Source organism: Heloderma suspectum, chromosome 4, assembly GCF_057233095.1.
Source record: "Heloderma suspectum isolate Gila_16-S chromosome 4, 16-S_ref, whole genome shotgun sequence".
Taxonomy (NCBI): Eukaryota; Metazoa; Chordata; class Lepidosauria; order Squamata; family Helodermatidae; genus Heloderma; species Heloderma suspectum.
In genome coordinates, this window is record NC_139461.1 from 267,264,156 (window position 1) to 267,336,244 (window position 72,089).

A 72,089-nucleotide genomic window follows, 5' to 3' on the forward strand; every position below is an offset into this window, starting at 1 on the left:
GAACCAGTCACAAACACTCTTGTTACATACATCAAGAGGCTTAAGAGGTCCCATCTTTTAAAAAATAAAAATCCACCATGGCCAAGTATATGTATGAGCTACGCAGAGGAGAACTCAAAAGCTATCCTCTGAACAATCTTAAGTTCCAAATGCAAAGGAAGCACCGAAAAGCTATGGGGAGTTCAAAGAAAAATCATGTAAACACCAAGAAAAGGTGTTGGCATGCACCTCTAACACTCTGTGTTGACATGGGTCAGACATTAATCATAGATCAGATGAAACCACTCCGTCATATTGATAAGTGCAAGACAGAAGAAACTCAGAACCTCTATGAAGTAATATACTCCTGTGACAGATATTTACTTCTACTGAGTGGGGAATCCTCCCTTGCAATTTAAAGGCTTGGTAGTGGGTGGCTGGAGTTTCTGAGAACACTCACTTGAGGACCTTTAATCCAAGGCTAAATGCCAACTCAAGTGGATGAGGGTTCACGGCTGCTTTCTGCTGTCAATGTTTGATACATGAAGGCGATATCCATCGGCAGCCTTTGGCGCCTAACAGCTTTTGGGTGGGGGAGACAATATCGCTTTTAAACAAGGACTTTCCCATGTATCTCTGAGCACTCTCCCATCTGTAGACACCCACTTTTGCCCCTTCCCCACCACCACCATTTTTGCATGCAGGATGTGTACACAAACAGGATACCCAAATTGGGGCAATGACACCACATTAAAAGTGTAAAATCTCATGGGTGTTCTGGGGAGGGACAGTTCCAGTTCTTCACCTACTCTTTACTCTATGGAGAGGGGGTGTAGCTCAGTGGTTGCAGACATGCTTTGCATTCTGGAGGTCCCATGTTTGATCCCCAGCATCTCCTCATAGGATGGAAAACCTCTTGCCTGAAACCTTGGAGAGATGCTGCCAGTCCATGTCGATGATACTGGGCTAGGTGGTCTGACTCTGTATAAGGCAGCTTCCTATGTTGCTATGTTCCTTAGAATCAAAGTCAGAGGGAGTCTTGTAGGCCATCTAGTCTAGCCCTCTTTTTCATGCAGGAAATCCAGAGCTACAGCATCCTCAACAGATGGCTGTCCAGCCTCTCCTTTGAGACCTCCAGAAAGGGAGAGCCCACAACGCGCGCCCCCGGTAATTCATTCCATTGTTGAACTGCTCTCACCACCAAGGCGTTTCTCCTAATATTCAACCAAGATCTACTCTCCTGTAACTCCTACCTTCCCATTGCTCCCACTCCCTACCCACCTCCATTGCTTCAGTCCTTTCCCTCCCTTACCACCTCAACCTCTCCACTTTGGTGAATACAGTGTACAGCTGGGTGTGGAGAGCAGGCTCTGTTCACCACAACAGCCTCAATATGGAAGAACAAAGAGGTGGAGAATTTTTCCAAACCTACTGAACTGAGAAATGCTGCCTACAAAAGATGTAGGTAAGGAACTCCCTGAACATGCCATGAACTATTTCTTTCTTCCCTTCTGTGAAGGGATCTTCCAGGCTAGGTGGGGGGCAGCAAACATTGGAAATGCATTCCGCCCCCTTTGCCTTCCAAAGTTAAGTGTAGAGAGTATTTATTCACTCAACATTCTTGGATAGGATCTGAGTGAGACAGTTTAGAATGATGGAGCTGGTTACTTAGATTTATCAGTTGTTCAAAGTTTTAGATCAGATTAATATACTATGGCTGCATGTCTCATGTCTATGATCCATATGTCAGTCCCTCCCTCATGGCCCTCAAAAACATGTCACAGACAGAAAATAACCATCTTTTTCGTCTGCCTATTTCTATCCCGCAAAGAAGAAAGAATGGGATGCTAGCTATGCCAACGTCATAGTATGCCATACTGCAACGTCTTTATAAGATCAGAGAAACTCAGATTTATTTGGGAGCTCTTTTGATCATAAAGGATGGTTGTTCTGTGCTCTGAAAATGGATGTGCACCTTGAAAACTAGTCAAAAGGAGAAAAAAATACACACAGCCATATTAATGAGACTTGATTATAGCTTTATTTAATTGGTATGAATTTCCCCTCAGGCAGAATCTCCCAGTCCCATCTCCTGCCTGAAACAGAGCTGAACCTGATTCCCCACCCCACCCCCAATCTCGGCCCTATGGAGCCAATGTGCAACAGTGAAAAGTAGATATTTTGCCATGATGTCATGAAAAAGAAGCTGCATATCCCTTCTCATCAGCAGCTCTCTCACTTCCTAACAGATCACCCACTTCAACCTGGCTCACGCATAACAGCCCACGGTTTAAAAAAAAACATGGGTTGTCATGCACAAGTGCGAGACAGCAGGCGTGCTGCCTCTAGCGCTCCCGACACCTCGGCTTTTACAATCAGCTCATTCATAGGTTGAGTGTGACATGCGAACCCAGAGCACTGGGTTGTTTAGGAGCTAAACAACCCAGCAGTTAACCCATGGTGTGTTGTTAACTGCTGGCTTGTTTAGCCCTTGAACAACCTAGCGCTCTGGGTTCGCATGTCACACTCAACCTACGAACAGGCTTATAGGTTGTTGATTAAAAGTAGAACTGGCTGGCGCACTGCAGGCAGCACACCCAGTCTCTCCTGCTTCTCCCTAGCAGCCCATGGGGAGTTCTTTAACTCATGGGCTGTTACATGCAAACTGGTCATCTGTGAACCAGCCAAAAGCAGAAAAGCAACAGCCTTTTGAATTCAAGAGAACAATTTGGTTTTGGAACTTCTTAGCTCCCAGGGCACAACTTCCCACTTCTACCAGGAACACTGATTTTGTTGGACTATTGAGTTTAATATCAGCCCATGAAAAATATAAAAAAGCAGCCTCAAACAGAGCACGCTTTTACAATATACAGTACATCAAAGCTGTTCCTTAACCAGTATTTATATAAGCTCGAAAGGCCTGTATGATGCAAACAGAATAAATCACAAACGCCATTTAAATTCACCACCACCACCACGTTTTTGCAGTAATGCATCTGGTTTGGGGAAAGGCTACAGAACTAGCCACGGGTCCTACAGATGTCCCAAAACTGAATTCAAGATGTATTCTGAAATCTCAGCTGACCACCTCATTAGGTTATTTCCACAAATTGTGAACAGCATGTTTCATAATTAGTTCTTAAGCTAAGTAAGCTATTTCTCTTAGTATCAGCCCGCTTCCAGAGTATCAGTGTAAATCTCTAGAAATGCTTGGCAATTTTCTGGTTGGTGAGAAGTGGTAATGGATAGGGAAGTTGTAAAATACCAGTTTTTAGCCACAAAAATGGGGGTAACTGTCCCCCCATACATATAGAATTATAGACCTTCATAGAATTAGCATTGTAATTGTAAAGCATCAGAGTTCAGCTCTTTCAGCAAGAACAAATAATTCCCTATTTTTGACCCATCCATTCAAAATTATGAAGCAGGCTTAGGCTGTAATCCTACACACACTTATTGAGGAACAAATCCCACTAAACTCAGTGAAACTTACTGCTGAGTAGACATGCACAGGATTGCACTGTTAGCCTACTACATCAAAACTGGAATTCTATTACAGAACATTGCATGGCTATTTGGACCTAGAACAAAAAGTCTCAATTTTCTATCAATGATGCCGAATTCTAGGCTGCTGTTTGATATAACAGAGTTCACCTTACTAATTTCAACTGTAAATATTTTTCTAAATTTTCAATTTGAGCTCACTTTTAAAAATTGTGATTAACAACTGTTTGTATTTCATTACACAAGTTACTGTAACTGAACAGTTGTGGTATGATATTTTCATTAAGATCTTTAACTAGGTCTTAGGTTTTTTTCAACTTGGGAAAGCACTGGTTTCCCCCGGGGTGGTAAAAGTAAACCAAAATATCAAGATCCATCATTAAAGCCACTATAATGTAGCTCTAGCTGGCTGGGGATTATGGAAGTGGTAGTCCAAACACATTTGGAGGGCGTCAGGTTGGTAAAGTCCACTTTAATCTTTGGCCCAGCTGCCCTGGTGGGAGATCCTTTTGCATTACAATAAAGAAAGGCTCTTGTTTCTTCAACGCAACTATGAAAGACCTAAACTCTCCAGCAGGGTCAACTAACTATGCAGTATGCTGGGATCCATTCCAGAGTTTGGACAGCACAGGATTCAATATCCACCCTTGAAGTTTTTAAAACATTTGAGTTCTCTTTACCCACACCCCAAAGACATTGTAAAGGCTGCAGCCAAGAACCCTAACAACCTTTAGCAGAAGCACAACTAGAAAGCAGTTCTAAGTGCACAAGCCACAGAAATTGCTATTAGAATTTTAAGAAGACAGGGGAGACCCACCACTCTCACACGGTTTCACAGCACAGGAAGCCGGGAGAAAGGACGGTACCCTCATATACAATAACTCTCTCCGCTAGCACCAATGGAATGTTAGCAGTTGTACTGAGTATGTACAGTACAGGAACAAAGGGAGTGGGGGGAAAGCAGCACTCACCCAGTAGCAAAACAAACCCCCATAGCCTCAGCTCCTATTATCAGGTACATTTGTACACAGCCTTTGTTTTTGTGGCCTACACAGAAAGAACCAGAAGTAATGCCGAAGAGACAGACAGGTGATGAGGTGGCAGATAGGATGGGTGGGCACAAGCTATGGGGAAAAAAAAGACCAGTTAATGTCACTTGTCTGGGTGAACACTGGATACTGGGTGGGTTCAGAAGGGAAGAAAACAGATTGTCTGGATACACAAGGTTGCTTAGCAGGATACTTCCATAGTCTGAGGAGTGCCATGGGCATCAGCTGCTTCAGGCATTCCAATTTTTGCCTCTCCCACGTTGCTGGTCTGAGACCGTGTTTGGGTACTTTCTCCAGAACCTACACTTGAAGATGACTGGGTCCGGGAGCGGATCAGCCTGGTCATACTAGCAGATGGCACTGTAAGAAGAAAGGCAGTGAATGCCAGAAATGGGCAATTGTGTTAGCTACTTCAAAATATCCTACAAATGGAAGAAGCATGAAGTACAAGTAAAAGAGAGGTGATGCCGAAAAATAGATAGATAGATAGATAGATAGATAGATAGATAGATAGATAGCTTGAAGCTGCCACTAGGAGGATAGAACAATGTTTCCTCAACAAATTCAAGCTTCCCTAACCCATATTTGCTGAGGTGACTTGAATGTGGAGGTGTCTGTACAGGAGAAACAGCAGGTGAGAGTAGGGCTTAAATCGCTTTACACCTCCGATTCTCCCTGCAAATACAACTCCCTTTTCAACTGCTGGGCTTACTTCTAGTTTTGTACCACTCCCACCTTCAAGTGCTTCCTTTCAAGTGCCATGCTCCCTTCACTTCTGCTGTCTGAACAAAACCCAGGTCTGGTAACAATGTGTTCTCCTTAACATATCATTCCATTCACAGATGTAAAAATGAAGTGCATGTATATGATCAAGGGGAGGATGCTTAAGGCTTGATGTGGACAACTGCCAACAACTCCTGACAATGCAGCCATGTCCTCTCCCACTATACATAAGGGACTGCTAACACAGCTTTTTTAAAAAGCCAGAAATCATACACTTAATTTGTGGATTATCACAGAGCTACAAACCATGCAACAGTCAACCAAATGCAAATTAAACCACTACCAAAATTGTACTGCATGAAGTGTACAGTGGGATGGCCTAGAATGCAGAATGTCACCAGGCCATGCTATAATCAGCGTAATGCATAGGGAAAGAAAAAAAGTAACTCCACTACACCAGACACATTTGAAGGTACCTGACTCAGTGCTCAGGTGACTGAGCTGCACATAAGGGACTGGAAGCAGAAATAAGGGAGGGAACAGGAAACACAGTTAGTGTAGTCATAACATGCCTAGAACAATGTAAGCTGCTTGAGCAGCAAGTGTGAATTTTCAGCCCCTATGAATTTGCAACAGTTTATCTTCAGAGGTCTACTATAGCCTAGATTATGGCAATTTATATTTGCCAAGGTAAATTGCCAATCATTCAGTGCGGGATTTGGGCAGATGGACAAATCTAAATCTTCTCAGCAGAGAACAAATTATTTAGAAGCCATAATATAGCAGAAGATCAGGTAGGAGATCTCTGCACTGACTACGTTGATCTTTGCGTGACCATGTGGTGCTTGATTACATGGGAAAGCTCAGGCCAATAACACCCACAACACAATACACAAATGTTTATCTATAATTTAGACAACACCATCTTTCAGTTCAACAATATGTATAGTCACCAGTGGTGCAGAACACCTAGACTCTTAAATGGAAAAAAAACAGTCATATCAATGGTTTAGTGGGGTCTGTCCAGCAGGTAAACCACAATCTAGCCCTTTCCAAAATAAGGTAGTATTATGGTTACTTACTATAGCCCATGCCTTGCACAAAGTACTTGAAGGCTTCAGTCAGTTTCCCAGGCTGGAAAAGAAAAAGAAAATCACTAAGACTCAAGTGTAAATGAAGCCAGTCTAAAGTGAACCACAGCGAGGATATCCCTAAAATGAGAGCTCACCTGAACAACCTGAGGCAGCCCTCCACAGTCTGCCATCTGCAAAAGAAAAAGAGAGTTGGAACTGGTCTAAATTACTTTCAGGTAAAAAAGCTGAGCCACAAACCAAGCGTAAAACTGATGGATTAGTGTTATGAAGAGACATGACCTCTATTTCCCACCACACATAGCTTTAAAACTTCCACTTTTTTCAGGGAAATAAAGTGCCTGGCATGCTGAGACTGGGAGCCAACTAAGACAAAATAGATCTACGAAAAATGTGATACATACATACAAGAGTGGGTTAGCCCCCATTTCTGGACTTGGTTTTGATGTGGAAGAAACAAGCTTTTTGAAGCATGTCTGTAACAAACCCATTCCTGGCTGACATTTAGTGCAGAGCCCATCCTATACTTCCTTTTAAATGCAGGCATGCTGCTCCTATTTCCTCAATTCACCTCTCTCGTACCGGAGGACAGCAAAAAGGGATATAAAGATCTCTATGGAAGCCACAAAGAGCTCTAGAATGGTAGCTCACAACACAACTGCCCATGGCTGTTGTTTACCTTCAGGAGTGTTGTATTTGTTGGATCCAATCGTGAATTGCATTCAACCTACAAAGCACAAGAAAATATTTCATTTTTTCTCCATTATTTATCTAAACATACAGGCTACAATTCAGAGTCCTCACCAAGGATCCAGTGAGGGTGGGGACTCGATGTAGAACTTGTGTACCTTGCTAGCAATACACGGGGATAAAGAATTTAGAAGCAGAGGGCTTTGTGAATAAAATGCAGAGGTAAATCACTAACTTTAAGCACAAAAGTCCCAGTCCTTTCTTTGATATAGATAAGACTGAGAGTTCTCTTGAGTGTCTGACGAAGCAAGGTGAGATTATTGATGGGACTGATATACCACATTCCAAGAGGTACAAAACTTGCATTCATGTGAAGGATGCACAAACATGCAGACTCAGAGAAGGCTCACAATTGGTTTATGACATCAAAAGCTAATGCAGCTTATAGAAGCCAATTATAGCAGCCAGTTTCATTTGAAAGTAGCAAACATAATTCAAGAGAGAAAGAGACAAAAACCAGTTCACACAGCCCATCTCTAAGGGCTATTGCTGATGCTCTTTTACCTACTTGAATTTGGAGAGAGAAGAAATAGATTGATAGACAAAAAAGAAAATCACTCAATGTATGCTGCCTTCATAACATCAGAAGGATCTGCATGGATCTGAACACAAGTATCCTGCTACCACCATTACCCCACCCCATGTATAGTTGGCAGAATACAAGTGTTCAAACCTGCCCAGATATTCACCACCAGTGAGGCTAAGGTTCCCTCCCTCTGCCTGAATTCTCCACTCCTTGCTTGCATCTTTCAGATACAAGTAGGGAAAATGATGCCCATGCCAAACAAAATTATGGCTGTGTCTATCACAGATTGTAACACATGAATGGAAGTGTGTCTCTCACTTGAGAACTGCTACTTCAACTGGTCATGGGAAATTTGCAGAATTATTCTACTTTGATGCTTCAAGGGATGCAACAACAACGAATATGGGTATGAGGGAGAGCACAACAAGATAACCTGGCACACTTACCACAGTTTCAACTGCAGGTGAGCTGTCCCCAACCACTAATAAGACAGGACACCTGTACAAAAGCCACAAGATACAGCTGTAGTTTGCACACACAACAGCAGCACCATATCCTGTTGCCATTAATCCTGCTCTGTTTTACTCTTTTGTAAGAGCACCATTATTTTAAAATCAGGACTGCACAGGACGTTGGTACAGCAGCTCCACACCAAGATCATGGGCATAATCTACTATATAGTCCTGTGCAGTTCCCATTCATGTCAGTGAGGGCTCTGCTCCATGTTTCCAGTTTGCCAGCCTTGCTCATCGCTCATCTACAATACACAAGATTGTACACATCACTGTACAATGCACCAGGTCCTCAAATGCTTCAGCATAAGAACATAAGTGGAGCTGTGCTGGATCAGACCAAAGGCTTATTTAATACAGCATTCTGTTCCCAGTGGCCAACCAGATTCCTATGGCAGGAATGCAGAACTTCAGCCTGGGGACCAATTTCAGCCCTCCAGGGCCACGTTCCCTTCCCCGAGTCCAACCCTTTTCCCTGACCATTGATCATCAGGTGATTTTCAGGCTTTTGTGCAGTTTTTTCCCCATTCTAAAAAGCTGAAATGCCTCTCCTAAGGCTGGCTGTGATATTATTAAGCTAAAATAGGCTGGCATTGTGTGATATTTTGGCCTCACCTGTTTTGCCTCTGACCCAACCTACCACTGGAATGCAGCCCCCAAGAGCTTCTCCAAAATGGAATGTGGCCCTCAGGCTGAAAGAAGTTCAACACCCCTGGCCTATGGGAAGTGCACAAGTAGGGCCTGAGTGTAATTACAGCTCCCTCCTGCTCCTGTTTCCCAACAACTGGTCTTCAGAGGCATATTGCGTATGATACTGGAGGTAATATATAGTCATCGTGATAGCATTTATTGATAGCCTTTGCCTGCACGGTAAATGCTGCAGCTTTATACTAGGTCACCAATTCCTGATGTCAGAGTGTTTTCAAAAATATATATGTTAAGATGTGAACCATCTGGGGAATCACACTCGCTGCATTTTGTTCATATTCACAAATCTTTGCACTAGAATGGAGCCTGCGGGAAACTATTTCTGCATGTTCTAGGGCAGAAGTCAGCAATGCACTGCACTGATTGGCCAAGGACATCAAACAGCCACCTCCCCGGAAGCAGTTTTCAGGATGGACTACATTCAAATTCTTATGGCCCTCAAAGGAAGCCTAGAAACCTCAAAGGATTCTAGGTGTACTGGCAGTAGGGGAGTAGAGAAAATAGCATGTTACTAAACTTAAAATTCCACAAAGTTTCAAGCAAGGATTTAAAGGTAATCAAGAGCAACGTACTTGAGTGTTTTTGATGCCTCTTCAGTCACACCCAAGACTGGCCTCTCAATGTCCAGATCTCTACGGCTAGAAGGCAAAGGCAGAGCTATAGGCAAACACTGTGGAGAATGTCTCTGGGACGGAGGCCTCGTGGAGTCAGCATGCGTAAGTATTTTATGAAGTGCGCAACTGCAAAACTATTAAGCTTGGGCTAAACTTCTTTTTAAATATTGACAATATTTAATACTGACAAAATCACAACTAATTAGATTGTTCCAGTCCCACATCTATCGACATCAAGGGAGCCAACCGCTCATTAAAGGAACAAAGCGTATCTCAAAATAAGAGATTTTACAAGATCAGTTCACAGAACCTGCAAAGTTGCTTTATGGAGTCGGGTGTGCATATTACTCCTGCTTTAGATAGCACATACTGTGGGAGATATATGATTGGATGTCTCAGTAGTTCCTTTGTTTCTTTCAAGATCACTGTGTGTACATACACAGACATATTAGTGAATCAAAAACCTAGACCCACATACAGCTGTTTTTAAAAAAAAGACAAGTTACTGGGAGATCTGATCATGTAGCTCCCACATTACATCTACTTCCGCCCTCACAGACTTCTGTCTTGATGGACAGTTTCTTTCCAAATGACCCCTGCCTTGAACTGAATGCTCAGTTGTACTCGCTGTTTTCATAAACTGGAAAGGAGAAAAAGAATGCAGCAATGAACATAAGAGATTTGGCTGAGGGAAGACGGCCCAACAAATACAACAACATTACAAGAGAATCAGAGCCAAAAATTAGGAGGATTTGGTAAGGCCATTTCCATGAAGTATCTCGTATGAAGGAGGCTCTCTAGAAATACAACTTAATCTGCATTTTGTGACATACGATAAATATATTGGACTCTTCCCAACATGCTTTGTCATCTGCTGCCACAGCTATTTATACCTTCAAAGGTGGTGGGTGAGAGAAGCAAACAGGCCAGCATATCAGCCAAATGCAGTCATGTACCTGTTATAGGAGGTGACAAAGAGCTGAAGGTTTTCTTGATTGATGTCCTGTGCAATATGAAGTCTGTATGTCTGGATCAGCTCCAGATTAGCTTGCAGTTCTTCCTGTGAAGAGTGACAAATATTCTAATCAGTTGCCTTGTTAACCATGCTCTTTAAAAAAAAAAAAAACATTTAGTAGGCATGCTAGGAGGACATCATATTAAGCAAGGCAGCAACATACACTAAGACTACACTAAGGGCATAACTAGATGTGACAGCAGGAGATCTCTGAACTGATCTCCTGTTGTTTCCCATCATCACTCTCCTACTGTCATGTATAAAGGTAAAGGTGTCCCCAACCAGTCGTGTCCGACTCTAGGGTGTGGTGCTCATCTCCATTTCTAAGCCGAAGAGCCAGTGCTGTCCGAAGACGCTTCCGTGGTCATGTGGCCGGCATGACTGAACACCGAGGTGCATGGAACGCTGTTACCTTTCCCGCCGAAGCGGTACCTATTTATCTACTTGCAATTTCTTGCTTTCGAACTGCTAGGTTGGCAGGAGCTGGGACTGAAGACAGGAGCTCACTCCGTCACGCGGCACTCGGGTCTCGAACTGCTGTCCTGCCGACCTTCCGGTCTGCAGTTCAGCGTCTTAACCACTAAGCCACCGCGGCCCCTTACTGTCATGTATACTTTGGCCCTAAAACTTTCAGTTACAAAAGCACAGTGGTGTAAAACATTTGTAAGAAGTGCTTGATGTAAAGAAGTGCACCATAACATGATTAGATTGTGCTCGTACACCATCTAGTCATGCTATGGATACCTTTTGGCTTATGCAATCTGAGGATGTGGACAAACTGCTTGGAGGACTGAGGCCTATGACTTGCTCTTTAGATCCCTGTCCATCCTGGCTTGTGAAATCTGCCAGATTTGGGCTGGATATTTGGACTTCCGTAGTGGTAAATGCTTCCTTGAGGGACAGTGAGGGCCCCATAGCTTTGAAACAAGCTGTGGTGAGGCCCTTGTTGAAGAAAATAAATTTAGATCCTATGATCTAAAGTTTCAGATAACTACAGCATTGTGTCAAATTTGCCATTCTTGGGCAACGTGCTGGAGCGTGTGGTGGCTTCACAACTCCAAGCTGTTTTGGATAAAATTGATTATCTAGAACCATTCCAATCAGGTTTCAAGCCTGGTTATGGGATGGAAACAGCCTTGGTCACCCTGGTTGATGATGCCAGGAAATGGATGTCCGGGGGGGTGGGGTGCGTGCATGCAACCCTGTTGGTTCTTCTGGACCTCTCAGAGGCTTTTGATATCATTGACCATGGTATCCTTCTGGATCGTTTATCTGGATTGGGCTTGGGAGGCATGGTTTTAAAGTGGTTCCAGTCATTTTTTTTAAGGAGTGGTCTCAGAGGTGGTGGTGGGGGACTTCTGGGGGACTTCCACCCTATGGCCATCAGCTTGTGGGGTGCTGCAAGGTTCTATCTTGTTCCCCATGCTTTTTAACATCTACATGAAACACTGGGGGAAGTCATCAGGAAGTCTGGGCTGAAAAGTCAGCAGTATGTGGATGATACTCAGCAGTACCTCTTGTTTCCATTTGCTCATCCCAGGGAGGCTGTGGAACTCTTGAACCAGTGTCTGGAGGCTGTTTTGGGATGAATGAGGATGAACAAGCTGAAATGTAATCCAGACAAGATGGAGGTACTGTGGGTTGGGAAGCCAACTACTGTGGATGGAGGTGTACAACTGGGGTTGCACTCCCCCTAAAAGACCCAAGTGTGCAGTCTGGGAGTCCTCCTGGACTGTGAGCTAACTGGGGAAGCCCAGATGGCTGCAGTGTCCAGGAGTGCATTTTACCTGCTTAGGCTGGTACACCACCTACGGCCCTATCTGGAGAGGACAGACCTTGCCTCAGTTATCCACGCACTAGTGACATCCAGGATGGACTACTGTAAGAATGCGCTGTATGTGGGGCTCCCTTTGAAGATGGTTCAGAAACTTCAGCTGGTGCAGAATGCGTCCGCTTGAGTATTGGCGGGGGCAAGGCGATTCAATCACATAATGCCTATAGTGCACCAGCTGCACTGGTTACCAGTGTGTTCCTGAGCCCAATTCAAAGTGCTGGTTTTGACCTTTAAAGCCTTAAACGGTTTGGGACCAAGTTAGTTGAAGGACCACCTTCACCCATATCAACCTGTTTACACCTTAAAATAAAAAAGAGAGGCCCTCCTCATTTGCCCACCCATGAAAGCAGTTAGTTGGGTGACGACATGTGAGAGGGCCTTTTCTGCAGTGGCCCCACACTTTTGGGGCAAGTTGCCATCAGAGGTCTGCCATGCTCCATCACTGCAGACTTTTAAGAAGGTCTTGAAAACATATTATTCTCTTCATATAGACTGCTACTGTTGCTGTTACTGCCATTGCTGTATTTATTGTTGTATTTTATTGTTTTTATTGCTATTTTACTGTGTTTATGTTTTTAATAAATATAATAAAAATAAAATATTTTTAATATTTTCACTGTTTTTATGTATTTTATTGCTGTAAGCCACCTTGGGAGGGCTTCTGCCCTGCAAGGCAGCCAAGAAATATTTTAAATATAAAGAAGAGAGACACTGGGAGATCACACACAAAGTGAATATCCCCCCGCTGGAATGTTTAGCAATGTCTGAACGTTACAGAATACAAAAGTAGGGAGGAGGGGGAAGCAGAATGTCAACATACATCTATTAAATATCCACTACTCTTATAAAAAACTACTGAGATTAGGACCAAGTCTTTCATAATTGCATTTAAGGCTGAGTGTATTAATTAACATATTCAATATTAGATCCTGCAGTTAACTTACATGACCAAAATGATGAGCCAGAACAAGGTCCACAATGTTGGTTGTCCACCCAGAAAACTGAAAAGACAACTCAAGTTATTTCAGGCAGTGACACTACACAATTGTAGTACACAGAACTGCACAGTTGTAGTACACAGAACAGGTTATGTTACATAAGACCAATTTTTGAGCCAAGTAGATGAATTTTACCCTAGCAGAGGTTTGAATTCTGGCATACTTGCATCTCACACAGAACAACGACAGAAAAATAAATTCACAAATATGGCTTGAAGGTAACAACAAAAGCAATGCTTGAAGTTGGGTAAGTTCTTATCAGAAATATTTTTAAACACTGTCCTATTGAGGCAAAGCATAAAGGATTTTCTACAATGAGATACTAATACATGCACATTACAAGTTTAATATGCTAAGGGCGCAATCCTATGGCCACTAGTCAGCAGTTAGATAGCCACAGGATTGGTCAGTTCCCGGAGAACCACCTCCCCTCCCCTGCCACCTCATAGGTGGCACGGATCATCCCTGGACTCCGCGTTCATAAAAGCAGTGCGGAGCGAGGTAAAAGGGGGCAGTCCCAGGGGCGGGGAGTGTGTAAGCGCCAGTACGATGTTTCCTATGAGTCGTCGAGCCTCCCCACCCTGTGATCTGACATCCTGCTGCTAGACAGCCAAAATCAGCTATCTAGCTGCGAATGCAGGGCGGCTGGAGTGTGGAGGAGACAATCCCCTTTGCACTTCTCTCACTGTGCTTTAGATAGATGGTCGCCTCTGAGTTCAGAGGCGTCTGCCTCTCCACATAGGACTGCACCCTTAAAACAGCACTTAATGCAGAGAATTTAATTTGGCTGTATTTTACAGGAGAGCTGACTAATCTCAACATACTAGTCTTTATTATCTGAATCATAAAACTTGTAGACAAGCACTCCACCCTCATGCTGTTCTTACTCAGGAGGCATAAATTGCCAAAATGCACATGAAAACACCTGAAGAATTCTATTATAAATCAGGGCTATTTCACTATTTCATTGCGTATCTTCACTGCTTGTTACATCCACATATATTTGCGATTTTAGTATGTGCTGACATTCTTCATGTGCTTGTGTACCATTTGGCTCTATGTCAGCTTTATGGCTGGGGATCTCTACTACTACAATAATATAAGGAATCAAAATGCGTTTCAATATTCATAGAATCATAGAATAGTAGGGTTGGAAGGGGCCTACAAGACCATTGAGTCCAACCCTCTGCTCAATGCAGGAATCCAAGTCAGAGCATCCCTGACAGATGGCTGTCCAGCATCATCTGGAATGCCTCCAGTGTGGGAGAGCCTACTACCTGCCTAGGTACTTGGTTCCATTGTCGTATTGCTCTAACAGTCAGGAAGTTTTTCCTGATGTTCAGCCGGAATCTGGCTTCCTGTAACTTGAGCCCCTTAGTCCGTGTCCTGCACTCTGGGATGATCAAGAAGAGATCCTGGCCTTCCTCTCTGTGACAACCTTTCAAGTACTTGAAGAGCGCTATCATATCTCCTCTCAGTCTTCTCTTCACAAGGCTAAACATGCCCAGTTCTTTCAGTCTCTCCCCACAGGGCCTTGTTTCCAGTCCCCTGATCATCTTCATTGCCCTCCTCTGAACCCTCTCCAGTTTGTCTGCATCCTTCGTAAAGTGTGGCACCCAGAACTGGACGCAGTACTCCAGATGAGGCCTAACCAGTGCTGAGTAGAGGGGAACTAGTATTTCACGGGATTTGGAAGCTATACTTCTAATAATGCCGCCCAAAAGAGCATTTGCCTTTCTTGCAGCCACATCACATTGTTGGCTCATATTCAGGTTGTGAACTACAACAATTCCAAGATCCTTCTCGCTTGCAGTATTGTTGAGCCAAGTATCCCCCATTCTGTGCATTCAACTGTGAATTCAAGACTGATGAGTGCACTTTTGTGTTCTTTACATCTTACTTTGGGCTTCATTTGGGAGCGGTTGGGTGGGGAGATAAAGAAAGGAAGGCCGAAGCAATAATCAATTATATAGTGTGAGTTTTTAATGTTCAAAATATTTCATATGCAAATCCTACAATATAGGTCAGCATAAGCATCCCAGTTATGGAATAGTTATTCTCATCCTACCTTGGAGGCTGCCCAGTCAATCCAGCCTTTTGCACATGGGTCAATATTAATAAGCACCAGGCCTTCCACCAAGTCAGAGTGATTCAACTTAAAAAACAAACAAATGAAAAAGTCATCTAGCTTTTATGTTCCCAAATATTTGTGCTTTAAAATGTGAATAAGTTGGCCACATATGAGCCACAATGTTTGGGTTCATGCCAAGAGACACCTTAATTAGGCTTGGAAAACAAATACAAGGGAAAACCACAGCAGACTTAACTGGCATATACTAATAAGTGTACTAGTTTTGTTATGACAGAGTGATTTCCATTCCAAAAGTTAACAGAAGTCTAAGGAGCTATCCATTGCCTTGAATTCACTGCCTCAACCGTAACCAAGTTTTTATAATAAGAAAGAAAATTCCTTTCTCCCAAGGGGTTGGGATATTCATGATTCAAGGCATTTGTACTTGTCAGTATTTCTCATTATTGCACTTGAGGAGACTTAATTTGTTCAAACCGGGAAATGAGCAAAGGCAAATGCTACTTACTGCAAACCTGCTTAGGATGTAAGCACCAGCTCCAACTCCAATACCAATTATGCTTTTCAGGCTGGAAGAGAGAGCGTCCTTCAAAATGGGAGCATCCTTCAATGCCCATATCATACCCAGGGACCATCCTCTTGATCAGCCATGAAATGGCCCTCTTCCAACAGATCAAAAATACCTTTTACTGTTGTGTGGTTTGTAGAAAGGAATAACAGATGATCATAAGGATTCTGTATGTGGAATCTAAATAAAACTGGACAAGTATTTGCCTTCTATGCACAGTTGTCCCCTCTACTCCTGGGCAGGAATCAGGGAAAGGCTATTTAGCATCAGCAACAACCAGTTAGGACAAGTCTGGGTCACCCTGTATACTTGCCTCAGGTGTGTAAGAACAGTGGGGAGCATTTCAGCGAGTTCGTCAATAGTGGGGTACTGGTATCTGAAACCATAAAAGGGAGACGCTAGCTAAAAATCAGAGGCCACCAGTAGCTGAACATTAACTCAAAACCTGAAGATTTTATAACAAGGCTATATAGGCCTGGTCTGCATGATCGTAAGCTGTTTAATAAGCCACGGTGACTTGATAACAATCCTACATGCCAGTCACATGTCAGAGGGATAATTACCCTTGGCAGCGCAGCTTGTTGTGCCATGTGAACTCAGCCAAGGTGATTTGTTACCATGGGTAGGAAGCCACTCAGAACCCTACTACAGCCCATGGGTTCTGGGTGGCTTGTTAGCCAGAGCAACAAGCCATCCTGGCTGGGTTTGCACAACATGACAAGCCATGCTGCCAAGATTAATTATACTAATGCCCCCCGCCAGCATGCACGGAGGGGGAAATAAGCTTCTGTGGCTTATTACCCCAGTGCAATCATGCAAACTGGGTCCCTGTCAAACATACACAGTAGAAACTTGTGCTGACCAAAAGGGACACAATTTAGAGGCCAACTTGTGTCATGAACATGAACTCTCCTAATACGGCATACTTGCACCTGTGATGCCATACCCACATGCATCCCAATCTCTCCCAGGTCATGAGAGAGCATAGGCAGATATGGCTCTCTTTCTGTTTGCCTTTGCTTTTAAAGTTTTCAACAGGACTGCATCTTCTGATCCATATACTGCCACATCTACACTAAATGCTGTTCCCATGGGAATACATCCTGAAGTCCCAGGATCATACCACTGCACTTACCCAGAGGGGAAAGGGGGAGCCCCTTCTTGTTGTCCTGGTGCATCAACATGGCATACAGCAAAGTGTTGGGTAATCTCCTGCATGTCTTCAAAGTTGAAGAAAGCATTGAAACAAGATTTATCTGTAAGAGAAATGCTGGGTCTGACCATCTGTGGAACCACTGCTCCATTCCACTATCTGATCATTCCCTTTGTTCAGTGCAATTAGGTTCATGCTTTTTACTGTGACCTTAGCAAACTAAAATAACTGCTCCTTTGCCACAGTGCTCTTTCTTATTCCTAAAGTCGTTGATAAGACTATAGTTGCTAAACTGGCACACAGATTTGAGCACGCTGTTGCTAGATACCCCAATACTCTACATTTTTAGCAAGGAAAAGGAGGCATCATTCCTGCTTGGGGAAAGCACAGGAGGCAGCAGCCATCTTAAAAGCCTGGCCTGGCACTCAAAGCAAACCAATGTATGTGACATAAGGCCATCACCCCTCTGGCATCCCCATTGTTCTCCTAACTTAATCCCTTGACCTCCTCCCCTCCTTGGGTATCACTTCCAGATTTGCAATTACACACCAGACACTATCCCTAGAAGAGTCAACAGATAAATGTGCTCAGCAGCTTGTTTATTTTTACCGTCCTGCTTAAGCTGGGAGGAAGGAAAATTCTCAGTCTTGTTTACTCTCAAACTTAACACACAGCTTATCTTACTTTTAATGGGTCAGCAGAAACAGGATTTTTGCCATGGTTTGAGATATATTCATTTGGGGCATATAAGCAGCATCCAACCATCCCAAAAATTAGGACTCCTTTGACCCACAGAAGCCTCACTCTGGAATGCCCCTTTCTCCCCTCTTTGTTGAAGAGGCACCCCACTGCCTCCACCTTCACTGCATCCAAAACTGCACAGATATGGATAGGTAATACCCCTTACTAACCACTCCCAAGGAAGCCCATTAACTTGCCAGACTCCACCATTTTCCTTCCTTCATTGCCCCCATTTTTTCTGGTGAGTCCAGGCAGCTTTTCTATCACTTTCCCAGGGAGGTAAGCAGCTTGCTGGCTGCCTCTCTTTGTTCACAAGCTCAGCTTGGTCCATTACCAGCCTTCTTCCCCTTCCATGACATTCTCTATATCCATTTCCCTCCTGCTTCTTTTTGCTGCTAGGACCCCCTTGCCCACATGTCCATTACACCAAACCATTGCTTTTAATGTGTCTGCCTTCAATAAAACTGATAAAGTTTGTGTGAGTGGAATTTAACCCTATAAAATGCCTCTTGCCTTACTCTGATCCTTTGAATGTATGTTTTAATCCCTTTCAGTAAATTACTACTGAGTTAAACAACTGTCTTCAATTGCCAACTCCCCTTAACCCTTAAGATGCCAAGCTTTGGGATGCTCAGTGCTCAGTGTTAAAAGATCCTGCCAAGTGTCAAGGCTGCATGTCTGAAAGTGCATGCTCGGGCATACATCCATAAAAAAGGGCAGCTGTAACAACCTAGAAATAAGATGACTTACGGTTGAGGCCAATATCATGGTATGTGAGGATGACAGGCCTATTTCCCTTTGATGTGCCCCGCATAGTGACGTGAACAACTCCAGAAGCCGTCTCGATGTCATGCTCCTATGGAATAAAAAGCCCACCTGATGGTTAGAGGAACCAATCCCTGGGTAGATATCTTGACCGGAAAACAGTGAGCCCCCAGCAGCAGGCTTACTAATAATTAGTTAATTAACTACCAAATGAGGAAATGTCTTTCGAGCTCAAACACAAAGCATTCAAGGTGATTTACAATTTCAAAAGTCTAAAAACCATGTTAGAACAATATGGAATAAGCCAGATTACATTTCAGCTGTGACATAACCCCCACCCCACCCCCATCAGGCATATTTCAACAAATGCCTTCCCAAATACTGTTTTCAGAGGATGATGAAACTTATATAGCAAGGGTGCCTGCTGGATCTCTCTCAAGGGAGGGAATTCTACATCATGAGTGCCACAACAAAAAGGCCCCACTTTGTACCCACTCAGTTCTCATGAAGGGATGCAGAGTAGATCATACACTTTTCCAATTCCCTCTGAGGGTCACTGGCTTCTAAGCAGAACCATAGAATCTCTTATTGCATAAGGGGTGCGTTCTATAAACCAGGGATGTGGAACATTTGGCCCTCCAGATGTTGTTGGTCTACAACCCCAACCTCACCATTAGCTATGCTGACTAGGGCGAACAGGAGCTACAGTCTAACAACATCTGGAGGGCCACATAACTCCTACCCTTGTTATAGATTTCATTTATCTTAAGCGGGTCACTTACTAATAGAGATAAAGGCGGTAGTGGGTGGCCTCTACATGGGGTACACAACCCTAGTCAGTTCTGACTTTCAGTACTAGAATTGCATTTGTGCCATATAGAAAAATGAGTGAGGCAGGAGCAGAGAGCAAGTGCAGCTACTACCAAGAGAGACACCCTCCATCCCAGTGTACTCTATGACTGCTGCAGTTTATTTTTATAGGATTTGACTGTTGTTTCCTAGGAACTGGGCTCCTAGGAATGCAGCTTAGCAGGACAGCAACTGCAAGTATTTTCAGGAAAAAAAATTGGAGGGGGCAAAACAATATAGAACATGGCAGGGAAACCACCACCACAGCAAAAAAATACACAACAAAATCCAAGACATTCATCTAGCCAGTGTGGTGCAGTGATTAGACTGCTGGACTGGGACTCAGGGGATCTGGGCTCTAATCCCCACTCGGCCTAAAAGCCTACTGGGTGACTTTGGGCCAGTCACTTGACTCTCAGCCTAACCTCACAGGGTTGTTGTGAGGATAATATGGGGAGGAGGAGGAGGACTACATCAGCCGCCTTGATTTCCTTGAAAGAGGGGGAAAAGGTGGGATATAAATGTAATAATAAATCTAATTAAACCAATGAAAACCCTTCAGTTCTACAGACATAGCTTAGAAAGTTTCACCTAATCAAAATAAGGTTTACTATTAGAAGCTCAATTTAGTTAAATCAGTGCATGCATTGCAATAGGACAGTACCTTTACAAACTTTGAGACTTGGTTATTGTTGAAATAGATTAAAGGACATTGTCTGAAAATACTGAAATTATACTGATGCTAGTAAAACATTTTAGCCAAATATGTTATGGGTTAACTAAATCAGATTTGGATTGGATTTAAAACATCAGATGGCACCAGACTCCCCTTTAGCTTGCAATGGCTTTTTCCTCTGGGGCGGGGGGAGACAGCAGCCCTGCCCTAGAAGGTTCATTAGGTGAACATGGTGTGAAGTCTGATTGCTTTTTGAAGATCAGCCTACTGCTGGTATCCCATGTGAGGCCAGCAAGAGGCAGCTCTGACATCTGCAGCAGATAACTATATTGCTTTTACATCTGACATGTAAGGAAGCTGGTGTCTGCTATGAAGGAGAAGAGGAGAGAAATAAGTTACACATTATCTGCAGGAGGCTGTGTGGATTGCAGGTTAGGACATCCCCACAGTAAAAAATGAAAAAGGAAAGACTGATTAAAAGAATCAAGAAGCAGATACAATCGTTTCTCTAGTTCTGAACACACACAGTCTCAATCAAGACTGTTGGGCAGGAAAAAAAATATTAGAGCAAGTTTGAGATGCGGGTAAGGGAAATACAAGAGGATTCAAAAAGTATGCATTTTGTCTTGGAAGTGGTTTCAAGAACCAGTGCAGAGTGTTTTAGCCTATAAACTATGAGAACGCCGTTCAAAGTCCCATCTCTCTGTACTGAAGACTCAGCTAGTAAGCATTCCATGATCTCAGCATGGATGTTTCTGCTGTGCACTGTAATATAAGTGTGACCTTAAAAGTCAATCAGTTCCTTTATCATTAAAGTACAATACAAGGACAGGTCATATCACCCATGAGCAGGGCTATAACAAGTTGCATGACTGTGATTGTACAGCATCTACCACAGAATCCCAGCTTCCATTTTTAAGAAGCTCTGAGCAGGAATGCAGATGAAAACCTGAAGACATGTTGGCCAGTTTTGATGAAGCAGAAATTAAAGGTATCCCAGCAGTCAAGACAGAATAATGGGTCTGGAAGTGATCGAAAACCCTGTGCCAACTCAGAGTATATTGATATCTTGCCAGGAAACAGCCAACAGTTTTAAGGCAAAGCAGTTTTAGCTAGTGCAGATACTGGCTGGGTTCAAACTATCAGGGAAGGAGAATAAGCCATTGTACCTTATTTCCCTGCCCTGCATGTGCTGGTTGCGTGCTGCATCATTACCCTAATTACCCTCGTGGGGTGCAGTTTATTGTGTCATCCAAACCTGGTGAGGGTGCACAGTGGGAATGGTTTACAAACCACCCCACAATCCAAGCCATGGGTTGTGGGGTGGTTTGTAAAACTACCCACTGCACACCCTCACCATGTTTGGATGACACAACAAACCATGCCCAGCTAGGGTAATTAGGGTAATGATGCGGTGCATGACCAGCACGTGTAGGGGCAGGGAAATAAGCTATGATGGCTTATTTTCCTTCCTCAATTGTGTGGATCCGGTCTTGTCGTGCTTGCAAAGGAGGCCCCAAGATATATTCCTAACCCCCCCAACACCCCTCCCCCTAATTAACTGATAGCTCTCTCACCCATTTGGCTTTAAAATGCATTTAGAAAGAAAAAGGTCAGCAGATTATATATTTGGCCCCTTATCAGCAAGGGAATGGTTGTAAGTGAGACAGAACCAATCACGATTCAAGTGGGAAAAGGACAAATTGCTAAATGTCACAGTCTATTGGTCAGCACATTCATCCAGCTTGGCAATGCATTCAGTTAAGGGGTTTTCAAACAACAGGTGACTTTCAAGTGTTGGCAAGAATTACAGGGCAGGAACCATCTACACAGAGTTACTTGCCATTGCCATATTGCCTCAAAGAGCCAACATCCTTGGCTTCATGCTTCTACAGCACAGTAGCAATCCAGTAATTACAGGACACTGTAGCATGTGCCAAGCCTTTCCTGGACAATCATAGCTTCATTTTTTCACCTGCGCTAATGCTTTCTTTTAGTTTTTAACCCTTTCGTATCCCAACCTTGCTACCCTCCATCTCACTCTACTTTATCTCTTCGGTTCTGTCCTGTTCATCTTAAATCCCATTCAAACATTTTAACCATTATAACTGCCAGATGAAGGCCACTGGAAATACATCTGTGTGGCTACAGCTCCTTGCGTAAACCATAACACTGGGATACTGCTCACTACATAAACTGGCCCCACAGTGTGGACACTTTCCATGCCATATGGCTGCTCCACATGGTCACTGGCTTCCCAATGCTTTGGCTTCTGAATGGAGATGGAGCTATAGCCACATCAAAGCATTTCCAGTAGCCTCTCCATGGCAGCTGTAACATTTGAGTAAACCTCCGATGGGTTCCATACAGTATATAGCTTTAGTCTTCTATAATAGTACATTTTCCTCAGACTCAAATGGACTGAATGCAAAGTTGCCAACTAACTACAATTGCTTTAAAAAGACCTATTCTCACTATTCACATTAACATGGTAGTATAAGTATTTGATGCTTCTCAGCCACAAAGTTACGTTTTGAAAGAAAAACTGTGGGAAGTTAGTTGCTCAGATTTAAACTAGCACACAGAACTAAATTATTCATACCCACACAGTGCATTAATATTAATAGAACATCACAAGCAAGCATTGGTTTCTATGGTATTTTGTATAAATAGATCAAGGTGTAAATTAAGAGAGAATCTTTGTGAAAACCAAGCATTATTTGGAGATAAATTTGCAAACCAATGATGTGAGTCCTCAAAGACCTAGAACATACCCAAAGATAGAATCCAGTCAGGGGTTTTGTCTGTACATATTCCCACTTCCCAGTTTCACTTTGCTTGAGCCCCATGCTGTCTTTTACATTCATTTTAGATGGTCACAGGTGATTGCCAAAGGAGAATGAGATGAACCCAGCTCTTCCCCAGAATACACAATACAGAAAGAGCTTGAAATCAGTCTATGAAATCAATAATCCCTATCTTAGGTGAAGCTGCTTTAAGGAGCTTGCCTTTCCCAGATTATATTAGGCAAAACACATCCTTAAAAAATGCATTAATTCTCCAATCCTTAGAGTTAAATAAGGAGTAAAACAATTAGCAAGTTAGTCTGAATATAAGGTGGCTAAAAGAATAATAAACGTGAACTAGGGCAACTAGGAGAGAGGAATCTAATGCTTTCATCAAAGTTCGGAGATCAAAGCTGAATCTGTTCAATCTGGAAAGAAGGCTGCATGCAAGACAAGAAAGGAAGAGTCAACATATTTACAGTGCAATCCTATATATGTCTGCTCAGAAGTAACCCCACCCCCTCCAAGTTTAGTGAAGATTAAAGGTAGGTAAATGTATTCATGTTTATGGCACAACAGCAGGTATGCTAGGCTATACTGCAAAACACACTTATTGCAACTGGAGGAGTGGACTGAAGGAGAATTTGGATGAACAAACAGCCAATGAAAAGGTAGCAAAAGGTACTATATCAGCATCCAGAGAAACCTGTTGCCAGCCTCATTAGTATCCACAGATGAAAGGGAATGGGAAATATTAAAAAGGTGGCAGAGTGGTATTGTTTCACCCTGGTATCTCATACCAATGAGTAACTACAATAGGATATACTATCCATTCAATGATTCAGGGTGCTGGTCTGTACTAGCCATTAATGATATGTAGCATTTGGCATAGTTTAAAACAGTTTATTATCTCCTTACAACTGTCCTCTCAGGTAGATTACTATTAGCTCATATTTCTGATAAGAGAGTAAGGCCATCCTGTTAATTCATAACTGAGGTGAGATTCAAACCAGGGACTACCAGCTCAGACCTGGATAGCAATGCATTTTTATCTGGAAGCAGGTATGACTAAGTTCAAGGGAAGTATGCATAGGGTTGCAACCTTAGGTACACAACGGTAACTATCATTAGGGAGTGAAATCCTGGAACATTTTCCCTAGCTGGATCAGTTTATAAAGGATCATGTGCAGTGCAATTTTATACATATCTAATTAGAGGCGACTTCAACAAGGTTTGCTCCCAGGTAAGTTCATATAGGATTGCAGCCTTGAAGGTGCATCATACATTGCTCACAGGCGTAAGGAAACAATTCCCCTTTTCTTCCAAGGTACAAGAGACTAAGAATTAGAAAATGGAAAGAATGCAAATCTGTACTAGAGTTTTCATAAGAAGGCTCCACAAACACTTTACGCATATACGTATAGCTGAACAACATGCTCGAGACTGGAATTAGTTTTATCATCCTGGATCTGGCTAATATGCAACATTCATAGAATCATAGAAGGGGCCTACAAGATCGAGTCCAACCCCCTGCGTAATGCAGGAAGCCTGATTCCCAGGAGGTCTCCCATCCAAATACTAACCAGGGCTGACCTTGCTTAGCTCCCGAGATCAGGCACATCTATGCTTTTTGAGATTAATTTCCCCCTTTTATTCTGTTAAGTGGAACATGGTTAGATAAGCTACTTGGATGTGTTCTGCACTTTTTATCTACACTGTGGGTAATTATCATAGCAGTAGAACTGTCATCAATATACTCCTTACTGCTTGTTGTTGTTGTTGTTCAGTCGTTCAGTCGTGTCCGACTCTTCGTGACCCCATGGACCATAGCACGCCAGGCCTTCCTGTCCTGCGCTCTCTCCCGGAGCGTGCTCAAGTTCATATTCATTGCATCCGTGATGCTATCTAGCCATCTCATCCTCTGCTGTCCCCTTCTCCTTTTGCCTTCAGTCTTTCCCAGCATCAGGGTCTTTTCCAGGGAGTTTTCTCTTCGCATTAGGTGGCCAAAATATTGGAGCTTCAGCTTCATTATCTGTCCTTCCAATGAGCACTCAGGGTTGATTTCCTTTAGGATGGACTGATTTGACCTCCTTGCAGTCCAGGGGACTCGTAAGAGTCTTCTCCAGCACCACAGTTCGAAAGCATCAATTCTTCGGCGCTCAGCCTTCCTTATAGTCCAGCTCTCACAGCCATACATTACTACTGGGAAAACCATAGCTTTGATTAGACGGACCTTTGTCGGCAAGGTGATGTCTCTGCTTCTTACTATGCTGTCTAGGTTGGCCACAGCTTTCCTCGCAAGGAGCAAGCGTCTTTTAATTTCATGGCTACAGTCACCGTCTGCGGTGATCTTGGAGCCCAAGAAAGTAAAATCTGTCACTGCTTCCATTTCTTCCCCTTCTATATGCCAGGAAGTGATGGGGCCAGATGCCATGATCTTAGTTTTTTTAATGTTGAGTTTCAAACCAGCTTTTGCACTCTCCTCTTTCACCCTCAACAAGAGGCTCTTGAGATCCTCTTCACTTTCTGCCATTAGGGTGGTATCGTCTGCATATCGGAGGTTGTTGATAATTCTCCCAGCAATCTTAATTCCGACCTCTGATTCATCCAACCCAGCATTTCTCATGATGTACTCTGCATATAAGTTAAATAAGCAGGGTGACAATATACAGCCTTGTCGTACTCCTTTCCCAATTGTGAACCAATCGGTTGTTCCATGTCTGGTTCTTACTGTTGCTTCTTGACCCTCGTACAGGTTTCTCAGGAGACAGGTAAGGTGGTCTGGTACTCCCATCACTTTAAGAATTTGCCACAATTTGTTGTGATCCACACAATCAAAGGCTTTAGCGTAGTCAATGAAGCAGAAATAGACGTTTTTCTGGAATTCTCTTGCAATCTCCATGATCCAGCGAACGTTGGCGATTTGATCTCTAGTTCCTCTGCCTCTTCTAAACCCAGCTTGTACTTCCGGTAGTTCTCGGTTCGCATACTGCTGAAGCCTAGCTTGTAGGATTTTGAGCATCACCTTGCTGGCATGTGAAATGAGTGCAATTGTGCGGTAGTTTGAACACTCTTTGGCGTTGCCCTTCTTTGGAATTGGAATGTAAACTGACCTTTTCCAGTCTTGTGGCCACTGTTGAGTGTTCCAGATTTGTTGGCATATTGAATGCAGCACTTTAACAGCATAATCTTTTAGGATTTTAAATAGCTCGGCTGGAATACTGTCATCTCCGCTAGCTTTGTTGTTACTAATGCTTCCTAAGGCCCACTTGACTTCACTCTCGAGGATGTCCGGCTCAAGTTCAGTGACCGCACTATCATGGCTATCAGGGACATTCAGATCTTTCCTGTATAGTTCTTCTGTGTATTCTTGCCACCTCTTCTTAATCTCATCTGCTTCTGTTAGGTCCCTGCCTTCTTTGTCCTTTATCATGCCCGTCTTTGCACAAAACGTTCCCTTGAGATCTCCAATTTTCTTGAAGAGATCTCTAGTCTTTCCCATTCTGTTGTTTTCCTCGATTTCTTTGCATTGTTCATTTAAGAAGGCCTTCTTGTCTCTCCTTGCTATTCTCTGGAACTCTGCATTCAGTTGGGTATGTCTTCCCCTTTCTCCCTTGCTTTTCGCTTCCCTTCTTTCCTCAGCTACTTGTAAAGCCTCATCAGACAGCCACTTGGCTTTCTTGCATTTCTTTTTCTTTGGGATGGATTGAGTTGCTGCCTCCTGAACAATGTTACGGACCTCCGTCCATAGTTCCTCAGGCACTCTGTCTATCAGGTCTAATCCCTGAAATCTATTCCTCACCTCCACTGTATATTCATCAGGGATATGATTTAGGTCATACCTGAACGGTTTAGTGGTTTTCCCGACGTTCTTCAATTTAAGCCGAAATTTTGCAAGAAGCAGCTCATGATCTGAGCCACAGTCAGCTCCAGGTCTTGTTTTTACTGACTGTATGGAGCTTCTCCATCTTTGGCTGCAAAGGACATAATCAATCTGATTTCGATATTGACCATCTGGTGACGTCCATGTGTAGAGTCGCCTCTTGTGCTGTTGGAAAAGAGTGTTTGCTATGATCAGCGTGTTCTCTTGGCAAAACTCTATTAGCTTTTGTCCTGCTTCATTTTGTACACCAAGGCCATGCCTGCCTGTTATCCCGGTGATTTCTTGACTTCCTACTTTAGCATTCCAATCCCCTATGATGAAGAGGACATCTTTTTTTGGTGTTAGTTCTAGAAGGTGTTGGAGGTCTTCATAGAACCGATCAACCTCAGCTTCTTCGGCCTCAGTGGTTGGGGCATAGACTTGAATTACTGTGATGTTGAATGGTTTGCCTTGGATTCGTACTGAGATCATTCTATCATTTTTAAGATTGTACCCCAGTACTGCTTTTCCCACCCTTTTGTTGACTATGAGTGCTACTCCATTTCTTCTAAGGGATTCTTGCCCACAATAGTAGATATGATGGTCACCTGAATTAAATTCGCCCATGCCTGTCCATTTGAGTTCGCTGATTCCCAAGATGTCGATGTTCAATCTTGCCATCTCATGTTTGACCACCTCCAGCTTACCTTGATTCATTGATCTGACATTCCAGGTTCCTAAACAATATTGTTCTTTACAGCATCGGATTTTCTTTTCACCACCAGACACATCCACAGCTGAGTGTCCTTTCGGGTTTGGCCCAGCCGCTTCACTCTTTCTGGCGCTACTTGGAAATATCCTCTGCTCTTCCCCAGTAGCATATTGGACACCTTCCGACCTGAGGGGCTCATCTTCCGGCGTCATCTCTTTTAGCCTTGTGATACGTTCCATGGGGTTTTCTTGGCAAGAATACTGGAGTGGGTTGCCATTTCCTTCTCCAGTGGACCACATTTTGTCAGAACTCTCTGCCATGACCTGTCCATCTTGGGTGGCCCTGCACGGCATAGCTTATGGCTTCACTGAGTTACGCAAGCCCCTTCGCCACTAATTTCAGACTTTCCTTAGGCTCATGGGCACACCTGAATTTGCAATTATCCTTAAGCTAATAAACCAAGCTTACAATTTTTAATTAGTCACGGCACCAATATGAAAAGGACTTTGTTGTAATGGTAAGTCTTGCAGCTATTCTTATTCCACAATCCTCTAGAGAAAGAGAAGGCATTGGTTGCAGGCACAGTTTCCCACTCACCTGCTTGTCCTTGGGGGTGGGGTGGAGGTGGAGAATAATGGAAGCTGCCAACAGACAAGATCCCAAGTGGCAAGCAAGCTAGTTAAGGCAGGTACATTGTGTCCAAGCACCAGGTTTGATGTAAGCTCCAGGGAACAGCTGGGACAGGGCATCCACATGTCAGGCTACATATCCAGCTTTGACTTTTTTCTGCTTAAAGCCCAGAAAGTGGGCCAGAGAGCCACCTCCTCACCATAGCACTGAGAAAGTGGCCCATCCCAGCTCCCTCTCTGTCCCCAAAAGCTGCCTGAAGGAGGTGGAAAGAAAGAGAGCTCAGGGACAAGGGACAGGGGGTAAGCAACCATTCCTTGAGACGATCAGTCTTGCAGCAGAGTCTCTAAAAGAGCAGGAATAATTTTCTCATTTGGCCACAATAGCCATCTTCTGACTCTGTAAGCACACTTCTAAAACACTACTGTAAGGGTGCAATCCTATGGGGATAGGCGGCCGCCTTCGAATTCAGAGGTGACCGCCTATCCAATGCAGGGCAGGAGAAATGCAGAGGGGATTGTCCCCTCCAAGCTTCAGCCACTCTGCATTTGTGGCTGGTCAGTTGATTTCGGCTATCTAGCCACGGGAAGGTGGAGCAGGGGAAGTGGCTGCCAGACGACACATAGGATGTGTCATACCGGTATTTCCACCTTCCCCGCCCCAGAATGCCCCATTTTTGCTGCTCCGCCCTCCTCTTCCGAGCACGGAGTACGGGGCCATTCCAAGCTGCCTGCGGGGCAGCGTGGGAGGGGGGGAAGCTGGTTCTCCAGGAACCGACCTCAGAGCACGGACATATCCTATGGCCATCTAGCTGCTGACTAGCAGCCATAGGATTGCTCCCTCTGACAAGTTTTAAAAATAAGCTCTTAGGATACTCCGTAAGGAACATGTCATAAATGCATCTATCCCCAAAGTGCCCAGCAGTTGAAAAACTTGACAAGAGGGACTTAACTAAAGCTGACTGGGGGAGGGGGTCAAACTCAACTGTGGCTGTCTGCATTGTATTAAGTGTTATTCTTTCATTACTTAGTATGTGTAGTACATGTGGAATGGGATAAGGCCCATGTTGCAAGTGGGCCCTAGCGCCAATAAACTTTTGCTTGTAGTTACCTATTATTTGGTTTTTTGTAACATCCAAACAAAAGCTACAAGTACTGTAAATGTGTTTTACAAAAGAATAGTGCTGGGCACACAAGTAGTCGTTATGGGCACAAAAGAGACACCCAGTGGACTGTAGGGACCCTGAGCTTAAGTCAGTAAGGAGAGCCCAAATCATACGCACATTTAAAATATAGCCTCCTTGCCTTTTTCTTATTTCAGCTAGTTGCATCCATGGGTACAAATGAACAACAAACATAAATAAGTATAGCTCATTTCCCACCAAGATCTGGAGGAGCACAAAGCCTCACTCATAGATTAGCAGCAGAGAACGCCTTTGTCTGAATGCCCAAACTCCAGGCCATAGCCACCATTGCCTCACGTCTTTAATAGCCCCAGTCTTAACATCCTTCCCAAGTTCCTTTTGCCACAGGACTGCTTCTGAGGAAGAGGATTGGGAAGCAGGACTCACTACCCAAGGCTCACTCTCCATGAACAGGAACTGTGCTGATTTGCAGTCACATGTGCCTTCCACCCCCAGCTGCTCTGTGAGAAAAGAAATGCACCTGGTTGGGAGGGGAGACAATCTTGATGCTCATTCACCTTGATGGATGAGACACATAGGACTAAGTTGCTCCTACTATTCCCAGCCAACTACTGCAAATGTTAGCAGAAGGAAAGAAATCAAAGACATGACCAAAGTGTCCTTCAGCTTCTAAAAACAGCACCCAGTAAATCCATTGGAACAAGAAATGCATGAACTTTAAAGCAATTTGGGAATAGTCACACACCCCTACTTCACAGCTTTGGACATGTCTCTTAGGGTTGTCGCCATGTTATCACCAAACACTGACAGTACTTTGCAACTACTCTGAAACATTGTTGGCAAGGTTTCATAATGTAATCAATTTATATAAATGTTATAGATATTACACTGTCAGCTGGGTTTTCACAGATTGTCTTCTTGTCTCTCTGGGGTCATGTATTCCCCTTGCGAAATCCATTTCTGGCAAGGCAAGGACACCAGACAGAAATTCAATTTATCAGTGTCAGACAGGACTATATCAGTTTGGCCATAACTATCTCCATCCCTTTTCCTTCACCTCCCACATTTACCCATAAGGTCCTTAAATAAACAACCATGGTAGGTTACAAAGTCACATGAAGACCAGGTTGTTCCCAGTTAAAAGGACTGGTATTATTTGTCTGTGTAGGCATCACAGGATAAATGAACTAATCTGTAAAATAGTTCATGATCATATCAATTTCAGTGTTTTTTGAGTACTCAGAGTATCATTACAAAATATGCACACACAGCAAAAGAAGGAAGCCTGATCCTCTGCTCTGTATAATTTTGTCAGGGACTGTCACCCTATTTATGGCTGGAAGCACACTTTGGAGCAATTATGATGTACACATTACAATTACTTTGACTACAAAGCTCCAAGGTCCTGAATCAACAATATTCTTAAATACACCTTTTTCTCTTAGCATTTTGAGCTTCATTTCTTCCTAGAGATGTAAATTTCTGGAAATTTTGAGGCCATGGAAAAAACAAGTTTTTCTGGTTATTTTGAAAAAAAAATGGAATTTTGGGGGGAAATGGAAAAACAAGCAATACTTATTTTTTTAGCACTCTTTACAGATCTAAAGTCACTTTGTTGCTTTAAAACAGTCCCCCACTACCTGGTGCCCTCAAGATATTTTGGAATTCAGCCCCCATCAGCCTCAAGCAGCATGGCCAATAGTCAGGAATGCTGGGTATTGTAGTCCAAAACATCTGAAGGGCATCAGGTTGGGAAGGGTTTCTTTACGAACATAAAGCAGCCTTTCTGTTCCTAAAGCTATTTTACGTATAACTTGATTTGCTCTTAAAGTTATCATGATATTTTAAAAACTTTTTAAAACTTTAAAAAGTAAACTCAGTTAGTAAATTTGTAGTTACTGTATGAATAAACTATACTTTTACATCTAATGTACCAAACATGATAATTTTATGAGCAAACCAAGATACACATAACATATTTTAGGTTCCTATTTAATGTCTGACCAGAGGGAACATCGTCGAGTCATTCCTGAAACATCTGAATCATCCTAGAAGCCAGAAGAAGCAGGAAGAACAGGAGGCAGAGGAAGACTGGTGTAGTGCATCTGTTCCTATATGTAAGGAAGTTTAAGGACATTCCTAAACCTGTTCCTATTTGTGGAGTGGAGCTTAGGGAAATCTGATCTGAAGGAAAAGCTATTTAGATTTTATTTACTCAGCTTAGGAATGGTGAGCAATCATATTTAATTTAAAATCATTTAAGCAATCTATTGCTTAATAGATTGTTTGGAGAGTGAAATTTTATTCACTTTTGTAAATAATCTAAATGTTTTCAAGTATCAAACTGATGAGACTGGAGCACAGGCATCTCCAGATTGGGATGAATAACATAAATATTTGTAGTTCTTGATCATGATTATTTTAAATAGCAATTTCACTACATCTCTTTCTTGGCATCACTGTAATATAGTTATGGTCCTAGATATGAAAATATTTCACATTTTAGGAAGAAGGCATCACATTTTTAGGCAGCAGCACCAGAGAGGACTTTAAAAAATGAAATTCCTTAGTGCCAATATGAAAGGTCTAGTAACCTGGCTTTTCCAACCTTGTTCTATGGACAGTATTGCAATCTAAACATTTATTGCTCACCTTTATTCACTTCTAACTCAGTGCTTGTGCCAAGTGTTTTGTCTCAGCTTTCATTTAATATTGGAAACAACCTTCTCACTTAACAAGCACAGAGAATATGGCAATATGACAAAGAGACTGGGTCAGATAAAACACATAGCAGGCAGTAAACACAAAACAGAGACAGTCAGAAGACCCAATGTAACATTAAACCCTTCAGGTGAAGGAGTCACAATAATACAAATGCACCCATGGCTCTACTAGCTGTGTAGGTCACAGATACCATCTGTCTGTTCACAGACAAGCCTCAGAGACAATTTAGTCTACCATCTGCTCAAGGAGTAGGACAGGTTTCTACCCCTTCATTTTCCAAGTGCAAAAGGGTAATAAACAGCAGATTTTTAAAAGTGTACATGGAGTCAGAGCTGAATTCAGATGGTTGGGAGCAAATTTAAATGACAAAAAAAATCACACCTAACAGCAAACTCAGTTGGTAAGTGCCACCAAGATTGTAGTTAAAATGGGGCCACTGAGACACACAAGGAAGGTATTGGCATGCTTGGGAGAAATCCCAACTTTGTTTTTTAAAAAATGCTGAAGAGAGCAAGCTCCCTGCAAAACAGCACAAAGCATACCCAGTAGCCACAGTGTAGAGTGAAGGTTGGAAAAGAAAAACACAACAGGGGAGTGGAATGCCCTGCTTGGAGGAGATGACTGGCTGGCACCCTGGAAAGGAGTACTCCTTTTGGGAAGAAAGACTGCAACATTTTGTTGCACATTCCACACAATATTCTGAAAAGAACCACCATGCACTTCTTATTTGATATAAGAACGGGAATAACATTAGGCAAACTTGGAGACACTGATTTGCCATTAAAAGTCAAAGCTACTCCAAATGATACAAAAACGTTTTCATCTAAGTATAGCTTAGGTCTAAGTTAAGTCCACACTGAAGTGCCTTCAGTGTAAACTAATTCCATTGTGGGGTCTCAACTTCTTTCATAATGAGTGGAAGTGCCAATGTACTATTCAAGTCAGACTAGGAGAGGCAGCAGCAATAATGCCAGGGAAAAACCATCAGCATATAGTTATCCTAACCTTAGTGGACCTGGAGAAACAAAGTCTTAATAGGGCCCTAATGGGACATGTGGTGCTATTGTGGCAGTGCTTTGTAGGAAATCTGAGGTCTCTTCTACACTCAAAAGATTAAGAAAGAGAGCACAGCCTGCAGCCCCATCATGACATGGCTCTTTCCTCCCATTGTGCTCTTTCCAACCTGGAGAACCTCATTGTTGCATCCAGAAAGCAGCACTTCCACTTCCCTGCTCATCCATGAGCAATTGCCATTTCCTCTTAGCCTGAGACTGTGTCCTATTTTCAAAGTCAAAAGGCAGGCTTCAAGGTGCTTCCTGATGTCCTGCACCTAGTAGAGGCTTCAAAGTACACATGTTCTACAGATGCACATAAAGCAGCTGTTTTGAAGAGCTGAAAAAAATTAAAGAAGCAATCTCCCACAAGTTTGACAGGTGCTGATGCCACAGAAATGAATTCCTTTTCAGATTCTTGCTGCGTATCAATGCAGAAGGGATTAGCCAAGAATATTCAGCGTTTGACAGCTAAGTAGACTTGGATGCTGTTCCAATGCCCTCTCCTTTTCCCCTCAACTTTACTTTGAAGCTAAATGTGGAGGTTGCTACTCTTCAGAGCACTTACTCTGAAACACCTCTGATCACAGAAGATCTTTTCCTCTACTTCTACTTATACCTGACATGGGAAGAGAGCTTCCCCAAAATCAACATCTTTAAAGAGCATTGCACTGATCAGTTAAAGGAGTCTTATGAGACTTAATAAAATCCAACATTCTAGCTTTTATTAAATTACTGTGGGGAGAAACTCATTGAAACCTAAACCTAAAACAATGTCCCCCTTTTTCCTGTTTCCTTCATCTAATTGCAGACAGCCTCTTCATGTTTGCCTAAGCCAGCCTTCCCCAAGCTGGTGCCCTCCAGATGTTTTGGACTACAACTTCCAGAATTCCTGACATTGGCCATGCTGGTTGGGGCTGTTGGGAGCTGAAACCTAAAACAACTGGAGGCCACCAGGTTGGAGGAGGCTGACATACACACTATTCATGTTATGTGCATCTACAACTGGAGCACAGTCCTCTGAAATTGTTAAGAACCCTTGTAAGATGTATATGACAAGACAAAAGAAGCTTTATCAACATACAAAGGTTGTTCTGCAGCTCAATGTTAAGAGCAGCTAAAATGATTAAAGCTACAGGAAGGAACATCCCGTTCAATGGTTGCTATGGACACACATTCTCCACTCATCCATTCTAAACTATTAAGAAAAAGAAGTGGCAAGTATCACCTGGTCTGTGCTCACTTCATGTCACACTTGCCAATTTTGTTTTGCATTACTTTACAGTGCATGTGAGAGACAGAGACTTACTTTTAAATCCATGTTTAACTAAAGTAGTTTGCAAGAGTTGTACTGAATTCACATTTGCACAACACTGAACAGCACTCTGGTGAAACAAATGAGCAAAAGAGAGGGGGAGCTGCAAACCCGGAAAAAGGACATAAGACAATGATCAACTCCACCTGCATATGATGCCAGAGGCCAAAAATTTACGCAAGATTTCTGCTTGCATCAAGTTTGATTAGATTCCTGTGCTGCTCTCATTCATTTCAAATGTCTTCTAAGTACAATAACTCAGATATTACAGTCCCTACCTGTGCTTTGCACAGATGCCACATCCAAGATGCCTGTTAAAATTCACATCAGATTATGATCATGTATGCCAAGGCAACTGTGAAGAAAAACTCTTAACCACAAATAACCTGGCATTTTCCACTTCAGGAGCAACTGTGACTAAGACAAGACAAGACATCAGGCCAGGCCACAGACTGGAAAATTGGCCACCCCCTATAACAGATTGGATGCTGGACTAGATGGACCCTTGGTCTGATCCAGCATGGCTCTTCTTATGTTCTTGTGGATTTTTATGACATTGAAAATAGTGCTTTATAATTTGAACATTACAACCACTTCACTGTTTTCTGAAACACTGAGCTTCAATGTACATTTGCAAATGTACAAATATTACACAAAGTTGCAACAATTTCAGCCTTCTGTTGTTTCATAAGCCAATGTGAAACTATCAGCTCCAGAACTTGGGTCTTGTGATCTGGTGGCAGATCCAACACAAGTTTCAACATACAGAAAACCAGCAAGAAGTACGTGGGAGACAATATTTTTTTTTAGTTCTCTTTTATTATTGACTCAGAAGATGAATGGATCAAGATAGATCCATTGTTGTTTTCCAAGAGAAGGCTGGTTTCAGCACTTACCTGACAGTCAAAGTCCTGGAAGTTTCGAGCTGAGTTCTGTCAAAATAAGAATAGGAGCCAATGAACAGCCCAGATTCTAGAGCAGTCTAATAAACTTTGCTCCAGCATATCACTTTCAGCAAAACTATTGCCTAAATTGAAGCTTCCTGCTCTATTGTCTGAATTAAAGCTTCCTGCACTAAACAGGACAAAAAAGTGCACAGGAATCATTACAATAAAGGAAGTAAAACTCCCCCCTCCCTTAGCCACTGAAGTGCAAAACTAGCTCATCTCATGTTGTGATATGAACTGCCAAGAATAGAAGAGGAACCAATATGGTAATTACACATTTATATACACAGATAGATCCCAGAAATACAGTCATTTCTAACACAGGGTAGCCATGTTAGTCTGTTGCAGCAAAACAAAATCCCATGGCACCTTAAAGACCAACAAATTCTCTGGCTTTTATTATCATTTCTGAATACTTTCAAAATCTTCATACATATGTGCAATCACTTATTTTCAACGTATTTTTAAACAGTCTCCAACATTATTTCAAGGCTAACATTCTCTTGTGTGTATATTATGACTTGGTGGGGCAGCTGCTTAGTGGTAGAGGCTTTGCATATAAAAGCTATAGCATCTCTGGGTAGGGCTGTGAAAGATTCCTGCCCGAAGCCCTGAAGAGATGCTGCTAGTCAGTGCAGAATTCTGAGGTAGATGGATCAATGGTATGGCCAGTGGCAGCTTTCTATGTGTTTCTTAAACACTTCTTAAACAAGTCACAGATTTGCACAAACTCAACCTCTGGCTATTATACAGATTATCACTGGATCTGGCTAGGATTTTATTTCTAGATTTTATATAAACTCCTAGTTCTCCTCCCTTTAGAAGGGAAAGATCTAAAAAGAAAAGTTATTAGTGTCTGGATTCAGGAGCAAAGAATATGTTAAAATAGTTAATGCAAATGTGCGTGAGAGAGAATTAATGAATACAGAACAGTTGAGACATGAAAGAACATGAGAAAAACAGAAGGCCCATAGGTGTTAAAGGCACATTATAAGCTAATGAGAAGAGACCAGGGAAATGACTGGATTGTGCAGAAGTAGCTGGAAATATTCATCTGTCACTATACTTCACCCCAGACAAATTAGTTATTACATTATGTGCACATAAATGCATACCCCCAGGAAGTCCGCAGATCTGACCTTTCAACCACCAAAGTGACTGCTTCAAAGTTAAAAGTGAAATGTTAATGCTGCAGTTCAGGTTTTTTCTTTTCCTTTTTAATTTGTTCACTGTGAACAACTAGTCTGTTGAGGCTTATACAATGGGATGCATATAGTCTGCAAAAAAAATCAAAATCTGTGATAAAAGGTACCTCAGTTTCTGCACTAAGAAAAGCTGAAGTCAGAGATAGATGCAAATGTCATTACTTGGATAATGTATTCTGCTTATGCTACTCATAGAAAGGGGTAAGGAATGATATAGTACACTGAAACCCTGTACCCTTTCTAACCACTGGAATTTGCTCCTCTTGAGTTTGGAAATTTCATCAGACATTTTCTTAAAAGTTTATAGACAATCTCTACCACCATTATTTGTTTATACAGTGCCATTATTGTATTGATGAAGTAGACTCTAGTCCACATGAGCTTATGCCATAATAAATTTGTTAGTCTTTAAGGTGCCGCAAGACTCTGTTATCAATGTACATGGCACTTTACAGAGTAACAACAGAAGGATAGGGCCCCTGACTTTCCATCTACAATTTGCCAAAAGAGAGGCAAAAAATGGAGACGGTAACAACAGATGTAAGAATAAACAGGAGAAGAATTTATGTTCTGTTACCTTAAAGCTAAGAACCTTTAAAAATAAGTTTACAGCATAGGTTCTCAAAATGTTAAACTCTGTTCCCAATACCAAACAGTGCAGAACTATGGAAGCCACGTAGCCCTTAATGCAAAGCTGGCACAGAACACAAAATGACTAAAGCTTTGCTAATGCTCAAACACAACCAGATGCATTACCTTATCATTCAGGAGGGGTTTGATCTCTGTCAACTGGACATCTTGCAATTCATCCATGTTTATTGAGACCACTGAAGTTAGTTGTCAAACAGCAAAGCGCTCCTACTAAAAACTGAAGAAAGAGACCATGGTTAAGATTACGGCTTTGGAAAAGATCGAGGTTTTCACAGAATGGACTGAGAGCATGGAAGAGGAACTCAAATATAGCCACAGGAAAGGTCCAAGCCTCTTGCATAGGAAGCTTCCTCCTCCCTTCACAATGCAGTACAGAGTGAGGCATTGTCTATGTCTGGCTGAATCATAAACATCAAATGAGCTTTCCTGCAAGGCACCCCTGCAATATCAGTAGAAGAGAGGCTTGTTCTGACACTCCATTGCTCTTTAAATTCCCCGTAACATCATGCAGAACACAGCAGTAATATAGTGCACCTTGCCTTTTTAAATTTTAAAATGTATTTATATATAAGGAAAAGATAGGTCATGTCTTATGCTTTTATATACAAAGGAACTACAGGGTATATAAAGCTAACCAAAAGAAATGTGAAACACAAATACATCATCAACACACACACTCACCCCACACCCTCCAAATTACCTCAGAAACCTTATGCCAGGTCACAGGTGCCTTTCCTCTATAAGGCTTAAATTATCACACTTCAGTTTATTATTTTTCTCTTCCAGGTCTACATAATGTCCTATGCAGGTATTCAGTCTTTGTGCTATTATTGTTGTGAAAATGTTTGCATCCTCCTGATTACAGTCCTCTAATATGGAGAGGTTGAAACCTTCGCCTTACTTGGGTATTCACTACCATCAAGATAAAGAGGAAGGCAGCATGTGTGTGGCAACCACATCGCTTGAAGAACTTTGCAAACTTCAAAGGTCAGGCCATATGTGCCAGGGCTTTTGTTTTTCAAATTTGTAACTACATCAAACACATATTTAATTGTAAGTTTTACCTCAATTTCATCCTTATTGTGGATCTAATCTGCCCAGAAACAGGATTAATGGAGGCAAAGTATGATAAAGATCAGAAGAGAAATTATTCAGAGAGTGCAAGGAACTACAGTGTATTTTTTAAAACATCAAAGGTATTAATCTTGACAGTTTTTATGAAGCCTGTGCACTACATCTTTTATTTCATATTACTCAATTAAAGTGCTTACAACATTTATAAAACCACGCTTCAGTTTAAAAACTGCTTCAATTGTGTTAAACATTTCTATATTTTTGAAAATTCAAATATGTTTAAGTGGCAGCACTGTGGCAAGGCTGTCATTTCTTTAACAAACTTTTCTCTATTCTGACTCTTCTCCTTTTGGTGGAATGATTCACTAATGAGAGTTCCTGTAATGGTAGACTTAGGGGCATCTCAAACTGTAATTGCCTGAAAGCAAGGAGTACTGTTTAAAATAGTTTTAAATCTCTTTTAATTTTGCAGTAGCAAACAATTGAATCTCCATGATGATCTATCCCATAGCTCCCTTTGTGATTTAGCTGTGACTGAACATCACTAGTGTAAAATGAGGCATTGAGAAACATGTAGTGTAATCTCGGGCAGGGTTGCTGCACTGCTGAAATAATGGCTTCTTTATTCGATGGATTATAAAAACCTCTAGATGTCAATTAAATTAAATTTGGGAACTGCCAGTAAGCTACTGCTATCATCCCCTTTCTCTTCTTGGCTGGAGTTTGAGTGCAGCACGCCTTTCAAATGGCCCAGTGCAGAATGCAACAGGAAGCTCCACGTTACTAGGCAGGTGTGCTCTTATAGACAGCCTCCATGTTTTGGACAGCATTACTATTCAGGACCACCCCTACCCTACCATTAGGCAGAATAAGATGGCTGCCTCAGGCAGCTGATTTCCGGTGTCATGAAAGGGCAGTAAATTGTTAGTAAAATAAAATTATAATAAATTAAATGACTACCAGGCAAGGGGAGAAGTGCTTGTGGGATATTCTGCCTCAGGTGCCAAAATAACCTGACTGATTTAGGATACTATTTACCTTGTTTGGGAGAGCAGGGGGCACCATTTGCTGCTCTACCTCAGACAGCAAAACATCCCAGGCCAGCCCTGTTGTAAATTCTCCCCAAGAGTTCACAAAACCTTCCCCACTTCTGAAGTATGAATACCACTACTGATAATTGGATTCACTTGTCTCTAACACAGGTCTTTACAGGGTTAATACTACCACAGGTCTAACAACTGGAATGATCCAAGAAGCAAGTTGTACATCTGATGCTGAAGAAAGCAGTGGCCGGTGGGATTCAAGCCTTGTTCTCCGCTATTGGTAAATATAGTCGGCTGATGTTTCCAAGGCAACTGTGTGTGTTCTCCTTGGATATGCAAGGGAAGGCTGGCTAAGAAGTTCTCCTGCACAAACCTAACTATCTCTTATTTTGGACTGGTATTTGGCATCTCAAATCTCCAATACCCAGGCACAGAAACCTAACACATTAGAAATGAGATGAGAGATTGGGCTGGGGAGGAGAAGAGAGGGAGTTGGGCTTTCCCTTCATATCTTACCAACCTACTCTAATGGGTTTTTGCATAGCCGTAAGCATCCTAGTTTCTACCAGGGCAGGCCCATCCACAAAACATGGTGAGGTGCCCACATCAGACAAAGGAGCAGGAGGAGCAGTGAAGTAGTACATTGTGCCTCCTCACTCTTGCCAGGAGGGCCTACAGGGTGGCCTCTACAGGAGTCACCTGCCCTTTCCTTCCCTGCTTGCACTTGGCCACAGAGCTCTCGCAATCTCCTGCAAAAGCCCCATAAGGTTTTGTAAAACCTATGGGGGCTCTCCGCAGAGCTGAAGCAGCAAAGGTATGGGAGAGCACGGGATGGGAACTGCAGCAGCAAGATATCTTGTGCCAGGGCTAGTTTCTACTGCTGCAAGGTATAAAGGTTAATACTGCTATTAGACCAAAACAGAAGCTTTATTTATTGTTCTTACTAAGCCAAGAAAGTACCAGCAGCCCAGAGCACAGAGACATTACTGGTCTAAACTTTAAACCTGTAGCCTAGAGATTAGGCTTTAAGACATGCCTATCAGTGAACCACAGAGTACCATAGCATGCCTGTGGCACTTCATACTACCACTGTCTGAATAGAGCACATTCAGGACAGAGCTATTATTCATCCAGGGTGCAATGGTTCTCATTCTGAGTATTTTTTATATGTAAATGAGCATTGGACTTTCAGGAAAGCTACTGTTGGTCTTAGTGATACAAGTATATATTCGATTTGTAACACCTTTGTTTTTCCCCAAATGTGCGATCTCTGGTTGTCAAAAGAAAAAAGAAGTTACTTTTATAAATTATTCCCAACTCCCCAATATTGTAGTGAATTAGAATGAATTGTTATCAGAAATATAAGTGTTGTGGATTCTCTGAAATATTTTAGTGAGGTGACATTAGAATTAATGCAGTTTTCCCAATAGGGATGGGCACAGCTAATGCATAGCTGACTCTGCAAAACTGTCAATTCAGTCACTGGACAAGATTGATAAATATTCCAACTGATTTTTTTTAATCTTTCCTCCCCTTTCCTAAATTTGCAGTCATTTACCTATCTGTATTTTCCTTGGCTGAATATTTGTTGCTTTTTTCTTAAAATCCCTGGAAAAAATTGAGATTTTTTAAAAAATACTTATTTATTTTGTCTTTATAAATGAAATAAACAATACCAACAACCTGATCAATAACTACAATTTCCCAGCAATGCAGTATTCTTATGAGGTCACAACATAACAAAAAGAAAAAGAAAGGAAAAAAAAAAGACAAGACAAGAATAAAAGAAAAGAAATTTCCCTTTTTCCTTTTCTTCCCTCTCATCTTTTAAAGGGTTAAATTTAAACTCCAATTTCCACGGGCTTCAGATGCCTTTCTATTTTAAAAACTATACCTATATCATTAGCAATATTACAATTTAATAATCAACCTTACATTTCAATGTCATATCATCAATCTTATAACAAGGAAGCAGGCCTACAATTCATTCTCAGTAACTATATATTGCCCTTAAGTTAAAATATAATAGTAATAATAAAGCTTAACAATTCAACCAACCAAAAATCTTACTGAGTAATCTTATAGTAATGATGATGATAGTGATAATAATAACAGTGATTTTAAAAAAGGATGTAATTATAATGTTATATAATAATAACACTTAAAAGCAACCTTACAACAATCAGTGATATATTTTATACTAGATATATAAATGAGTGTGCACAATAAAACCTCCAACAAGATATTTAAATACAGCATATCATATCTATTTTGGAAAAAGAGAATTTAAAGAAAAATAAAAAAGAAGAAAAATGAAAGAAAGTAAACGAATATATGTATAATCAGATATCTTCTGTCCTAGCCTGAATCATGTAGACTAAACATAAACAGTTAACAAAGCTTATTTAAAAATTCCAGTTCATGGGGCTGGAACAGAAATCTCATGCATTTTTACATTCAGCTATACCTCCGCCATTTCATGATTTAGGAACTTCTTCATGTGACCTTCCGAAACAATGCAAAATGTAGCAGGATATTTTAAATAATATTGTAAGTTCATTTGTTTTGCCATATTCTTCGCCTTGATGAATTGCCTTCTTCTATTCGCCACCTCTTTGATGTAATCTGGAAACAACATAACTTTATCTTGTTTCCAAAAAAGACTTCCACCTTCACTTGCCAAACGCAGGATATAATTCTTTGTGGAGACTCTTGCAAATTGGACTATAATCGTATGGTCAGTCCCTTTAGCATTTGGCACACGAAATGCCTGCTCAATATCAAGTAAATAATCAGATGGCACAGGGAGTATCTCATGCAAAGCTTGTCCACAAAGGTAGGCAAATTTACATCACTAGGCAGATTTTTAATCCCAATAATACATACATTGGATCTGCGCGTGAAGGCCTCCAGTTATGAAATTCTGGCAGAGATATTTTTGAAAAAAGCTTGTGTCGTAGTTTCATTCATTGTCAGCCTATCTTTTAGCTCATTAACTTTCGTCTCCATTTTTTGCCAGGAAGCGTTAATTAAATCCACAGCTCCTTGCAGGGCGGTGATGGAATTTTGGATTAAATCCAACCTCTTGGCTTACTCCACAAATTACAAAGATAAAGTTTTTATCAAAGTAAATAATTCCCCTATATCTGCTGTTCTCGGAGCTTTTGGCAAAGGAGGTACAGGAGGAGTGGGTGGCGATGCAATCCCCTTCCTTCTCCTCAGTGTAGCCATGTTTCTCTTCAAACAAATCTTGCAGGTCCTCAAATATTCTCCAATATTGTTGATATCCTTAAAGCATCCCTCAGGTGTTGGTGATACTTCTTAATCCATATATTACAATGGAACACATCAGCCCTGTTTTCTCCTATTAAATAGGAGTTTCAGAACAGCTTTTTGCGATGGTTAAGCTCTGGGAAGATAATTATGGAATCCAGCCCCCCCACTGCCTTGTGGGGAGTACTTTTCTCCAAGATGTTATCCAGATGCTGCCTTGCCCCCCCTTTTAATTCCAAGGGGGAGATGAAAAGGTTTTTCAACCTTTTAAAAAGCTGTTTGAGATAGTGTCCCGCAGAGACTCCGCGGGATGCTGCGAGGGAGACATTGGTTCCAACCAGAAGTCGAAAAAATTGAGAAATTAAGTTCATTTCTGTCATTGGATATCATTTCAGAAGATGCTTATGCTACAAAATGTATTTTATATAATGGCAAGTAGTCCAAGCTAGGTTTTTGTGGAGGAAATTAAATAAGCTTTCCCAAGTTCCTTGCAATAATTATATATTTTTCAAATAACCATGAAGTAAAGAAACACGTAAAGTACTACAACAAAACAAAGTCACAAATTCAGACAGCCAACTGCTGGCAATGTTTAAAATTCCAGTGGCTACTATCCTTGTTATATAATTGATTACCACCTCTTCTAGCTGCATTTTCTTTTATTTAACAAAATAATATAGTTTAATACTGTACTTTACCTTAACTTTAAGACAATGACCCACCCTTTCATTTTTAAAATAAAGACTCCATATACATTAAGTCACAGGGTTTAGGAAAAGGGTTTTAAAACAAAAAGAACTACATCCATCTACGGACAAGAGACAAATAATGATTGCATCATACAAATAATCAGGAATACATATATGGAATGCTTAACCTCAAAGACTGTTTTGCCTGCTATAAAAAAACTTCTTACTCAGTTATATTAGTGGCTTGTAAACACCTGCAATCTCACAAGGGAACAGAGAGCACTGGATGGAAAACTCCATTTCTCAACATAGTTCAGCTACAAATAAGTACTAAAGCAGTGATCTTCATCCAGCCCAATTGTGGGACTCAACTTTAACCCTAAAACTTGCAACATGAGAACCTCTTTCAAGCTTACATTACAAGATACGTTAATCTTCAGACTTAGAGGAAAGGTGAATTTATACATAATCTACTGTGCAATGTTCATTATATCCTTTTACAATCACTATCAAATAAAAAACAGTATTTTTTAAAGGCCATTTTAATATGACATTTGAAATGTTTCCTTAAATATTTTATTTGAAGGGTCGCCATTACAATGGATTGCTAAAATCATTTTCAACCATTTCTTGCTTTCGTTTTGTGGGCCCTTAGAACACAGATAACGAAACTCTTAATCTTTAAACAATCTGATACCCCCCAAAGATACATCTCACGCTTTCATTTTTGGAAACAGCACAGGTTTTTTCATCTATATTTGCAACAAGAAAGAACATGTATCATTTGCAAATACACAACATTGTTAAACTGGCAAAATAAGGTATGATCAGGGTATAATTTCTGCCAGGGCTCCCGCTCTATTGTCATTTTTCAGTACCAGGCCAGAGCCCTGGAATCTATGAAGGTTCGTCCGAGTATCTACAGAATGCCTTTCACTTGCTCTGGAGCAACTACAATCACCCTCCCTGCTGTAAAGTGTTGGGGCTGCAATACAGAGCACAGTGGTACCAAGGTTGTGAAAAGCACACATTGCTACTGCCTCAAGCAAACTCTGTGCCTCTGAAAGGGGCTGTTGGAATGCAGATGCACCCTGTGCTGTAATGGAAAGTATGCATACTAAATGCAGGTATGAGGACACAACTGTGACTCACAGAACCTGCATTTGAACATTTACAAAAATACAAACAAGATGGCAACCTACAGAGACCAGTTCTGGGGCTCCAGTTGAAGACCTCTGTACTACAGAACTAGTTAGGAACAAAATGTGGTCTAGTGGTAAGTGATTAGAGAGAATTCTTTTGAAGCCTAATGAGAGTAAACTGAAATATATGCCCACTACATCATAAATGTAGTGGAACAGCAAAGGTCAGTCACACACAGCTAATAACTGGTATAAGACCTATAGAACGGACAGAACAGATGGTACTGTAGGTAGCATGATATTGTGTATGCCAAAGATGACAAATACTAATGATTTTTTTTTTTTTTTTTTAAGAAACACGTTTATCTACCAGATCACTTTGGGTAGCATTTCAAGGTCAAAAACTAGGGTCATACTATCGCCCAAACAAAATAATATAATGAAGTGGAAATATAAAAACAAGTCAAGATGTCAGCAAATAAAGTTGTAGTAGCAGCATTTGTAGTAATAGACAACTTTCATAATCCTGAAATTGACCAGGTAAATGTAAATGCCTAAATAATTTCATTTGTTCCATCTGGGAACTTATCTTTGAATAGCTCCATGGAAAGTGCCAGAATGAAAAAAGAGATCAGTCTCATACGATACATTTATTGTGGTTTACAGTGCCTGTTTAAGAAAATCATATGTCCAGCAGGATCTTTAAAATACTAGCTAGCTTTGGAGTTTAGCAATATTAAAATACATCGGTTCAACATTATGAAAAACAGTGGCTCTTGAAGTCAGGAACAAGCTATCAGGAGTGTACAGTCCTTGTGTGTATGTAGATAAAGAGGGTCTTAGATATGGTTCCCTGTCCTTGGGGAAACATACTGGACTTAATGACCCATCAGGTCCTTTGTAATGCTACAGTTCTGGTTATATTACTAGATGCTACATGCACACCACACACATGGATTTCTGGATGTTTCTCTCAGACTTTGACTGATATTTTTTATTTATTATTAAATTTATTAATCGCCCATCTGGCTGGTCACCCAGCCACTCTGGGCGATGTACAACACACCATAAAACAATTTAAAACAATAAAATTCTACCATAATTTTTTTTTTAAATACCCTAACCCACCCCAAATGCCTGCCTGAACAACCACGTTTTTAATGCACGACGGTACTTGATACTTCCAAGCTTAGATCAACTGAAAGTTTTCCTAAAGAGATATAATAGTATGGAGTTAGTTGAAAATGGCACAGCACTCGATGATTTCGATTACAAAGAACGGTCAGAGTTCTAAATTGCATAGGGAGCCTACACAAGCAGGATCCTTGCTGCAGACACTCAGCTTCCAACACCGATGCTTTTCAACTTATTCATACAGTCAGGGCCAGAAATATTGGAACAAGGATAACTGTTTTGGCAGTTGGCCAAACTCTGTACACCACCACATTGAAGTTGAAAGGAAACACACCCAGATGGGAGTGAAGTCAGGACTCTCAGCTGTAATTCAAGGGGTTGGACAAAAGTGGGGCACTAACCATTCAGGAAGGACAGCGAGTGGCAGACACACACACCCATCCTTGGTGGCTCATAAGTAATGGAACAAATGGCTGACAAGCAGCTGCATGGCCAGGTGTGGCCTGTTTCCTGGGTACCCCATGACCAATCAAGCAGATAAAAGGCCTGGAGGTGGTTCTGAGTGTTACATTTGCATTTGGTAGCTCTTCACTGGAACTCCCAACATGAGGGCCAAAGAGGTGTCCATGCGAGTGAAGGAGGCCATCATTAGGCTGAGGAGACAAAATAAACCCATCAGAGAGATAGCAAAAACAGTGGGAGTGGCCAATACAACTGTTTGGAACATCCTGAAAAAGAAGGAATTAACTGGCAGGCTCGGCAACAGCAAAAGGCCTGGCAGACCACAGAAGACAACTAAAGTGGATGACCGCAGAATTCTGCTCATGGTGATTAGGAACCCTTTCACAACATCTAGCCAGGTCAAGAACGCTCTTGCGGAGGTAGGCATGTCATTGTCAACATGGTCAGTCAAGAGACGACTTTATGAATGTAAATACAGAGGCTTCACAACAAGGTGCAAACCACTGGTAACGCTCAAGAACTGAAAGGCCAGATTAGTCTTTGCCAGCAAAATCTAAAAAAGCCTACCTAGTTCTGGAATAAGATTCTTTGGACTGATGAAACCAAGATTAACTTGTACCAGAATGATGGGAAGAGAAAAGTATGGAGAAGGGAAGGAACAGCTCATGATCCAAAGCATACCACATCATCTGTCAAACATGGTGGAGGCAGTGCTGTGGCATGGGCATATATGGCTGCCAATGGAGCTGGGTCACTGGTGTTTATTGATGACCTGACTCCTGATAAAAGCAGCAGGATGAATTCTGAAGTGTATAGGGCCATACTTTCTGCTCAGATTCAGCCGAATGCTGCCAAACTGATAGGACGCCGCTTCATATTGCAGATGGATAATGACCCAAAACATACAGCAAAAGCTACCCAAGAGTTTCTCCAGGCAAAGAAGTGGGATGTTCTTCAATGGCCAAATCAGTCACCTGATCTCAACCCAATAGAGCATGCTTTTCACTTACTGAAGGCAAGACTGAAGGCAGAAAGACCCACAAACAAGCAGCAGCTGAAGGCAGCTGCAGTAAAGGCTTGGCAAAGCATCTCGAGGGAGGAAACTCAGCATTTGGTCATGTCCATGGGTTCCAGACTTCAGGCAGTCATTGACTGCAAATGATTTTCATCCAGGTATTAAAGGCGATCCTTAAGTTTGAAATGATGTTGGTTTGTTCCATTACTTATGATCCACCAACGATGGGTGTGTGTGTGTATGCCACTGGCTGTACTTGGTTAGTGCCCCACTTTTGTCAAACCCCTTGAATTACAGTTGAATTCATCCTGACTTCGCTCCCATCTGGGTGTGTTTCCTTTCAACTTCAATGTGGTGGTGTATGGAGGCCAACTGCCAAAACAGTTATCCTTGTTCCAATATTTCTGGCCCTGACTGTAAATGATCCGGAATTAGGAGTGATCAGTGAGGCAGTATGCCCATGTACAGCAGTTTGCTTGAGAACATGTCTGGGAGGGTGCTATTGCACTCATGTCCTATTTATGCATTTTCCACAGGCAGCCGGTTGGCCACTCTGTGAACAGAATGCTGGACTAGATGGACCTTAGTCTGATCCCACATAGCTCTTCTTAAGTTCTCAACAAAGGGATGATGGTAGAGCCAAGTGACTGGACCATTGCAGAGTGGTGGAGCCAATGAATAAGTAACATCTGAGAACAAGATAGACAAGCCACATCATGACTACCTTTCTAAAGAGGATTCTAGTAGCAGAACCTTACACATACTGACATGGGAATAGGTTCCATTGAAATCAATGGGGCTTACTTATGAGTAGACAAGTGTAAGATTACACTGTAAAATCACAGTTAAGTGTTTTGTTTTTAGGAAAAACGCAGCACTATATTCCTGGAAATATATGTACTAATGAACAACAGCGCAAGCCTCAAGTTGATGTAAGCTAAACACTGCCTTGTTGTGGCGAAGGGGCTTGCGTAACTCAGTGAAGCCATAAGCTATGCCGTGCAGGGCCACCCAAGACGGACAGGTCATGGCAGAGAGTTCTGACAAAATGTGGTCCACTGGAGAAGGAAATGGCGACCCACTCCAGTTTTCTTGCCAAGAAAACCCCATGGAACGTATCACAAGGCTACAGGAAAGAACTTAATGTCCCTGATAGCCATGATAGTGCGGTCACTGAACTTGAGCCGGACATCCTCGAGAGTGAAGTCAAGTGGGCCTTAGGAAGCATTACTAACAACAAAGCTACCGGAGATTACAGTCTTCCAGCTGAGCGATTTAAAATCCTAAAAGGTGATGCTGTTAAAGTGCTGCATTCAATATGCCAGCAAATTTGGAACACTCAACAATGGCCACAAGACTGGAAAAGATCAGTTTACATTCCAATTGCAAAGAAGGGCAACGCCAAAGAGTGTTCAAACTACCACACAATTGCACTCATTTCACATGCCAGCAAGGTGATGCTTAAAATTCTACAAGCTAGGCTTCAGCAGTATGTGAACCGAGAACTACTGGAAGTACAAGCTGGGTTTTGAAGAGGCAGAGGAAGTAGAGATCAAATCGCCAACATTCGCTGGATCATGGAGAAAGCAAGAGAATTCCAGAAAAACATCTATTTCTGCTTCACTGACTACGCTAAAGCCTTTGATTGTGTGGATCACAACAAACTGTGGCAAATTCTTAAAGTGATGGGAGTACCAGAACACCTTACCTGTCTCCTGAGAAACCTGTACGAGGGTCAAGAAGCAACAGTAAGAACCAGACATGGAACAACCAAGTGGTTCAAAATTGGGAAAGGAGTACGACAAGGCTGCATATTGTCACCCTGCTTATTTAACTTATATGCAGAGTACATCATGAGAAACGCCGGGTTGGATGAATCACAGGTCGGAATTAAGACTGCTGGGAGAATTATCAACAACCTCCGATATGCAGACGATACCACCCTAATGGCAGAAAGCGAAGAGGATCTAAAGAGCCTCTTGTGGAGGGTGAAAGAGGAGAGTGCAAAAGCTGGTTTGAAACTCAACATTAAAAAAACTAAGATCATGGCATCTGGCCCCATCACTTCCTGGCATATAGAAGGGGAAGAAATGGAAGCAGTGACAGATTTTACTTTCTTGGGCTCCAAGATCACCGCAGATGGTGACTGGAGCCATGAAATTAAAAGACGCTTGCTCCTTGGGAGGAGAAAGCTATGGCAAACCTAGACAGCATAGTAAGAAGCAGAGACATCACCTTGCCGACAAAGTCCGTCTAATCAAAGCTATGGTTTTCCCAGTAGTAATGTATGGCTGTGAGAGCTGGACTAGAAGGAAGGCTGACCGCCGAAGAATTGATGCTTTCGAACTGTAGTGCTGGAGAAGACTCTTACGAGTCCCCTGGACTGCAAGGAGGTCAAATCAGTCCATCCTAAAGGAAATCAACCCTGAGTGCTCATTGGAAGGACAGATACTGAAGCTGAAGTTCAAATATTTTGGCCACCTAATGCGAAGAGAAAACTCTCTGGAAAAGACCCTGATGCTGGGAAAGACTGAAGGCAAAAGGAGAAGGGGACGGCAGAGGATGAGATGGCTAGATAGCATCACCGATGCAATGAATATGAACTTGAGCACACTCCGGGAGAGAGCGCAGGACAGGAAGGCCTGGCGTGCTATGGTCCATGGGGTCACGAAGAGTCGGACACGACTGAATGACTGAACAACAACAACAACAAACATTGTTTTCCATAAGCTTTCATCAATAGGAAAACATGGATAGAACAGTGCAGCTTGCCACAGCCTGCAACATTTAACGAAGCCACTAGAGGAATGTTAAGAACATCAGAATAGGGATGACTGAGGAATTCGATCTTTGTAAATCACAACAGGAAATGACCTATCAGTATATCCCAGACTCACATGTGGATGTGTGGTGGCTATCCATTGCCCTTCTTGGGACATTGTGATGCAGTTCTTGGCTAAATGTATCACAATACATGTAAAAATGCATATTTTTAAATGAAACATTTTTGAAAAAGTATTTACGTGTGAATTTCCTTACATGTGTTTTTTTTTAAATATTGCAGATTAATGTAGAGACAAGACAGAATGGACTTCTGAGTGAATACCTGCAAAAGTGACACAGACATTCATTCATCCCTACTTCAAACAACATTTGAACTTGGGTTTATTTTCTATACCCATATCCTTCTCATGGATAGAAAAATACTAAGCACCTGGTACCTGAAAATTAATTTCTTCCTATATATAGCATACATATAGGCTTGAATCCAGACAGTCTATTCCATGAACAGATCCCCTTCTGGTCGTGTAAGAAAATGAGATCCAGTGGAGGCTCCCCATTGGAGGAAAGGGTGAAGAGACAATTCTCATTGGTTCCCCCTTCCCTCTGCAATCCCCCATGCCTCCTCTCACACTGATCTGGAGGGCCTTACAACACCCCCAGAACAGATTTTCAGGTGGCACAGTGGGAAGGAGGGATCCACAAAAATGGCCTCCTGTCTTTGTCCAGCATTAGTGGATCTCCACCAATTGCAAGCCTGGATCCAATCCATTGTGTTCAGAATCTTCACAATACTTTATATACAACATTTTCTTGGAGTCCTTCCCTACAACTGTTAAGTTAGAACAGTATTACACCCATTCTGTAGATGGGGGGCTGAGAGGGTGTGGATTGCCTAAGGCCCACTTGTAAGTTAATGGCAGAAGCAAGGTTCAAATGCTACATGGCTAGTCTCTTAACCATAATGCTATGCTATCACAATATACTTCTGACAAAGCAGTAGTGTGGTGGGAGGTAGGGCTTCCTGTATATTTTCTCTGTTCACAAACAGAGAACAGCTCTTTAGAGTGGCTAAATGTTTTCGTATGATTCTATACGGCAATGGAACCAATTACCTGGGGAGGTGGTGGGCTCTCCCACACTGGAGGCCTTTAAGACGAGGCTGGACAGCCATTTGTCAGGGATGCTCTGACTTGGATTCCTGCATTGAGCAGGGGGTTGGACTCGATGGCCTTGTAGGCCCCTTCCAACCCTACTATTCTATGATTCTATGATTCCCGGGAATGCAGGCAGGGTCAGGGGTTGAGAGGCTGTTGCATTCATTGGCTCCATGGCTTCTCCCTCCCCACCAACGTTACACTCCCACCACATCCATTTTTTCCCCAGTGACTGGGAGGGGGTTGGGATCCGCAGCCAGGTCTCCTCCTTTGTAGTCAGAGCTCCGTCTCCAACCTCAGAGGGGGAAATCCACTACATTTTATGGACCCTGGGACACAGTCTAGGGCCAGAAGATTGCTCCCTGAGGACACAATCTTATTCGATCCACCCTGGCTACTCGTAAACCTCCAAACTCAAGAGGCTTACAAGAATCGAATGCACAGCAGGAATTGCATTGTGCCCCCTGCTCAGCATTTTAGTTAGACGAGCATTTTCACCTGTCTAGCAGAGGCTTCAGGGAGGGAAAGAAGCTGGGGACAGGGGTCTCCTCCCCTCCCTGCCCACTGGCATGCCCCCTTTCACCCCTCTATGAGCTTGCATTTGCAAGCTTGTACAGGCACAGGCAGCCAGCATAGTTTTCCCTGCACCGGCTGTGAGGCGGTGAGGAGCTCGGACTCCTGGGTCTGAGGTCAAAGCATTGTCTCTGGCCTCAGATCCAGGAATTTGAAATATTGTATGTCCCCCAGACACTGTCTAAGGCCATAGGATTGGTCCCTAAGATGCTTATTTTAATTTCCTGTTATGGACCTTAAATACTTTTTTTGTGGGATAAGTTTTCACAGGCTAGAGTATTTTTCAGAAATAGTTTTTCAAGATATATCATTTATATTTTTTGACCACTGGGTTTGGAAAAGCTACTGAGCGGGTTATTTATTTTTAACATTTCTTGCGATAGCATTATACCATTTTACTCAGTGTCTAGTGAAAAAATGTTTTGTGCAGGTTGCAGAATTTATGTAGACTGTCAACAGAATGCATTAATAAGTCCATATGCACAAAAGGTTTTAATAAAAAGTTTTGTGCAACCTAATTCAATACACATCTGACTAATTGAAAATTTAAAAATTGTGTAAAGTTCTATGTTCAAAAGAGAGTGGAAAGTCTGCTATATTTCACTTATAACGCTTTCCAACTTCCAACTACTCCCAACTAAAAACTTTAATGCCTTACCATATTCTAAGAAAGGGAGCTCTGTGTGCATAAGCAGGATTCCACCCACATATCAAGCTTTACCAAAGGTAAATCTTATAAAGAATTATGTATGTTTGCCATCTGATTTGCAAAGATTTATCTAATTGGAACAGAATTTTTCTACTACCAAAATAAAGCCTTTGATGTGAATTTACAACATGCTGAATTCCTTCTTTGTTAGTATGTGTAAGACCTTTTAAGAATCCACAGGGACATGACATAACAGGACAAACCCTAGGATCACCAGAAAGAGGAATATGTTAAGGGACTGACAAGCTGCTGCAACTATTTTATGTAAAAGTGAAGAATGGCCATACTCGTCTCTCTCAAAAAGTAAGATAATAGCTCAATTCACATGTAATGCTAACCCATTGTGAGTGAACATTTGGGAGCGAACATTTGGGAGCGAACATTTGGGAGTGAACATTTGGGAGCGAACCACGGTGGATTAGCATGTCATGTGTGGGGTGTTCCCCCTCCCACGATTGATAAATTACCCACCCTGTGCAATGGGGCTAAGGGGCCCCAGGAGGGCTTAATGTGTCATCTGTTGGGCAATGTGTAGATCAATCAGGCTGCTCAGTGGATAAATCCTGGTGACCACAGAGACAGCCATCTAGAGCGTCCAGAACTTCCGGAGACACCCTAGCCAGCGCAGGCAATCTCTATGGTCGCCGTTGCATAGCAATGGCTGGAGCTGCCATTGCAACCTGATTCCTGCTGCAGCAGCCACTGGGATATTCAGCCACAGGGCAGGAGGACGACACAGGAACCATGTTGTGGGGATGGGTGTGAGAACCATGCTGCCCTGCGCGCCTCTGCGTCATGTGTGGGGTGCGCAGATCATGGTTCCCTTACCCCTCCCCGTAACGTAGTTCCGCTACACACCCTCCCCCTCCATCGTGTGAACGCCCCCAATAAAAACAGTGGCTTAAGCCCTTTACAAGCTGGCAGAAAGCACAAGCTTATAAAAAGGACTTAATGTGCCTCCTGTGAAAGGTGCTTTTTTAAAAGCACAATATACTTGGAGAGTCCCTCTTACTACTCTAGAGGTTTTTAGTTTTTGTTTTCCAGTACAGCTCACTTACAGGTCATCACCACATCTGATGTCAGTGGTGGGAGATAAGAGTCAGAGGAAATAGAATGAGTGTCTGTCTCACTTCTATCCTAAGAACAACAGCAGGACCCCAAAGTGTTCTACTTGCAAAAAAAAAAAAATATGCAAGAGCTAGCAGCTTTGAGAATTACTCTGACAATTCAAGAGGAATTCAGCAAATGACTACATTTAATGTAGGGTGAAAAATAACTCCATGCTCACTCAGTCATCTTCTTTTGCTACATGCCTTTACATTACTTATGTCAAAGCCACCAGAAGCTTAACAAGTTATGCCTAAAACTGTTTATAAATACATTTTGGCCTGATCTTGGCTGTAAGCAGACAAGCCTATCAGACAAGCATATCAGAAATGAATAGCTAGGAACACTTCCTGTACTTCCACTGAAGATCTCTGGTGTGAGAAAGAACACTAGCAGGAGAAATATGGGCAATTAGTGATTAGCAGAGCTCTACAGGAAATCCACTAAATATTGCCAAGCTTACTCCTAAAAGTAGAAACTCAAATCATATGAAAGGAGAGCAGATACAAGTATGAGGAAGAGAAATATCTGGACAAAAACAAACAAACAAACAAACAAACAAGGGGAACTGCTAATATGCTTTTAATTAATTGACTGATTAACATATTTCTTGGCTGCCTTTCAGGGCCAGAGCCCTCCCAAGGCAACGTACAACAGTAAAACTTGCATAATTAAAACCAACATGGTAATAAAAACAGTAAAACCAGCAACAGCAGCAAACATTAAAAAAAACATACGCACAAAAACAACACCTACCACATACAACTGCAGCTACAACCCAGGCCATTACAACATAATCAGGGGAAGGACTGAGTAAAGTAGTAGGTTTTCAGAGCTTTCCTAAAAGCCTGCAATGATGGGGCCAAGCAGACCCCCAATGGTAATGTATTTTACTGCAATCAAGGCCATAAACCAGGCAACTGAGAGCCAGTGTGGTGTAATGGCTAGAGTGTTGGACTGGGAGTCAGGAGATCTGGGTTCTAGTCCCCACTCAGCCATGGAAGCTCCCTGGGTGACTTTGGGCCAGTCACAGACTCTCAGCCCCACCCACCTCACTGGGTTGTTGCTGTGAGGATAAAATGGAGGGTAGGACTATGTACGCTGCCTTGGGTTCCTTAAGGAGGAAAAAAGGTGGGATATAAATGTAATAAATAAACAAATAAATAAATAAACTGACCTGCTGAAAAAGCTCTCGTGAGATTAGCCTACACTGAAATGTACCTTTGGAAAGTTATTATACTGAATCATTCCTCCAGCTAAGCTTCTGAACAGTAGCTTCTTACTTCAAAAAAACTAGAACTATAGATTGTAAACATCTTTGAGTCCATTTTAAAGAGTCATGTATAAAGGGATTATGGAACAGGACTTTATATGTTCAGCGCAATTGTGATTATTAATTTCCCCCTCCACCTTCAGCAAAGGATAGAAAGAGATAATTAATTTCTACAGAACCCAGCTCAGTTGTCTATAGAAGTGTGATTGTATGCATGAATTATTGTTTTAATTTTCCATCAAAATTATGCTTGAATTGCAGCCAGATGGCACCAGCCTCAAATTCTAAGCAAGCAGTCAAAATAAGATTTCATTGCTGTCCAGAACTCCCGTACATTTTCTTGCAAGAAATGCACCAGCTGGAATTTAATCGTCTTGGGAAATCACAAATCCTACCAAGGGAATCGGGCATTGCTGTCTGAAATGAGCACTCTGCATTCTCCTTTAGCTAATACTCACAAGTGTTTATATAAAGCCCAGAAGTAGAACCTTAAGATGATTACAAGAGCTTTCCCCAGCTTTCTACATAGCCAACTTCATTTAGGGTTGTGCACACAGGCTGAAATCATGCACTTACCTAGGAGTAAGTCCCATTCAACTCAATAGGATTTACTTGGAGTAGATAAGCACTGGATTTTGTTATTAATTGCCCTTTAGAAGCTCAGTTCATGCCTTCATGCAAGCATTAATTATCTGAAACCGTGAACCCCTCTGGAGCAAGCACCCACTAATTTGTGTAATGCCAGACATGTGGGTGGCATTTTATAATTAATAAATAATCGCCTTACCCTTTCTTTAGAACAACAACTGGAAACTTAGCTTTCTCATCCCCTTACCAAATTATTCTTGTAGATTCTAATGAGCATATTTTAAATTTTCAGTAGCTAAATAAAACCTCACAAGCTTTTCCCATCAATTTATGCCACTAGCTCTAAATAAAACCAGCAACATCCTGAGCCACTATAGAACTCTCATAAATATTCAGATCATTTTCATAAATAACAAATTATGAAATATAGGTGAGAGAGCTTAACACAAATTTATGGGCTAATCTGAAACGCTGTTTACAGAGAATTGCATCTCATTTATTTCAGTGGGGTTTACTTCCAAGTAACTATGTGTAGGATTACTATAATAGTATAGTGAATAACAGTACAGTGAAGCAGCACTATGGTGTTGGTATAGGCCAATTACTTACAATGTCAAATTAGCAGTGATTTTGAATCCTAGGGTCTTAGAGGTCACCTAGACTAAACATACCCAGCTCTTTCAATCATTCCTCATAGGACTGGGTTTTCAGACTGCTCACAATCCTAGTCACCCTTCTCTGGGTGCAGTCCAGTTTGTCAATGTCCTTCTTAAAATGTAGTGCCCAGAACTATACACAGTACTCTCAAGTACAGCCTGATCAGCACAGAATAGAGCAGAACTATTTCCTTCTGTAATCTGAACACTAGTCATTAATCAAAACAGTTTGTAATTGTGTTAAGTGGTACAATATATCCCTCACAGATGCAAATTGTGTGATTTAATTTAATTTTACACCAGAGCTGCTCCCAAAGAGAAATATGCATCTCTTGAACTGAATAATCAACAGGTAGCATCCAATGTTAATTGCGACTAACGTAAGTCTCATTCATTTCAGTGGGTCTACCTTACATAGAACATTGGATAATAGGCTATGTATAATTTCTTCCCTTATATGAAATATATCTTCATTAACCAACCTCAAAAATATTGCATTTACTGGGGCAATGTGCCATTTAATCTGTTGACCAGAACAGTTGCTTGAATTATGAAGGAAGGGTTTTTATGAAATCCGCAAGCACACACCCCTCCCATTTTAACCAAATTGTCAGTAGACACAGCAGTAGCCTTCTAAAGACAGTAGCTAAGGAGAGGCTGTCACAAAAACAAAAGGGGCTGCTCCCCTCTAATTCGATCAGTGGGTGGGAGGTGACCAACTAACAGTCCTGCTGCAAGATTTTAGCTAGAAACGCAGCTTGAAACCACAACAAGTATCATTCCTGAGACAAGCTTGGTTAGTCCAGAACCGACACAGAAGGTGCAACTGTATGAAAGGAAAATCACTTCAAACTGAATTGACTCTCATGGAATTGCCTGCAAATGAGGCAATACTTCTTTTTGTGAATAGGCTTAGCCACACACCCTCTACAGAAGATGGAGGAAAGGGTGAAAAGCGCCAGCGCAAAATGCAAAGCTTTATTGGAACCACTCCTCCTAGCGAGGTTTGCAGCCCGATTCTAAACACATGTTTACACAGAAGTAAGTCCCGCCAAGTTCAGTGCGACTTAATTCATTATCAACTATGTTTAAGCTCGTGCCTTAAAAAGATCCACTGTCCCCAGCCTCCCTTTACTGACGAGGTAAAACAGCATCGGAGCCTTTCGCCATTCTCTTTACGCAAGCCTTGCATAGAGACCGTCTATGGCGCTGTTTACTCTTCATTTAATTATCGCGTCAGATATCACCACCGCGCTCGGTGTCCTTTCTCCGCAACGGCTTTTTCCCTGCCCTCAGGCGGCGACAGCTCGCCGCTCCACGGTCGAGCGGCGCCGGGCTGGCAGGCCAGCAGCCGCCTCAGAGCGAGGAGGGGCAGAGACACCGCGCCCCAACCCGCAGCAGCAGCAGCCGCCCCAACGCGACGCCGGGAGGGAGCCTGAGGGGAAAGAAGACCAGGAGGAGGCGCAGCCACAGTCCCGCCAGGAGGGCCGAAAGGGGCGAGGCCGAGACTCCCCCGCCGCGGGGCCCTCCGGGGACGGGGAAGCGGGCTGCGGGCGGAGAGCAGTCAGCGCGCCACCCGCGGCGGCCGCGCCGAAGTCCGCCATGGGGGCAAGACGGTCCGCCTCGGTCCTTGCCGGAGGAGTTCAAACTCACAACAAGCGCCGCCCCCGTGCCGAAGCGCAGGCAACACTGCCTCGCCGAAGCAAAGCGCGGGGGAGCCAGCCGGAGGGAACAAGGGGCGCCCCCGCGGGCCAGGTAGCGGGGCCCGGAACCTACCTCACAGGCAGACACCGCACCGGTGAACCTCAGCCGCCGCCTCGACCATCAGCAGCAACACCAGCATGTGTGGGGAAGAGGCTACGCAGGCGCACTGCGCCTTGGTGCGAGTGCCTCAACTCTCGCGCAGGCGCGGAGCCTCGTTAATGTTTAGGGCTACAGAAGAAATGGCAGGCTCAGGCGAAAGGGGACTCGAGGCTCGTCTGGGTTGGTAACACAAAAGAGACAATGCTGTTTGGAATGGAAAGAATGGGTGCAACTGCGGCTGGGGGCAGAATGATAATAGTAGCAGTAGTAGGATGCAGCGTAAGGAAGATGGCATCGGTTAGCTGGCGCATAAACGCTAGCAAAAGGGGGGTTCGGTTGAGTGCCCAGCAAATTGCTCATTCACCGTGTTTACTGGGAAGTAGTGTTTACCTGGCGCCTAAGGGGTCAGTTCATTGTCCATCAAATTCTCATTTGACATGTTTACTGGGACGTAACCTTATGAGACTTATTCCCAAGACAGTGAGCATAGAATTGCAACCTTCAGGGACAATGCCCTCTTCACATATTTGGAAGCACAGGCACTCTTCATTATGTGGCTACTTACTACAACCTGGGCGTCATCCAATGATGCTGAATGGTGGGAGATTCAGGATACATCCGATTGGCCCCATGGGACAGGATGCTGAACTAGTTGGGCATTCAATCTAGCTTTGATAACCTGGCTGTTAAGGCGGGCATATGCGGTGGGTTAGGTTTTTTTTTAGAGTGATGTTGTTTTGTTCAGTTGATTTGTTGTATTTTGTGCTGTTTGTATTGTATGCTGCCTAGAGTGGGCAGGTAGCTGGCCAGATGGGCAGCTAATACATCTAATTAATAATAATCCAGCAGGTCTTTTCTTACGTGCTTATGGCTAAACCCTGCTGTTGATTTTCAGAGACGAGGCCTGGTTTGAGCCCTAGGACACTTCACATTTCTTTTTAAGGGTTTATTTGCCAGGGCAGGGGAGGGGAGATTTGGTATGGAAGATAGTGATTGAATATCAAATTGGGAAGAATTAAATAAAAAAGTATTGGATGATAAAGTGGGCTGTGATTAAGATTTATCATGTAGGGAGGGAGGAAAATGTCTAATTCTTCTACTTGGGAAAAGTGAAGGAATATTGAGAGACTGAAAGAACTGGGCATGTTTAGCCTTGAGAAGAGAAGACTGAGGGGAGATACGATAGCACTCTTCAAGTACTTGAAAGGTTGTCACAGAGAGGAAGGCCAGGATCTCTTCTCCATCATCCCAGAGTGCAGGACACGGAATAATGGGCTCAAGTTACAGGAAGCCAGATTCTGTCTGAACATCAGGAAAAACCTCCTGACTGTTAGAGCAATACGACAATGGAACCGATTACCTAGGCAGGTAGTGGGCTCTCCCACACTGGAGGCATTCAAGATGAAGCTGGACAGCCATCTGTCAGGGGTGCTTTGACTTGGATTCCTGCATTGAGCAGGGGTTGGACTTGATGGTTTTATAGGCCCCTTCCAAACCATATTCTATGATTCTATTCAGAAAGGACTCTGTGATTAATGTGAAGAAAATGAGTTGAGGAAGGGAATATTCATTCTCAAAATATAAAAGGATGACTTCTGTACTGCAGTTGATATGTAGCAAGTTTAAGACAAACACAAGTAAGCATTTCATTGCACAATGCATAGCTAACCTCTGAAATTCGCTGCCACAAGGGCCCTTATGTTTAGAGGCATCCAACATTTTTAACTACCAACAGAAAGTGGGACCGGGATAGGTATCTCCACCATGTTCTGCCTGTGAACCTTCTGTAGTATCTGATTAGCTGTCTTCATAGAGCAATGCTGGCTAGATGGAGTAATGGTTTGTTCTGAGATGGCAATCCCAAATCTGGGGGAGGGGGAGACAAGATGGCAATGCCAGATTCAGTGGAATCTAGTAGGGATTTCTGCATGTACAGGGTTGTAGTTCTAGGTATGGTTTGGCAAAAGGTGCATTTGATTTACTTAAATAGTGAAGCCATTTAAGGGAATGTACTCAGGGCATTAGCATGTCTCCCATGTTAATGGTCTGTAAGAGTATGTTGAGGAAGCCTCACTTACTGCCTGACCTACAAAAAGAACAGGATAGTTTAGAAAGGATTAGGGGGTCAATGGCCTTTTGCTGTCATAAGCTGAGCTGCAGCAATATTATACACAAGCTTATTTTACTTCAGAGTGATTACTAGCAATGATTTCTAAATTTAAACTCATGTACAGAATGACATGACTAGTGGATTCCTCTTGTAAAGCAAGGCAAACAGAGAAGAATTATCACACCACTATAAAAGCACACAGCTCCATATTAAGCAGGTAAAACTGCAATGCACAGAGGTCAGAGGGGGACCATAGCCAAAATAGAAATATGAACAACATTTAGGGCCTGTACTTGACATCATTACAAGTGAAGCTTAATCTAATATGAGCAACATATAAGGAACAGGTGGGATTTTTTTCCCTAGCTTGTGTGCATTACAGTTTGTGTAGGTATGAAATAGTTCAGCCCCTCCCACATTTGAATGCATACAGTTAAATTAGCAGGCAAACTAGAAGCCAACATGCTCAGAAGCAGTACAGAATGAAGCTGCTGAACCACATGCTCTGCTGCAAAAATTGATGGATACCCTAACTTATAGGAACAGAAAAAAACAAGGACAGGGATTGCCCTAGGAGATAAGTTTGTTGCCTGGGTGATTATATTGAAATTGGAACTGGTCATGGTTTCAACTTAGTTATTGAACAGTTAACTAGTAAAAAAAACCCAAAGGAGTGGTGCTACTTCTATTAAGAATAACATAATATACTGTCACATGAAATGAATATTTAAAGCTAAATTCTCAAGGATTGTTTAGTTTTAAATAACATACGATAAGGCTGCATATTGTCACCCTGCTTATTTAACTTATATGCAGAGTACATCATGAGAAATGCCGGGTTGGATGAATCAGAGGTCGGAATTAAGATTGCTGGGAGAATTATCAACAACCTCCGATATGCAGACGATACCACCCTAATGGCAGAAAGCGAAGAGGATCTAAAGAGCCTCTTGTTGAGGGTGAAAGAGGAGAGTGCAAAAGCTGGTTTGAAACTCAACATTAAAAAAACTAAGATCATGGCATCTGGCCCCATCACTTCCTGGCATATAGAAGGGGAAGAAATGGAAGCAGTGACAGATTTTACTTTCTTGGGCTCCAAGATCACCGCAGACGGTGACTGGAGCCATGAAATTAAAAGATGCTTGCTCCTTGGGAGGAAAGCTATGGCCAACCTAGACAGCATAGTAAGAAGCAGAGACATCACCTTGCCGACAAAGGTCCGTCTAATCAAAGCTATGGTTTTCCCAGTAGTAATGTATGGCTGTGAGAGCTGGACTATAAGGAAGGCTGAGCGCCGAAGAATTGATGCTTTCGAACTGTGGTGCTGGAGAAGACTCTTACGAGTCCCCTGGACTGCAAGGAGGTCAAATCAGTCCATCCTAAAGGAAATCAACCCTGAGTGCTCATTGGAAGGACAGATAATGAAGGTGAAGCTCCAATATTTTGGCCACCTAATGCAAAGAGAAAACTCCCTGGAAAAGACCCTGATGCTGGGAAAGACTGAAGGCAAAAGGAGAAGGGGACGGCAGAGGATGAGATGGCTAGATAGCATCACCGATGCAATGAATATGAACTTGAGCACGCTCCGGGAGAGAGCGCAGGACAGGAAGGCCTGGCGTGCTATGGTCCATGGGGTCACGAAGAGTCGGACACGACTGAACGACTGAACAACAACAACAAGAAAGGTCTCTTGGGAGATAGAAATAATTATTTAATTTAAACTAACCCATTATGATTGGTACAGGGCATTTTCAGTCATACTTTCCTTACTGTCAAAGTATATAGATGATTCATATGTCTGTCTGCCTGTTCACTACCAATTATGTCTTGTTTAGCCATTGATTCAACTGCATTCTGAATATACTGTCTGAAAACTGAAAGCATATAGGGTTGCGGGCTTCTCCACACACTGCGAAGAGCAAAGTCTGTATTTAGAAACCATAAATGCTCCCCCTATTAATGAGGTGTATAGGATCATCTTTAAGAACTAGATTCTAAAGAAATAAGATTAGAATTCATTTGATTTTGAATAAGCTATATCATCCATTCTATTTTCTGCACATATAGGCAGTAAAACGGAGAGACTCATTATAAAATCAGAGGAGCTATGGATATTTGAAAACATCAATATTTAACCTCACTGAAAACAAGGCTTCCTAGATCTGGCTGAAGTGGAAAGCTCTTCTGCTATCCGCATTAACCTAGTTTGTTGACCCTATTCCTAATTAAACAAACTGCCTGTAGGAAGAGATTAAGTAATTAATTTTAAAATAGATAAAAGGGGGGAATGCAATGTTAAGAAATCATTCTGTGAGCTTTGCAGAATACAACCACAACTGACAAAATAAGATAATAAAATGGATAAGTCATAAAATAGGCTTCTATTAATGCAAGTTCTAATGAATTGTACAATTGGTACACATAAAACAAGGAACCAGGTGAACTACTGTTAGATGACTGCTACTAGGGAAGGGATCTTAAGACTGCTGGCTTTGCTGTATTGATTTCTCCAATGCCTGGTCTTGGAACTTTTACACCTCATGTTTCCCCCTCTATATTTCAGTTTCTCATTTGCTGATATGTATGGTACTTGATATATCCTGCTGGCTATGTACCACAGAAATGTTTTCAAGTGGGAGGCTGGGATAGGGGCTCAAGGTGGTCAGGATGTCATGAAAGTTGGCTGCTTAGTTTTCAGGCAGATTTTTACATCAGCTTATTCAGTGGGCAATAATAAAGTGGTACGCTATCACATTCAGTATTGTTGAAATTAGTATGTAGGAATCATATGCACACTAAGGAAATTAATCTAAGGACTAGTAACTGATCAAAGTAAAATTTAGTATAGAACACTTATAGAACATCCTTGGCTAAAACAGCAATCTTTTTTCCAGATCATCCAGGGAAGGGGGCTCAGCCTCTTGGCTAATCTTAAGAGGGCTCTTAATCTTAAGAGGGCTCTAGCATTCATCCTGCTGGTTCTGTACTGGCTGGGTTGAAAAATACATAACGGAAAATGGCTTGTAAATGCTTTTTTTTTTTTTACGATTTTCTTTGTGTGTGGTGGGCATCACCTCCAGCAGAATTATTTTTCAGAAGGATGCTATGGAGGCACATTACTAAAAATAGTAGTAGTATCCTCCTTTGCATGTTGCACTTTCTCATGTATGGGGGAGCACCTCTGAGAGGAAAAAAAAGCTAAAAATGCTCATGTAAAGCCACTCTGATTCATTTCGAAATGACAGACATCATAGTTAGTCTTTTTCTTTAATAGGCTTAAACGGTCTCTTCAATTGATGCAATCAAATAATTTGCAATCTTATACATACCTACTCAGAAGTAAGTCCCATTGAACTCAATGGAACTTCTACATAGACATAAGATAGCAGGATTTGAGTAAACAGTGGTATTTAAGTGCCTCTAACTGCAAACAGCACTCCTGTGAGAATCTAAGCCTATTAAAGAATTACATGAACCATGACCACTGGCAAACCAATAAGAAGAGAAAGAATGACAGCTGTTGTCACCAAAGGGATATAAAATGCAGAATGTCCTCAATAGGATACCAACTCCGAATCTTTTCATATCATGTCTGCATCTATAAGAAATACAAAATAGATAAGTTGTTCATGGTTGGTGACTTCAAGAATGTAAACTTTAAATTTAAAAACAAATTAAATTCTAGGGGGGGTAGTCATGTTAGTTTGTTGTAGCAAAACCAATTAAGAGATGGCACCTTGCTGAGAGGTGTAGGACTTCTTTTCTGTCTAAATACGTATAGGATTGCGCCTTTAAAGACTAATGTATCTGGCATAAGCTTTCATGGGTGAAAGCTCACTTTGTCAAATGCATGGCATGTTATAGTTAGTTGGCAGATACATGGGTATAGATAGAAGAAGGAAGGGAAATGTTATTACAAAGTCTGGCCAGAGTGCCCAACAATGCATGAGACAGGGTGTGTGTGTGTGTGTGTCATATTACCATGCAGAGCACAAATAAAAACAAGATCCAGTCAATACACATGCAGATCTTAGGTGACCTCCCATAGGCCAAACCAGACTATCCCTATGCAAAAGAATAAATACAAATTAAACATTGTACAAGGACAGTTACATTCTGTAACAGGCTTGAAATCTGAAATAAGGTTTAAAAGGGAGTATCTAGCATGAAACTGAAGTTGGAATTCGTTTGAAGATATGACTATCAGACCCGAGCTACGTGGAGACTGGGCCTGGCTAGCTTTGTATAGAAATAATAATTCTCTCTTTAGATATTGCTTTGCCCATTCTTTGCCAGTTGGAAGAGATCACACCCGCTCTAGATCTTTCAGGGCACAATTCTATGCCTATTTAGATAGAAAAATGTCCTACAGCTCCCAGCAGTTGTCAGCCAGAGTTGTAGGACTTTTTTTTCTGTCTAAACATGCATAGGATTGCTCCCTTAGTCTGGATCTTTTAACTGGATATTGTTTCCATTTGTATTCTGCATAGTAATGTGACGCACCTATTTCTTACATTGTCAGGCATTGTGGTCTCACTTTGTAATAAAATTCTTCACATAATAAAACGGACAGATCTCCATTAAACATCATCACATTCTGCCTGACTAAGAGTTCCTATTAGTAAAAATACACTGTACAGACAAACAAAAAGTGGAGGCTTTGGTTTTCCTAATTTAAAACTTTATTATGATTCCTTTCAACTTGAACAGGTTAGGGCGCAATACCATCAGCCACCTCTAAACTATCCAGTGCAAGGCAGGTGGAGCATGGAGGGGGATCCTGCATTTGTCGCTAGATGGCCGATTTCAAGTATCTAGCCAGGGCACCTCGGAGCAGGGGGGCAGACGGCACATAGGAAGCATTATAACGGTGCTTCCGCCATCGCCTTTTTGGCTGGTCTGTGCTACTCTTGCAAGAGTGGAGCTGGGGACAAGCTGCGCTGCCTACGAGGTGGCAGGGGAGGAGCAGGGAGCAAGTTTTCTGGGAACTATGCTCGGAGCACTAGCCAGAAAATGAAAAATCCTACGGCCGTCTGGACACTGTCTAGCAGCCATAGGATTGCACTCTTATACCAGTAATAAGAACAGACTATACTATACCATGGGTAGCCATAGCGCTTCCCCCCAACAACCATAATAGATCTCTCCTTTTTTCATCTCTAAAAGAAGAAGGTATTGGAAACTATAAAAAGTCCCTTCTTAAACAATAGATTGAGAGTGTGGGACTCCTGGAACAAAATTCTTGCTCCTCCTGTGTCCCCACTTAGCCCCTTTCTGGACCATCCAGAATTCAGTGATTTGGAGAAATACAAGCAATACAATCCTGGGAGGAAAAAGAAATACACAGACTTAGAGACATCATACAAGGAGGAAAGCCTATTGCAACAGAAAAACTGAAAAATTACAAGATACAGAAAGGAACTGGCTTCAAATCACTCAAATACAAAGTTTTGCTTCAAAACTAATACGAAGGAATGAGGCAACCCGATCCCTCACCATCTTCGAAAATGAATGTGCTAGCTCACAAGGCAGGTCTAAAGGTTTAGGGCATCTCTACACCAGCCTAAAATCCTGCATTCAAAATGGGGCTTTCTGCTTCCATTTTAAATGCAGGATCGCAGCGACTCCCATTTTCATGCACTTCTTTTCCCCTTCCCTTCATCCCTCCTTCTCCCACTGTCTGAGTCTTCCATTATCTTTCACTGAACTCTCTCCTCTTCTTTCCTCTTTTCACAGAGGGAACTCAAGCAGAACACAACGGGGTACTTTGATACCTCATTATCTGTGATCTGTTTAAAAATGGAACAAAGGGCATTTAGTGCAGGAGATTCATGGTGTCATCTAACGAGCCCACAAACTTCCATGACTAAGCCATCTCAATAGCAGGATAAAAGTTCTGTGTGAAGGAGCCCTTAGTCTTTCGTTTCTATAGCTAGCTAATAACACATCATAGCTGAACAACAGGAGGATTAAAAATAGTTTGAGGAACAGATTACAGATACACAATGGAATACAATCTGGGAAAATAATCCACTTAAGTTTATTTCAGCAGCAATTACAGAAACACATTTAAAATTAATATATAGCTGGCATCTGACACCTGTGAAACTAAGGGCGCAATCCTGTGGGGATAGGCAGCGGCCTTGGAACTCGGAGGTGACTGCCTATCCAATGCAGGGCAGGAGAAGCGTGGAGGGGATCATCCCCTCCGCGCTTCAGTGCTTCCTCACGCTTCCTCCGATTTTGGCTGTCTACTGCAGGGAGGCGGGGGGGGGGGAACAGCTGCCGGACGACACATAGGATGTGTCGTACCAGCATTTCCACCTTCCCGGCCCTGGAATGCCCCCCAGAATGCCCCGTTTTTGCTGCTCCATGCTCCTCCTCTTCCAAGTGCAGAGCCGTTCCGAGCTGCCTGAGAGGTTGGTTCTCCAGGAACCGACCTCGGCGCACGGGGTCTGAGGTTGGTTCCCGGAAACCAACATATCCTATGGCCATCTAGCCACTTACTAGCAGCCATAGGATTGCCCCCTAAATCATATTAATACAACTCTTTCCTCATATTGCTGGTGAGGTTGTCAGGTCAAAGGTACTTTATTCCTTATGTTGTGGGCTTGTGAACACATGCAAGAATTTTGGACAGCAATTTTCAATTATATTTCTCAAATAACAAAACAAACAGTTCATGGGACCCCATTATTAGCTCTTCTCTCTATTTTAAATGACTCACAAAAAAAGCTGTTACATAAAGACCTAATTTTACTATTACTAGCAGCAGCAGGAACAGTTACAGCACGATAATGGAAAATGAAAATAGAATACACTGTGAATGGATGGTTTCTGAAAATCTGGGAGGTGGCTCTTGCTGAAAAACTAACACAACATAACAGATTGATCAGAGGGATAATCAAGCAGAACTTGTTCTTTGAAATGTGGTTCCCCTTCATTACATACAGTCGCATTTTTGGAAGTGTGTAATAACCAGTAAGTATAATAATTGAAAAATGAATATTTTGTGGCTGCAACAGAGATTAAAATGTATACAACAAGATATGTTCAAGGTCAACAATTCTATAATATGTATAGAATCTTTGATGAATAACGTAAAACCGCCTTTGTGTGTTGTTGTTTTTGTTACATAATTGTTACCTTGCATTTCTTAAATAAAATACTTTATTAATAATACATATTTCTTTAAAGGCTTTTAGAGCGCAATTCTATGGCTGCTAGACAGTGGCTAAACGGCCAGAGGATGTGTCAGTTTCGAGGAACTGCTTCTCCGCCCCCTCCCCACCGCCTCATAGGCAGCACAGATTGTCCCCGGGCTCATAAGAGCAGCATGGAGTGGGGCAAAAGGGGGCGTTCCTGGGGGCAGGGAGTACAGAAGTGCTGGTATGAGACTTCATATGTATCGTCTGGCCTCCCCACCCCATAGTCTGACATCCCATGGCTCAACACCTGAAATCAGCCGGCTAGCTGCGAATGCATTGGATAGGTGGTCGCCTCCGAGTTCAGAGGTGGCTGCCTATTCGCACTAGATTGCTCCCTTAATGGCTGACAGCTACTAGCAACTGGACACACCTCACATGCTTGGGTGCGAGCTGGAAATAAATAGTTTGGCAGCTGCAATGTAGTCATAAAAGGTAACCCAAATCTAAATTCGAAGCTGGCTGAGGAGAAGCAATCTCATAGGACTTCAAGGGCTGCATGTTGTTTGTGTTTAGGAAGCTGATACTGTTTTAAATACTAGCAGTTTCTGTCTAAGTGCTTGCCTGCTGCACCATACACAACCTATATACTTGCAGATAAATAGATACTGGGAGGGGAGGGGGGAAGAATGGGGAACGACAATGCGCACAATCGCTGTAGCCCACTGTGGCTTATTTAGGCCATGGTGGGTTTATGGCATGTGCCGGTGGCCATTGTGAATATTCAAGCCACAGCTTATTGTGACATCCAAACCTGGTGCAAGGTGGATTGTTGCTGTGGTTAACAAACCACCCTAACCCAAAAACTGCCCATGTGTTGTGGGTGGTTTGTTAACCACAGCAACATCCTACCTTCACTGGGTTTGGACGACGCCATGGTGGGCTGCAGAGCAAATCAGGCCAGAGAGGCTCTAGTACTCTTTCCTCACGTGGACACTGATCGTGGAAGAGCGTGAAATTTCCTACCACTTGGAAGTGTGTGTGTGTGTGTGTTGGGAAGAGTTTGAAACACAATGTCGGAAGTTTTTACTTTGTGAGATAAGCATAGTTCAAATAACACCTTTGCATTCAAGTTACAAGTTCAGCATTTTTACCATTTCATTCTGCTTCTTGCTGATCTCTTTCAAGTAAGATGCCATGATTAAGGGGGAAAAAATAACCCTGAAAAACTAGCATGGATCCAACTTCTGGTTTCTAGTGCCACCTAGTGTCTGACATGTTCTAAAATATAGAAGGCACCTGCCGAGGTATAGAGCAGTGCTTTTTAAACCAAGTTTTATGGAACTCTTGGTTCTGCAAGCATTACAGCCTCCCACTTCAGGCACTTGGCTTTCTCTTTTTGCACTAGCCAGTCACCCCAATTCCAAGAGTTAGAGTATCCATAGGTAAACACATGGCCTGGTCTAGTCTCATGATGCATCTTGTCAAGGTCACTATGCTCAACTTTCACTTTGAAAAGATAATGAACTCAGAACTACATTGATTACAGTTGTTAATTTTCCAGTGGTCTTGAATAACATTCCAAATTATAATTATTTAGTACAACATTTTGCCTTTGTATTTTAAATAAATTATTTAACACCAGTGAAGAGAATCAGTAAGAGAAGGCCACACAGAGGATGCAAAACCAAAAACAACTAAGAACAGGCCTCTGATGCAAGCAAAACTGAACAAGAAAATGAAGCACAGCACTGTCTCTGAGAGCTGACTCAGCACTTCTTGGTACGGCAAGCCAAGAGGACCAACACACTACAACCAGTGTTTTCTTTTCCCCCTCCCCGCCCCCCCCCCCAACACACTTTTCTTTACTTTGGGGTCAGGGATATCAACACAGTGCAGGGATTCTACAACCAAAAAAGATTGAAAACAACTAGGCTATGAAATGCAAGTTCATCCATAGACTGGAAGTGTGAAAAAGATGGGACAATGGAGGAAGGATTTTGCAAAAAAAAAAAAAAAAAGATGAATAAAGCTGTGTAGACAACCAGTCCTCACACTTCTGAACTACAGAGGCAGAGTTCATTGATAGAATCCACCAAACACGAGTGCAGAGTACAGCATCAAACTTGGTCCGTATGGACCATTTTTTAATTTCTCTTTTTATTTAATAGATTATATACCACTTAACATATTTTTAAAATATCTCTAACCGCTTTACAAAGAAAAATTACAATGCATTAAAATAACCATAATAAAGACAAAAACATTTATAAAAACATTAAAGCCAAGTACTCAGAATACCATAATCAACAAAAAAAAACTGGACAGCTCAATCAGGGAACGCCTGGGTAAAGAGATAGGTCTTTAATTGGCTCCTAAAGCACACCAAAGTTGACACTTCCCAAATACCAGGGGGAAGGGCATTCCATAAGGCAGGTACCACCACAGAGAAGGCCCATTTCTGGGTTTCTGCAAGGTGGCAATCTGCTGGTCATGGTACAACCAACAAAGCCTCCTCCAATTATCTTAATAATTCCACAGGTCTATTATTGGGGAAGGAGATCCACCAGGGCTTTATATGTCAAATCAAGACCTTGAACTTGGCTCAGTAGCTAATACGCAGACAGTGGAGTTGCTTCAACACCAGTGTAATATGTGTGCCCCACTTAGCATCCTGCACCAGCTGCAGCCTCTGGACCAAGCACAAGGGCGGCCCCATATAATGTGTATTGCAGTAATCTAAATGTGAGGTTACCAATGCATGGACTACAGTGTCCAGGCTACCCCAGTCGAGGAAAGGGTGTAGCTGACATACCAACCAGAGCTGGTAAGAGATGCTCTTCACCAGGAAACTCACTTGAGCTTCTAATATCAATTCAGGAGCACCCCAAACTACATACCTGGTCTTTTTGCGGGAGTGCAACCCTGTCTTCCCCTTCATGGATCACTGCCTTGTCATGGCGAAGGGGCTTGTGTAACTCAGTGAAGCCATAAGCTATGCCATGCAGGGCCACCCAAGATGGACAGGTCATGGTGGAGAGATCTGACAACATGTGGTCCACTGGAGAAGGAAATGGCAACCCACTCCAGTATTCTTGCCAAGAAAACCCCATGGAACGTATCACAAGGCTAAAAGAGATGACGCCGGAAGATGAGCCCCTCAGGTCGGAAGGTGTCCAATATACTACTGGGGAAGAGCAGAGGGAATTTCCAAGTAGCGCCAGAAAGAGTGAAGCGGCTGGGCCAAAGCCAAAAGGACACTCAGCTGTGGATGTGTCTGGTGGTGAAAAGAAAATCCGATGCTGTAAAGAACAATATTGTTTAGGAACCTGGAATGTCAGATCAATGAAGCAAGGTAAGCTGGAGGTGGTCAAACATGAGATGGCAAGATTGAACATCGACATCTTGGGAATCAGCGAACTAAAATGGACAAGCATGGGCGAATTTAATTCAGGTGACCATTATAACTACTACTGTGGGCAAGAATCCCTTAGAAGAAATGGAGTAGCACTCGAAGGCAAACCATTCAACATCACAGTAATTCAAGTCTATGCCCCAACCACTGAGGCTGAAGAAATTGAGGTTGAGCGGTTCTATGAAGACCTACAACACCTTCTAGAACTAACACTAAAGAAAAATGTCCTTTTCATCATAGGGGATTGGAATGCTAAAGTAGGAAGTCAAGAAATCACCGGGATAACAGACAAGCATGGCCTTGGTGTACAAAATTTCAACAAAATGAAGCAGGACAAAGGCTAATAATTCTCTGACATCCCTACCTTTAATACCTGGATGAAAATCCTTTGCAGTCAATGACTGCCTGAAGTCTGGAACCCATGGACATGACCAAATGCTTAGTTTCCTCCCTCAAGATGCTTTGCCAGGCTTTTACTGCAGCTGCCTTCAGCTGCTGCTTGTTTGTGGGTCTTTCTGCCTTCAGTCTTGCCTTCAGTAAGTGAAAAGCATGCTCTATTGGGTTGAGATCAGGTGACTGACTTGGCCATTGAAGAACATCCCACTTCTTTGCCTGGAGAAACTCTTGGGTAGCTTTTGCTGTATGTTTTGGGTGTATCCATCTGCAGTATGAAGCGGCGTCCTATCAGTTTGGCAGCATTTGGCTGAATCTGAGCAGAACGTATGGCCCTATACACTCCAGAATTCATCCTGCTGCTTTTATCAGGAGTCAGGTCATCAATAACCACCAGTGACCCAGTTCCATTGGCAGCCATACATGCCCATGCCATAACACTGCCTCCACCATGTTTGACAGATGATGTGGTATGCTTTGGATCATGAGCTGTTCCTTTCCTTCTCCATACTTTTCTCTTCCCATCATTCTAGTACAAGTTAATCTTGGTTTCATCAGTCCAAAGAATCTTATTCCAGAACTGGGCAGGCTTTTTTAGGTGTTTGCTGGCAAAGGCTAATCTGGCCTTTCTTTTCTTGAGCGTTACCAGTGGTTTGCACCTTGTTGTGAAGCCTCTGTATTTACATTCATAAAGCCGTCTCTTGACTGTCGATGTTGACAATGACATGCCTATCTCCTCAAGAGCATTCTTGACCTGGCTAGATGTTGTGAAAGGGTTCCTAATCACCATGAGCAGAATTCTGCGGTCATCCACTTTAGTTGTCTTCTGTGGTCTGCCAGGTCTTTTGCTGTTGCCGAGCTTGCCATTCCTTCTTTTTCAGGATGTTCCAAACAGTTGTATTGGCCACTCCCACTGTTTTTGCTATCTCTCCAATGGGTTTGTTTCCTCAGCCTAATGATGGCCTCCTTCACTCGCATGGACACCTCTTTGGCCCTCATGTTGGGAGTTCCAGTGAACAGCTACCAAATGCAAATGTAACAATTTGCAAAATGTGAACAACAACCAAATGTAATGTGGTGGTGTACAGAGGCCAACTGCCAAAACAGTTATCCTTGTTCCAATATTTCTGGCCCTGACTGTAGAAGGGGAAGAAATGGAAGCAGTGACAGATTTTACTTTCTTGGGCTCCAAGATCACTGCAGACGGTGACTGTAGCCATGAAATTAAAAGACTCTTGCTCCTTGGGAGGAAAGCTATGGCAAACCTACACAGCATAGTAAGAAGCAGAGACATCACCTTGCCAACAAAGCTTCGTATAATCAAAGCTATGGTTTTCCCAGTAGTAATGTATGGCTGTGAGAGCTGGACTATAAGGAA

The 72,089-nt window shown here is 42.4% G+C and overlaps 1 protein-coding gene across 6 annotated transcripts; it reads right to left on the reverse strand.

The window, feature by feature from the left end:
• Positions 1-1,997: 1,997 nt before the first annotated feature.
• NDRG3 (NDRG family member 3) lies at positions 1,998-57,696 on the reverse strand. 6 transcript variants are annotated; one of them, XM_084853764.1, is made up of 17 exons: positions 57,622-57,696; positions 37,275-37,386; positions 35,263-35,298; positions 18,605-18,710; positions 17,096-17,216; positions 16,274-16,336; positions 15,901-15,961; positions 15,372-15,458; positions 13,250-13,306; positions 10,413-10,516; positions 9,415-9,480; positions 8,069-8,120; positions 7,026-7,073; positions 6,484-6,519; positions 6,338-6,389; positions 5,732-5,770; positions 1,998-4,892 (listed from the first exon to the last, which is right to left on the reverse strand). In XM_084853764.1, exons 2-17 carry the CDS (start codon positions 37,329-37,331, stop codon positions 4,714-4,716), a joined length of 1,164 nt encoding a protein of 387 aa, XP_084709890.1. In that variant the 5' UTR covers positions 37,332-37,386; positions 57,622-57,696; the 3' UTR covers positions 1,998-4,713. The 6 variants fall into 6 exon arrangements, with proteins under 6 accessions (XP_084709890.1, XP_084709891.1, XP_084709892.1 ...); XM_084853765.1 differs by lacking the exon at positions 57,622-57,696 and adding an exon at positions 56,946-57,203; XM_084853766.1 differs by lacking the exon at positions 57,622-57,696 and adding an exon at positions 40,845-40,871.
• Positions 57,697-72,089: the final 14,393 nt, after the last annotated feature.

Bases quoted from the DNA above. Each gene is read 5' to 3' on its own strand.
- NDRG3 (XM_084853764.1), bottom strand. From the start codon at position 37,331: ATGGATGAATTGCAAGATGTCCAGTTGACAGAGATCAAACCCCTCCTG. The intron at 18,711-35,262 runs GTAAGTGCTGAA...TTTATTCCATAG, and splicing joins TCCAGGACTTTGACTGTCAG to GAGCATGACATCGAGACGGC. The intron at 4,893-5,731 runs GTACCTTCAAAT...TTCTTCTTACAG, and splicing joins TCACCTGAGCACTGAGTCAG to TGCCATCTGCTAGTATGACC.